The 71047-nt window shown below is 37.5% G+C and overlaps 5 protein-coding genes and 1 long non-coding RNA gene across 7 annotated transcripts in view; 5 read left to right on the top strand and 1 right to left on the bottom strand.

The window, feature by feature from the left end:
* The first annotated feature begins 19577 nt into the window (after window positions 1–19577).
* Window positions 19578–20465, top strand: LOC126628896 (uncharacterized). Its single transcript, XR_007625617.1, has 2 exons — window positions 19578–19900; window positions 19950–20465. It is a non-coding gene; the product is annotated as an uncharacterized LOC126628896 (long non-coding RNA).
* Window positions 20466–21826: 1361 nt separating this feature from the next.
* Window positions 21827–24811, top strand: LOC126628895 (probable E3 ubiquitin-protein ligase RHB1A). Its single transcript, XM_050298755.1, has 6 exons — window positions 21827–22437; window positions 22849–22968; window positions 23186–23558; window positions 23712–23821; window positions 23944–24046; window positions 24185–24811. The coding sequence occupies exons 2-5, from the start codon at window positions 22906–22908 to the stop codon at window positions 23980–23982; spliced, it is 585 nt and encodes a 194-aa protein (XP_050154712.1). The 5' UTR covers window positions 21827–22437; window positions 22849–22905; the 3' UTR covers window positions 23983–24046; window positions 24185–24811.
* Window positions 24812–41029: 16218 nt separating this feature from the next.
* On the top strand, window positions 41030–44255 carry LOC126628894 (protein DETOXIFICATION 34-like). The gene is made up of 7 exons (XM_050298754.1): window positions 41030–41701; window positions 42121–42746; window positions 42883–42939; window positions 43161–43399; window positions 43493–43611; window positions 43779–43865; window positions 43992–44255. Exons 1-7 carry the CDS (start codon window positions 41372–41374, stop codon window positions 44094–44096), a joined length of 1563 nt encoding a protein of 520 aa, XP_050154711.1. The 5' UTR covers window positions 41030–41371; the 3' UTR covers window positions 44097–44255.
* A 5573-nt stretch (window positions 44256–49828) lies between these two features.
* Window positions 49829–54206, top strand: LOC126628893 (AT-rich interactive domain-containing protein 1-like). 2 transcript variants are annotated; one of them, XM_050298752.1, is made up of 3 exons: window positions 49829–50096; window positions 50584–51839; window positions 52937–54206. In XM_050298752.1, the coding sequence occupies exons 2-3, from the start codon at window positions 50589–50591 to the stop codon at window positions 53771–53773; spliced, it is 2088 nt and encodes a 695-aa protein (XP_050154709.1). In that variant the 5' UTR covers window positions 49829–50096; window positions 50584–50588; the 3' UTR covers window positions 53774–54206. The 2 variants fall into 2 exon arrangements, with proteins under 2 accessions (XP_050154709.1, XP_050154708.1); XM_050298751.1 differs by having other exon boundaries at window positions 49829–51839.
* Window positions 54207–57976: 3770 nt separating this feature from the next.
* Window positions 57977–60140, top strand: LOC126630504 (ubiquitin-conjugating enzyme E2-23 kDa-like). The gene is made up of 6 exons (XM_050300628.1): window positions 57977–58164; window positions 58288–58367; window positions 58723–58837; window positions 58943–58995; window positions 59085–59213; window positions 59811–60140. The coding sequence occupies exons 1-6, from the start codon at window positions 58121–58123 to the stop codon at window positions 59939–59941; spliced, it is 552 nt and encodes a 183-aa protein (XP_050156585.1). The 5' UTR covers window positions 57977–58120; the 3' UTR covers window positions 59942–60140.
* A 2304-nt stretch (window positions 60141–62444) lies between these two features.
* Window positions 62445–71047, bottom strand: part of LOC126628531 (ATP-dependent helicase BRM-like) — an 11114-nt gene continuing 2511 nt past the window's right edge. The window contains exons 2-14 of the mRNA XM_050298251.1: window positions 70513–71047; window positions 69022–70374; window positions 68463–68575; window positions 68097–68184; window positions 67904–67990; window positions 67632–67724; window positions 67463–67546; window positions 67176–67379; window positions 66457–66699; window positions 64830–66383; window positions 64194–64745; window positions 63625–63876; window positions 62445–63233 (exon numbers count right to left, since the gene is read on the bottom strand). The exon at window positions 70513–71047 is cut by the window's right edge and continues 773 nt beyond it. Coding sequence (XP_050154208.1) covers window positions 62592–63233; window positions 63625–63876; window positions 64194–64745; window positions 64830–66383; window positions 66457–66699; window positions 67176–67379; window positions 67463–67546; window positions 67632–67724; window positions 67904–67990; window positions 68097–68184; window positions 68463–68575; window positions 69022–70374; window positions 70513–71047 — 5800 coding nt within the window. The 3' untranslated portion in view covers window positions 62445–62591. The remainder of the gene's footprint in view (window positions 63234–63624; window positions 63877–64193; window positions 64746–64829; window positions 66384–66456; window positions 66700–67175; window positions 67380–67462; window positions 67547–67631; window positions 67725–67903; window positions 67991–68096; window positions 68185–68462; window positions 68576–69021; window positions 70375–70512) is intronic.

Consider the following 71047-nt stretch of genomic DNA (forward strand, 5'->3'; position numbering starts at 1 on the left):
TAACTTGTTGCTACCGTGGGTTGTCTCTTTGACCAATGCCTTCATATTGTTGAGCATTTAATGCTCGGTTAACAATTAAGGTCTTGGCATCCATGGGTGTTTTGTCCACCAAAGCTCCACCCGCTGAGGCATCTAACATTTGGCGTTCAATTGGTAGAAGCCCTTCGTAGAAATATTGAAGAAGAAACTTCTCCTTCATTTGGTGTTGTGGACATTAAGCAACAAGGGTTTTAAAACGCTCATAATAAGTGGGAAAGGATTCACCTTGGTTTCGCTGAATGCCACTAATCCTTTTGCGTAGTAGAATGACTCGAGAACTTGGGAAAAACTTCTCCAAAAATGCCCGTTTCATACTCTCCCATGATGTGACCGTTTCAGGGGCTAGTTCATACAACCAATCTTTAGCCTTTTGCAAGAGAGAAAAGGGAAAAGCCTTCATTTTTAGAATGCTCCCATCAACATTCACAGGGGTCATGCTCGAACAAACAACCTCGAACTCCTTCAAATGTTTATTAGGATCTTCCATGGACAACCCATGGAACTTAGGAATATGGTGCAATAAACTGGACTTTAATTCGAACTCGTTGATCTTGGTTTGGGCCACCCTTGGATATTGAATGCATAAAGGCAGAGCATTATCCAATCCCGAAGCGGAAAGCTCCTTGATTGTTTGATTGTCTACTGCTATATCTTTGACTTCTTCAAAAGTCCTTACCATGGCCTCCTCTTACCCTTCTACTTTGTCTTCTTCAAGATCTGGTGCAGGTTGAGATGGTTGGGGTTCTTGTTGATTCCTTGCTCGTCTCAAAGTTCGTTCAAAATCGTCGTCAAAGTCAAGGATGTGCTTATGAACAAGTTGAGAACTTCGAGTCATAAACCACCTAAAACAAGAAAACAAGTAAAATCAGCAACTAGGAACAAAAACACATGAAAATAAACAAAAAGAAATAACAAGGGATTAGCAAAGTTGCTAATCCCCGGCAACGGCACCAAAAACTTGATGTGAAAATTAACTTAGCACACAAATTAAACCCTCTTTTGACAATTGTAGTATATGAATAAGTAGGGATCGTTCTGGACCGGGGATTAGGAGGGCTTGCTAATAACCTCTAAACTGACTTAAAAACATAAATACAAAGTTAAAAACGTTTGAATAGATTCAAGGGACTTAAAACAGGTTCAAAAGACTTAAAACAACTTAAAACAACTCAAAACTGCCTAAAAACACTTGTTGGGCAGTTTCTGACTCTAAACACAACTTTGAACGAAAATTGGGTTTTGGCTTCACCTAAAACAATAAAAAACACAAACAAAACAGATTTGAAACACTTTGAAACAAGAAACTAAAAGGGGGGTTTTGATTTGGATGAAGTTGAAACAAATAAACAAGTAAGAAAAACTAGACAGATTGTAAAACGAATTTGAGAAATAAGAGCTTTTTCTCCACACATGACATGTATGCAAACAACTCGATTTCCAGTTACTACTTCATTGAATTATGAACGACAATGCCCCAAATTAACTGTGACATCACTAGTTAACACTCAGGTTTTCGTTGTTTTATTGGATTGGATGACATCATTCGACAACCCAAAACATTCTTCAAAAGTTCCCTACATGACATCATAATAGAGATACAATCAAAGATCATTAGGTTTAATGAAAATCATAAACATTGACAAAGCACTTGCAACTATGACATCATGTCACTCATGCTAGAATTAAACTTAACGCGATCGTTTATAAGCGACCTCCACTACTTATGAATATAAGTTTGTAACGATTATGTGAAACTTTCTTATATTCTAGCATCGGATTTATGCATGCCAATTAAGTGTCGACCCTTAATTAACAAATACAAATAAGTTATTAATCAAATAGTTAAGCCAATTGCATTCACGATTCAAGAGTTCATAACTGGAATTTATCAAATCATATTGCACACATAATCATGGCTTTGAAATCACCCCTAGCCAAGAGGGGTTTAGCCACTCATGTTCACAACAAAACGAAAGAAAATGAATTTAAACATTGGAAACAAAAGAAAGAAAACACCTAAACGCTTCAACGATCCAAGTTGGACAGCATGCACGTCCAAGCACTTTCCTTCCCTTCCTTTGCTAAGGCACAAGGTGTTGGTAAGTGTTTGAAGGTTTGTTTGTATGGAGGAATGGATGTGAAGATGAATGGATGTGTTTGGATGAAGGTTGTATTGAAATGGGGATGAATGATCAAGCAAAAACTACCCTCTATGGCTGCCACACACACTTCCTTTTATAGAGGAAGTGCACGGCAAGGAGGGGAAATTGGTGGTGTGTGCAATGATTCAAGGGTGAAAATGAAGTAATGATGCAAAACATGGGGGGTAAAATGGAGTGGTGTTGCAGCAATGAGTGCATGGGGTGGTGTTGAAATGATTCAAAGGTGAAAGTGAAGTGATGATGCAAAGCATGAGGGGTAAAATGGAGTGGTGTTGCAGCTATGAATGCAAGTAGGGAACATGAATGATTGTGCACATGGTAGAGAAAGGAAATGGAGCTGGAATGGTGTAGAAATGAGTCAAATGTGCAGCAAAAGTCATGATGCACAGCATAGGATTCCTAAGGTGGTGGATGGTGCATCAATGAGTGCAATGATTCAATGTAATGGTGCATGAAATCAGATATGATGGAAGGAACAATGAATGTTGCAGCAATGAGTGCAAGGAGTGAAGGTTAAAGTGATGAAATGATGCATGAAATATGAAATGATGGAGGGAACAAGGAATGGTGTAGCAATTAAGTGTAAGGAATGGACAAGAATATTGTGCACATGGTAGACAAAGGAAAGGTGAAAGGTTGCTGCAACAATGGATGGAGTGCACGGCAAAAGAGCTGTGCATGTGCCTTCAAACTTGATTTTCTGCACTCTTTGCCTTATGTTCCAGTTCACTTCCACATGTACTAGCTGTTATACAACTTTCACACACATATTTTTCATCATTTCATCTTGCAAACACCAACTTTTGGCCACTTTACACCTCTTCACACATGCACCTGCTGCTAGACACTTTCACACACATGTTATGCATCATTTCAGCTTGCAATTATGTTTGTAGTTGCTGGAAATGTGAATACAACTTGTAAAACAATCCAACAAATGACATATTTCACTTCTTTTCCTTTCAAATTGTTCCTTAAGTGTATGTATCTTCACACTTCCACATTTCAACTTCATTATTCAGATTTTTGCATATGTTAAAACCCTTTTTAAAACACCAAAAACATCCATCCAACTTGCTCCATATGCATGCAATCCATTTCAGCCCAAAATTGCTCCAAAATGCACTTTCTTGCCAACTTTGTTATTAGGACCAACAAACACACGAAAATAGCTTAAAATACATAATTGACTAAGAAATAACAACATAAATGCACAAGAACAAGCTAACTAAGTCACATAAATATACTCCTATCACTAGGGCACCAACAAGCTACGGACAAAAGGCCCAACCCACGCCAACTGCCACAGCAGGCCCAGGGCATGAGGCCTAGCCCACTGCAGCAGTAGGCTCAGAATAAAACCCAAGCTGCAGCAACTGCTGCCAGCCAGGCAACCAAACAGGGCCAAGCCCAAGCCACCTAGCTATTAGGCATGCCGCAGCAGCCTAACGGCCAGGAGGGCCCAATCCTATGCAGGCCTAAGGAGAGTAGGCGTTGGCCCAATGCCTAGTGCACGGCCCAACCACCTAGCCGGGTTAGCCTACCCTGCGGCCAACTCTGGCCACCCAGCCCACTGCCCAATCCAATTTGAGGCCACCTCTGGCAATTCTAATTTCGGCCACTGGCCTCGCAATCAACCCAAGTATGCCAACTCCAAGCTCAAGCTTTGTACCTGCCGTTCACTACACTTCCACTATACATGAAGACACCCATTATACAGACTCTTCCTATCCAAATGGTGAGTATCACTTGCATTAGCAGGACAAGGGCAGATGATCATAACTCATACTAGCAATGTCCCGGCAAACAACCGCTCAGCCCGTAACAAACCGTGCGTTTGGGTAGTATTCACTCTCGTTTGGGCCTTTGAGAAAATGTGTTATTTTGCCTCAATGATCAGATAAGCATTCATTCCTGACTCAGCTCATGAGTTAGTGTGCATTCGAGGTTAGGTCCATACTCTGACGAGCACTCCGGACATTCCAAACGAAGTGTCTACATGAGACTAGGCCCACAAGGAGATCCTCCTGCAAGGTACCAAAGTAGGCAACAAAATGACGGACCGAGGAAAGCACGAAAGCAGTCCAACTCGAGTTCTTTTAGTAATCTCTGCCAAGCGCAACGACAAGTAGCATAGAATGAACCACGTGCATCGCAACCACAGCATAAATGAGCAGGACATGTATAAAAGTAATATAAACTAGCAGGTCAACATCGAAAGTAGCCGAAGGTTCTACTGCCCTACCAGAGGTAAATCCATGAGGAAGTACAAAGACTCATAGCAGAGCAGCTATGCTGATTCCAGCGTATTCAAACTAGCAGCAATGCCTTTCAAAAAGTCATGGCCAATATGAGCATGTCACTATTTACAGATGAGATCGAGCAGATGGAGCCATCGCAAAAGTTTAGCCCACCACATTTCAACTTATTTAGGGGAGATAAAGATCCAAACAGGCACATGATGCACTAAAGAATGGTCATGACCCTATACTGCAACGATGACGCTCTCATGTGCAAAATCTTTTCCACGACGCTCCAAGGCGAGGCGCAAGATTGGTTCCACACCCTATCACCACGCTCACTCTGGAACTTCAGCAAACTTTTATTGGTTTTCACTAAAGAATATTCGTCATATCGCTTAATCAAAAAGAAGTTTGACCAACTCGTTAACATAAAGAATAACTCGAATGAGACACTCCGCATATATGTCAAGAGGTTTAAGACAGAGAAGGTGAATATCGTAGGATACAATGATAGAATTGCAAGTTCAACCTTTCGGAAGAGGCTCCCAACAGATCACCCATTTTTCAGAAAGCTGATTATAGGCGATAACTTGACCCTCGCATATTCTTATACTTTAGCAGATAAGCACATCCTCTGGGATGAGGCCAATCGCTCTCAGAACCCGCCTGAGTAGCCGCGCAAAGATGTGGAGTCGGCTTATAAGAATGCGAGTGATAAACCGCTTAATGACAAAAATTATCCAGAAAGCAGACAAAATGACCGATCCCCTGTGAAATGAGGCTCAATGCCTAAAGTGTACACCAAGTTCTCAATCGCGATCAACTAGATCCTTCACAACCTCAAGGACAAGCCATGGTTCAAGATGCCATAGCCCATGAAAGGAGATACCTTCAAAATGGACCAGACAAAGTACTACGTATTCCATAGAAGTCTAGGGCACGTAAACAACGACTCAAAACAGTGAGTTCTGATTCGAGCTTCTTAATATTTTCAGTAGCCGAGCAAAGCTGAGCCATCAACACCACTTCGACCTCCTTAACACACTTGATACCATCCTGATCAATGTGCATAAACTTAGCTACCAAGATCTTATGCATTGTAGAAAACAGAAGAACTTCCTCAAGTAGGCAAAAAGCTTCATAAAAGAGTCTGAGCAGACAACAACTTTCCCAACGCTCTCAACAAACTTGGTGCATACATCAACATCCTTAAGCAGGTTATCCTTCAACAGCACATAGACTTCAGGAAACTCCCCAGCTCTAGACTCGGTAGATCTCTCACAACTATCTATGCAAGCAAACTTCCCTTTCTTAGCAGACAATCGGTCACAGCAGAATGAAGAATAGGCCCAGGCGCCACCTTAGCAACAGAATCCACATTCCTGCTTTTCATAGATGTGAGCCTTTCAGAAGCCGAACCAGACTTAGTTCCCAACGCGCACTTTGACACAAACCTGGACACCAGGGGCACCGATGAACCTTTTCCCTGGGCAATTCTCTCAGTAATAGTCGTGGCCACCTTTGGAGCAGCAGATTTCATAGGCTCATACTCAACAGTCTTTTTCTTCCCCTTAGAAAAAGTCAAATCAATGACAGGCTTCTCGATAACAGACGACCCCCCATGAGTAATAGATGAAGTCCTTGGATTCTTCTCGGTCAAATGCTCACTAGCAAGTGAGGAAGATCTCTTATTTCCACCCTCATTGGCAGTAGGCTTTACAGCAGCGATCGGGCGAGCAAACGCCTTCTCCTTTATCCACTTTATCTCTTCATTCGGAAGCAGCCCGCCATTTTCCCAACGAATATGACTGAACAGCCAGCGCTACACATGGTACTCAATAGGAATACCCAAGGCGATGTGCACTTTCTTCATATCCGTCAAAGTTTTTGGAGTTGAGCCAAAATTCAAATTTACACAAAGTAAGAAGAACGATCAATAAATTGAAGTTATGTATCAGCTCAACAAAAATTCAAGCAGGCCAAGAATGAAGCAGTTCACTTACCACTGATAAAGACTGTCAGAATGCATAGCTAAGGAGATGAGTCAGGCTTCCACTCTCCACTTATCTCCAAGGTATCTCTCACCCATTTATGATCACCTTTGCAGGAAGCATCAAGTAACCTATGGCAAGACCCCAGCACTAAGCAAGAACGCATTTCATGGAGCAGATCACCTATTGGAAAAAAAACGACATAGGAAAAGTAAATCCCAACACGACGTAATACAAATGAAATTTGATAGCCCTTTTCCAAGCAGTGGTACCCTCGCCACAAGGTTCATGGTCGCTATTATCCTTCACCCGTTTAACGCGAACCCTTGACGGAATCGTATGCTTGTATGTCTCGAGAAAATTCTGAAACGGCTCATCGAAATTGATCTTGACATGTGTAGCCTTGAACTAGCTCACTTTGCCAGAAGAACCACCTTGACAGTACAAAGATGGAGGATATTCGTCACTTTTTGCGATCAGATGAAGACATATCAAAATTTCTGCAAAAAAAATACGAATGAGATTATTTAGAAAGAAGCCCGAAATAAGATAAACAATAAATAAATAAATGAGGACAGCATAACCCAGCGTCAGGCCCCACGGCCCAGCTCGTTAGCTCGGCCAAGCCACAAAGAGCCCAGCCCTCACTCTGTCTCTCCCTCCAGCGCGTGGCCCATATCGTCATAAACCTAATAAGCCTCATGGCCCAACACTGAAGGAGGCCCATGCCTCCCTCCTGCTTTCTCTCGCGCCCAACAGGGCCCAATGACCTTTCTGCCCAGTCCATTAGTAAGGGGGCGAGTGCCTCGTGCCTCTCTCCCTTTCTGCCAATTTCAACGAACCCGAGCCCAGCTCCGCCCCCTACGCCCTTGGCCCATGCCGAGCCACCACCTAGCCCACACCAACTGTACGTTGAGCCCAACTCGCACATGCAGTACCTCGGCTCAAGCTAAGTTGATCCCCTTGCCACGCCACCAACAACTCACCTTGCCCATTGCAACACAGCTGCCTCGTGGCACCCTTGCCACGTGTTTCACACTTCCTTGGCCCTCACTGAGACAATTTTTCAAGCCTCGAAGCTCCAAAAAAATTAAAAAGAAGAATAGTTCAAATCTTTCTTACCTTGGTGCAGCACGAAGGAGAAGAACAACAGCGAGAGACGACTCTTTGTAAGGGAAAAAGAAGAAGAAAGCTAGGGAGGGGGAACAAATTTCCTCTAGCTTCTCTCTTCCTTGTTAGAATGATAATTGTTCTCCAAATTTACTTAATCCCCCACTTAAGATAGAATTAAATAGGTATTAGGGGTAATGGGTATCCTTTTCCTAAAAGAACTCTATCTCCAAATCAAGGAAGGATATCTAATTCAAATTGGGAAACAACTCTACAAGCCCATGCAACTTGGGATTTCTACACCAACACTGCCATTTTCCTACGTGCAACATAGCAGGTGTTGGCGCATTTATGGAGTAAAAAATAATCCCAAAAATTCTAGAGGCAACACATGGACTTTTTCTTAAGAAAGACAAGATTGTCTTTATTAAATGGGTAGGCTCCTCAGATACTCCCACGCGCAGCTCACACCTTTAAAGGTCTCTGCAGCTGAAAACGACTGCCCACAGCTCACTTGCCTTTGGCAAGGAAAAGTCAAAGCATTAAAGATAATGATTAATTACTCAAATCCTATCTTTAATACATTCCCAATTGAAGATTTACTTCATTCAAATAAGTAATCCCTATTTAAATCAATTAGGGATATTTACTCTATTATCTCAAGATATTATTTCCTATTTAATATCTTGATAATATTTCTCCTTAAACCTTGGCCAATAAGATGCCGCCATGTGTAGGGTAAAACCCTAACATTATGGTTGGCCCTCTCCCCTATATATATCATCATTTCTACCAAATTTTGGTAAGCTGTTACTACCCCTAAAAGCTCTAAATACTTACTTTTTTCAGAGAAACTAACGTAGGCATCGGAGATCTATTGGCCTAACCCCCTCCCCCCACCTCGTGGGCGCGTGAGGCTTAGGTCTTTGATCAAAGGTGTTGATTGTTTTGCAGGTGCATTTTCTTCAAAGCTAGAGATGGTGGAAATTTGCATCAACACTCATGACTGCATTGTTATAGAAATCATCTGAGAATATCTTAGCATGGGCGTTTAGTTGTGACAACTAAGCTTATACCTATCATCTTCAAAACTTTAAGTAAAGATTCATCCCAAATCTTCTCAATTTGCTGATGTTCGATTGAGGAGGTATGTGTTGTCACTGGATCTTCACCTGCATGTCATTTAAGTGTCATTCATCTCATCGGTGCCACAACTGAAGAGCTTGAGCTTGAGCTGCCACTTTTGTGAAGACCATTACTGATCTCCTTGAATAATCTCAAGTTGCACAGAGGTATAAGCTGCTCCTTAGTAGTTTAGTATTTGAGCTTGTGTGTGATTCCTGTATGAACTTGATATTCGGCTAGTGGATGGAAATCTTTGGAGTTCTCCCGATCTTTTACACAGTTAGGGGTTTTCTGGGCACAAATATTATTGTGTGATGTATGCTTATTTTATATTAATTGGTGTGAAGATTTACATGGTAAAACATTCAAATCTCAATAGGGTACTATCTTATACATAATTGATTATAATTGTGAACTTATATTAGTGATATGTGTTCTTTCTTGACTAGTATCGTGTGATTAGTCATGTTTATATCTGTAAGATAAATGTGTATTTGATTGCTGTCATATATCAGTGTCAGTTTGGGGTCGTCATGGGTGGGAAAAGGTTCCACAAAGTCTATAACTAAATCCATTGCAGGGATTTCGCCTGGTATCAATTCCAGAGATGTTAAACTTGACTACAAGATAACTCAGAGATGAGATGAAACCTCATATGACTTACCTCCACGGCTCTAATCCAGTATCTAAATTAATTTGGTGATGAAAAGAGAGCAATAGCAAGCTCCCATTTGGTTTGACCTCATTGGTTTGAAAAATTCTGGAGTTGCAAGAAGTTGATAACACTTGAGAGTTGAGATACCAATGATGAGAGATTTGGGAATAATTGTTTCCTCGTGCATTTTTGAGCAAGATAACACTGCAGAGATATTTTACCTTAATCGATTATTCACCAGTCTCTATAGGGCCTGCTAGTGAAGAGAACGTTGCCCTTCTAATTCTATCTCTAGATATACTCAGCATGCTTGTTACACGATAGATTTATCAATCTTCAATCCAGCAGTAGCAACCAGTTCATCAGCATCGTCGTCATCCACGTAGTGATAATCAAAGAAATCAAGCTCTCACGACAACTTAAGACGGCGGTAGATAAACTGTACATATTGTCAACAGCATCAGCTAGGGTTATTATTACACGATTGATGCTGATGGAATAATCATCATGATCTTAGATGTAAAAAGAATGATGCAAAGTATGCCGAACTTTGAGCTCTGTAAAAACCATCACATTCTCCCATTCTGTACAAGTATATACCCCATTATATTATAACAAGGGTAAAGTCTTCCATTTTGGTATTTATTATGTTATACTTGATCAGTCTATTTTATACTATATTTTTTTTTTTCTATTCTTGGTATATTTTGGTTATTATTTTAGTGAGATTTTGATGCTTTATTATGTATTTTCAACATAGGACGGGCGAAATTGTTTAGAGCATAAAATGATCAAACGGTGAAATTTTTGAGTGATTCCAATTGGAGCGGGTTCATAAGTCTGTCAAGAAGTTTATGTCAAAATTTCTTAATTTTATCCCGAATCATCTAATTGTGGCGAATTAATTCATGCCCAGCGCGCAGTGCTAGCAAATTAGGGAGCTTATTTGCGACTTTTGGACTTGGGCTCTTCTTGAAACTTGAAGAGGAGGTCGTAATCTTTAATTTGATTCGTTTTGGGCTTATTTTGGAGCCTTGAAGGTCCAAAAACGTGGCTATTTCTCTGCTGGGCATATTTCCTAGTCAGATTTGGAGTGTGCTTTTAAGTTATCCTTCTATTATTTTATTTCTAGTTTTTAGAAGACCTTTTTTAGGAAGTGTTTTCATTTGTAGTAGTATAAATAAGGCTTTTTAGCCATTAGGGTGGGGAACGCCACATTGAGAGAACTTAGCAAAGCTTTGGAGAATTTTAGACTTTTTACCTATAAGGTGTTTTCAATCTTTTTTCTAATTAATGATATTTTCTTTGGTTTTTATTATGAGTATGCGTAACTAATTTCTATTGCTAGGGCGAGACCATGAGTCTTAGCATGAATATGTGATTTTATTAATTTGCTTATGAATGGATGCATGCTTGCTTTGCTTTAGTAATCACCACAATTAAAACTATCTATATATTTTAATGCTTAATCACCATTAGGATATTTACATAAGTAATTTGATACAATTTCTGTTGGAACATCATCCTGAAATTGAGGAGGGCTTCTTGTGATTAGTAATTGTAAGTTCACTTAAGGCGAACATCGCACTCCTAAGGGTTGCATGGTTCTTCAGAGGATTTTCACAAAAGCTTAATAAGTCTTGCATGTTTATATTTGATCTGAACATCACAGACGGATTGCATGTTAGATATACATTTTCGCTTAAACATCATGAGGAAAATATGCATTAAGAAAACCTAACCTTCAAAGCATATATGGGGAAATTCATAAGTAATTGATAACATTGAGTATGATTGTTAACAATGACGGCTACACCCTAGTCTTTCCCATAATTATTTAATTTAAAAAACGTTTTTCTTCTTTGCTGCTATTATTTCCAAACTTTTCAGATTTGTTTTATTGTTAATTTAATCTTTGAAAATTCAAAAATCTCAAATCTTTGATAAAAATCTGTTTTAATAATTAATTAAGAATTAGTTTAATTACACGTTAGTCAAACAATCCTTGAGGACAACAACCTTGCATGAGTGATTATACTACAATTACCTTGTATTTTTACAAGTATTTTCAGTGATTTTAACTCTATTTGCGTATGTATTAAAAATTCACACCCACTCTTTTTTCTTTTTATCATTATCCCAATTTTTTATACCTTTCCCTCTCTGATGAAGAAGTCGTCTGCAAGAAAGCCAAAGAAGTAAGTGCAAACATGAGTGCTCCTATTGCTGCTGCTTGTTTGAGGAGCTACTCGTGGGAGGAATAGACATTCAAGAGAACTCTTCTTCCTTGAAGTCGAAATAAATTATTATACGTCTTGTTTTGCCTCCGAATTCATTTATTGACAACCAATGCATATATCCGTACGCACATACATTAAACCTGGGGGAGATCAAGTGACCAAGATAATCTGAGGGTATTTCTCGCCAAGATGAACTACTACTACTTGTGCCCAATGCAAGGTCTGTGCCGATGTGTAGGTTGTGGTTGCAAGTTGCAGCGGATCTGCGGAGAAGAAGACAGCGGGGAGAAGAAAGAAAATAGGACTTTTTAACAATTGGTCCAAATCGGCAGTGTTTTGGCCAATTGTTTTAAGTTACAAAAAAAAAACAAAAAAAAAAGAGACAAAACGCTCGTTTGTCCATTGTTTTAATTTTAAAGCCCAGCCCCTGAGCCCCACATCTTTCCCCAATGTTCTCTTTTCCCCGCTGCTTTTGCCCCCAATTCCCCATTATGTGGTTCCCTCTTTCCCTCAATTTCAAAACCCTAAATTTCTAATCCCACCTTAGACTCAGGGGTGGTTTGGGAGTGAGGTACTTAAAAAAAAAATACCCATGAAAAAAAGCTGTGAGGGTTTTAGGTGTTTGGTAAACTAAAAAAAAATGGCTTATTTTGGAAGCTGCTGTGAGAATAAACTGAAATCAAAGGAAAAAACTGAAGCTGCTATTTGCAGCTTTGGAAAACTGGCTTTTTTTCAAAGCACACGGAGCTACAATGCTCCTTTAATGAAAAGACCTACTATCAGACTGCTTTTTTTTTCAAAAGCACTTTTACAAAAAAGTTTACCAAACACTCTGCTGATTTTTTCACAGCCACTTATTCTCACAGCAACTTTTTTTCAAAGCACAGCAATACCAAACCAGCCCTCAATCCCATATTATAATTACATATGTCCAATATCATACCTCCACTTGTTTCAATTCTCCACTCCACCACTATTTGCTCAGATGTATCCTAAAGATTTCATGGATCGAGATAAATTGGCACTTCAAAATCAACTTAATATTTATATTCATTGTGTGCATTCTAATAATGATTTTTCTCAGTTGCGGGGGGGATTAATGATCTTGCTAAGAAAATGGTGAAGAAATGGTTGCATCAAACATTTGCATATGTATATTGTTATTGTTTGTTCAATTGGCTTTGCTTTTATCGGTTGCAACCGCTTTAGTGGATGTTGAATAGCAAAAATATACAAAATAAAAAAAAAGAGTTCATACAATTTGGGTCAAACTACAAGGTAAAACAGAAGTGTAATCTAGCCCAAAAGATGAGGATGGGCTTTACATACAAATCAACATCCATAAATAAATAAATAAATATGCATTTCTCCCTACAAAAGGGGAAAGAACCGTGCAAAAAAAAAAAGTGCTCCCCCATTTTCTGCAACAAAAAGAAACGTGGAATCATAAATGGAGGTTAACAGAAAGTGGCAAGAGGTCATGGCCTCTATCTCTCCCCACGTAACAAACTCTAGAGCCTTCCTAGGATGCCTATAAATAGGCATCAGTTGCAGCAAGAAAACACAGAAAAAAGAAGAAGGGGAAACTCTACAGAAAATAGAGAAACTTTGAGAGAATACCAAAAGCAACGAACTGCTACCAAAAAAAGAGAGCAAGCTATTCAACCATTTTGTGCTTTTGAATCAAGATCCAAAAGAAGAACATTCATCACCAGGTATGAAGCAAGTTCTGTTAAAATTATTCTTTTTCTCTTGTTTGATGTTATGTTGCAGGAAGAACAAAAAAGCATTGCGGCAGCAAACACAAAAATAAAAAGCTGCAGACAAACAAAAATTGAATGAGGAAAGGGAAATAAGCAAAAGCATATAAGACCTTTGCCTCTTTGTTTGGCATTCTTCACCAATTAAATGGAGTTGGAGACTCTGAATATCCACCGACTCCCCAGCCGCAGCAAAGATAATCTCCAAGAATCCCATGAATTTCTTCGGGGTGGCCTAGACCACCCCGTGAAATTTTAACCAAGTTTAAATGGTCTACCCCTTCGCCAGAGTGTCAAGTGCAGTTTCAAAGTTCTAAGCTTAAGTTCCCGAGAAGTAAGACAGCAAGGAGTCAACATATACAAAAATGCAACTCAAGAAAGAGAAAAGAAATTATTCTATTTGGTGTTTTTTGCTACCCACGGGTACAAAACATGGAGGATGGCTTTGGCTAAAAATTATATGAAAACTTATTGGGGATAGAGTCCAAGAAAAAGAAGAAAATGGAAAAGATGGTTTGCAAAGGAAAAAAAAAACTTCCCTTGACCGACACATGCTTGGAAATTCCCCAATTCAAGAAGAAAAGTAGGAAAATATGCTCTAAGAGAGTGACTAAATGAAGAAAAGTTTTCTGTAAAAGCTAAAGAATGTGGTTATCATGTTTGGAAAAGCTAAAGAGAGTAAGTGCATGTGTTGACAAATAAACAAAGGAAAAGAAATCAGAAATTTTGATGATGACAAAAGAAAAGTCCCCAACACAACTTTCATAAAGACAAAGAAGGAAGGAGACGTGAAGAAGGTTCAAAGCCTTGAAATGCTACAATTGTGTCAAAGTTTTGATTAAACATTGTGTCAAAGCTTTGACCAAAGAAAGACATTGAAATGCTACAAGACAAGGAAAGAAAGGGAAAATTTCCCAATCTTTAAATGGACAAGCAACCTTCTTTGCCACGTGAAGATGGGACAAAACTTTCATTGTGTCAAAAAGTTTCACTTGCTTCTCTGCCATCTGAATGTGAAAAAAAAGAGTTTAAAGCTTGATGTCAAAACCTCCCAAAATTAATTGGGAAACTCATTCACAGGCCAACCTATGTATTAACACCCAAAGACCTGATATGCAAATCAGTTTACACAAGTACAAACAAGCAGGACAAAATTATCATGAGCACGGTTGTTTGTAAAGCCACTTGCCAAACATACAAATGAAAAAGTATAATTCTATTCCAATTAAACATAGAAGGCAGCACACAAATACAGCAAATATTATGAGGGCGCCCTACAAGTTTTAGAGTGCAATCCTCACCTTTGGAGCCATGAATCAACACTTGTTTTCAAAGAACTTGGTGCCGTAAAATAGTATGTCCAACAACCAAATAGAAGAGAAGCCTTTACCTATGACGCCTGCATGCACGGAAGATTCAAGAAATTTATCAAAGTGTAGAGCTTTGTTTCACTCCAAATACATAAACAAATTCAAAACATAAATAAAATGAAAATGGGTAACCTACTTCGCTCCCACTGCTCTCTTCGTTTTGAGTTCTTGATTCACAAAAAGAAACACAAGTGAAGTGGCAAAAGCAAAAGAGCAATACAGCAGAGGAAAAGTGAAAGCCTTCGTGGACCTGAGAAATCAAAGAGGGGAAAAATGAAAGCCTTCATGGACTCAAGGGGAAACGATGTTAAATCAAAGAAGTTTGAAATTAAGATTGAACTTCAACAAACCTTATCCATCCTCACTGAGAAATCCACGGTTACCCAATCCAAATAGAAATTTGAAATATGACGGGTACCCAAGGATATCAGTTGCTTCTGGAGGAAAATTACCCTGTATGAGAGCCAAGAAAAATGGGGACTCTTAAAAAACCCATTTCGCCAGGGAGGAATAAAGCCGCATAAAAGTTTTTGTTGGATTTGTAGGTCTCAAAACCGCAAAGAAAGGGTGGATAAAGCTTCCTAAAAATCACGAACCCACGTGGGAAGTTGTGAAAAAAGCATGAAAAAAAGTAAAGCTTGTTTTGTGAAGGTTTGAAAATTCAAAGTAGGTTCAAAAGAAAAGCTACATCTCACGTGGGAAAGAATAGAGGGTATTGAAATTGGGGTACCGTTTGGTACGCAGACGGGACGGAACAGGATGGGACGGGACGGGACAGAACATGACGGAATAGATGATGTAAATATTGAAAAAGATAAGGAGAAATTTTGTCATAAAATGTTATAAATTTTTGTCCATGGATGTGGAACAGGTCGTTCCAAGGGGAAGAGGTGGAACGAAAAATCAGTCAAATTTCGTCCCATAGGACAACCCGTTCCACAGTTTTTAGGTGCACCAAACGTGGGACGGAACGGCTCGTTCCGTCCCACGTACCAAACGGTACCTGGGGTCTACACTGCACCCCATGTGGATGTCAAGCTTTGAAGCCTTAAAGGCATAAAAAACAAAAGTAAAACCTGCTGGCAGGTTAAAAGAAACTTGAGTCTTGGGTCAATTGGGTTCAAAATCCTATGACAAATAGGTATGAAAATTCAAAAGAAAATTATAAAAAAAAAAAAGGGGAAGCTACTCCATCAAAAGCCTTTTTTATGCTAAGACTTTGACACCATGTGATATCCCATCTGGACTTGGAAGAATCAAAGTGTACAAGGGAAGAAATAAGAAGCTTGCTACATACAATTTCCTCAAATTAAAATGGGAAGGCTATCCACGAAACAAAAAAAAGAGAGTAGCTTTTCCATATTACTCATATGGGTTTTATAAATATGGCATCCATCAAAGTTAAATTTATTCAAGAAGTCTGAGATGCATGGCACCGAGACAAAGTCAAATACCAAAGTAATAGTGGGTTCATTACAAATATTCCCATTAAATTTACAAGATACAAGTGGCACGAAGCCATATCAAGTATTAAATGGCACAAAGCCGTGATGAGTCTCAAAATTAACGAACTACGCCAATTTGATTCCGTTAAGGATACGTAGGCAGTCTAATATCAAGTTTTAGATGCAACCGCCAAACCGAAACGAATCCCTGGTTTATATAAACTAAATTCACTCCTGCTATCAAATACCAAAATGGCATGAAGCCGAAGAAAAGTTTCAAAGGGCACGAAGCCGTATCAAAGTCTCAAATGGCGCAAAGCCAAAGAAAAGTCTCAAATGGCACGAAGCCATATCAAATTTTCAAATGCTCCTCGCCCGCATGAGCTAAAACTACACAAGGCATCAAAACGCTCCAATGGCTTAAAGTCCTCACCCGCACGAGCTGAAACAACACCAGGAACTACGAGTGACTTGATCCCTCAAGAGGGTACGTAGGCAATCTAGGGTTCGGCCTAGGTGCAATCACAAAATCAAACAAACACCAAAATCCTCAAGTTACATTTTATTCGAATTGGAATCAAAGGGTATTTCTTTCCCAAAAAGAAAGGTTGTAATTAATAGGCGCGTAGCCTAGAATGGGTCGAACTCGAATTAATAAAACCCTCTTCGAAAAAATGAACGAGGGTGAAATTGTGTCGAGTAAATTATTTGTTTACATATTATGTACAATTTTTGCTCAACAATGGAGAAGACATTTTCCGTTATGAATATCATTAAGGGTCAACTTCGCAACAAAATGAAAGATGAATGGTTGAGTGACAGCTTAGTTGTTTACATTGAGCAAGATGTTTTTTCATATATTGGTAATGAAGTTATCATGGAACATTTTCAGACTATGAAACCTCATCGTGAACGCTTGAATTAGGATTTTATAGCTTGTAATGTTGTTTTGCATATGATTTTTGAATGAAATGTATTATATTTAACTTTTCAATTTTATTTTTGTCTATAAATTTTTTGACCTTTATTATTGAGACCCCTAAGTTTAAAATCCTGAATCTGCCACTACGTATAAATTTGGAAGTTGAAGAAGTTGTACGAGTACGGCGTCATCGTCACTACTCTTGGTCAGGCCCGGGAGCTTAGAGCTTCCTCTTCCCTTCGCCATGGTTCCTTGCAAGAGGATTGACCAACAAGAACTCCCCATCGCTCCATGCCAAACAAAACAAGTTGTAGGAAACAAAATACGACGAAACATTAAGTTTTTTGGGCAGCAGATCACCAAATGATCTGGACACAGTAATTCCATATTTACGTTTTGTTAAGGTACCGTTACCGTCTTTGTTGTCGTCGTATTTCACTGAATGCAAAGTCAATAACTTATCCTTGCTCTCAAAAAGACATGTATTGTAAAAACAAATGAGTTGAGGTACTTCAACAACTGCATTGGGCGCACCAAACGCGGGACGGAACGCCTCGTCCCACTCGTTTTAGGCGCACCAAACGCGGGACGGAACGCCTCGTCCCGTCCCACGTACCAAACGCACCCTAAGGGAACGCGCACATGGAGTACGGAGAAAGAGAGGTGGTTCACCGTCTTGAATAAAGTCTTGGACACACATCCAACGCAACAGAGTGAGTTTACGGCCACTCGCAAAAAGATGTCGATTAGAGTAGAACACAGTTTCAGATGAAAGAATGAAAAAAATTAATTTTCGGTATAAGAGTATAACATAGTTTAGGAGCAGAAGAGTATAAAAATTTATTATAGTTAAAAATTAAATGTAATCTAGCAGAAAAAATGGAACATCAGGAGTAGATAATAATCCAAGATACACTGCTAGAACAAATCAACAATTTTTGAGACAAACAGATGAATACTGAACAAAGAGGAATATACTACAAGAAAATATGGTTAAACCACCTAAAAAAATAAGATACCATACTTAAGGAGAATTTAACAAAATTAATATAGCAGGTAATATATTAAATTTAAATAATATAGATTCAGAAAATTAGGAGAAAACAATAGAGAGATGAGAAAAAAAGTTGGGTTCATGCAGTATTAATGTTAAATTTTAGTACTCACAAAACATGTTAAATTATTTTGAGCATACTTTAGATGGCTTTATTTATTATTATTTCAAGCATGAAAAGTTCAATATCCAGAACAACATCAAGTAACTAAAACAAATTTTGACTTAGATGGTTTTGTTGCTTTAATTAAACAAGAATTTTTAGATCGTAATAGTTAGAGGAAGTGAATAAAAACAAATAAGAGCTATTAGAAATTTAGAACTACAAATGTATGATTTACAGGACATAGCTGATTATAATTCAGACTTCTTTAAATATTTAGAAAGTACAAGAATTAGTGATATTAATTTATTACATAAGATAAATAGTATGATTAGGTTTGGTTAGGGGTGGGTTCGGTTTAAATCGGTTCGATTTTTTGCCAAACCCGAAACCAAACCGAAGTTTCGGTTCGGTTCATTTTTTTTCGGTTTTTTTTCGGTTCGGTTTCGGTTTTTTGTTTTTTTCAAAAAATGAAAAACGTTGAAATTTTAAATTTTAACATATCCAACACAATCATAACATAAGCATTCTAACTAGAATCAAAGACAATGAAAATAAACATTTAAAGTTGAACTAAAATCATCAATCAAGTCTTCAAAAGTCCAAACTAACAACCTCACAACACAAAAATCGTACAAATGACTTAGAAAAGTTAAATTGTATGATGTTGTTCAAAGATCAGGGTTGTTTTGCTTGTAACTACATGTTGACAACTTGATTAGTAAAAGTAATGCATGGGTGGATTTATTTAGTGTGTGTTGGATTCTTTTCCATCACAAATTACCCAAGTAATCTATCCGAAATAAATGTTTATGGATTATGTTACATATTATATGAGAGTAGATTTGGAAAAGAAAGCTGAGACAAAAGTAGATAGTGCTATGGAGATGGATATAGGTACTTCAGGAGGAGGTTTGGTTCCGGAACCTTTATATGGGGGAGAAATAATAGGTTAGGGTTTAGAGTTTTTATAGGCCTTTTTTTAATATTTTGAGCTTAAAGTTTGGCAACACATTGAGTTTAGCACATTTTAATTTGCAAATTGAGTTTAGAAAACAATACCCAAAACAAATAATTAAATAAAAATTTTAATTTATTAATTCATTTCGGTTCGGTTTGGTTCGATTTCTATATCACTAAAATCGAACCGAATTCTTTTGGTTTTTTCAATTCGGTTCGATTTTTTCACTCGGTTCGATTTTTTCGGTTTCGGTTTGTTTTTCGGTTTTTTGAACCCACCCCTAGGTTTGGTAAGGAGAAGCTATCAACTTACAAGTTAGGTCCAAGTACAATATCCACATAAACAAAAATATGGACCTCAAAAGTAACCCAAAGTCCAAAACAAAGTTTGGCCCACAACAAAAAAACAGAAAATCTAAACCTAAATGCTTTCTTCCAACTCTTTCGCCAATATCGCCGTCGCAGTAGCACACCCCGACGATCTCGAACCGCCACCACCAACTATTATCAGGAACCATCACCTCATAGGTGGAAAGAAGATGGATTCCGACTTCCAAACGATAGCATCTCGTCAAACAAGACCACCAAAGCAAAGAAGCTTGTGGGATTACCACAAGCAACATTTCCAGAAAAGGCAGACATAGAGAATGAGGTGGTGTGGCCACCCGAGTCGGTGTGAACACTGGAGCTCTACACACCTTCTAAGTTGGTGACTGCAACAGTTCGCGGTCAAAATTGGTTAAAGGTCTGAAAAAAGATGGAATCAGTAGAATGCGGAAGAAAGACATGTAGATGTGTGTATGGATGAAAGGATCTGAGAGTTCGATGAGTGGATATAAGTGGATGGAGAGATTAGTGCTAGTCAATGGTGAAAAGGCTATGGAATAAGCAGGAAGAAAAGCAGGGGAAATAAACAAAAACGAAAGAAAATGGTTGCAGAGGGAAAGAAGAAAGGGTTGCCAACTTGCCACCAATCCTAATCAGAATTAGGGTCGGCGGCAAAGGAAAGAAAATAATTCACTTTATTGCCACCAACCCTAATCAGAATTAGTATTTGTTTTTTCCATATATTAGTGCTCAAAAGATTTGTTGTGTCAAGTTTTAATTGTCTACGTTTCAAACACTAACCTCTCTTGTTTAACAATCACATTATTGGATCGTTTATGCATGTTTTTATACAACGATATGTCTATAAAGATGAGAAAATAAGTTAATAGCGAACTCAGTATTCACAAATGGGAATATATACCACTAGACTGTAATGATAAATGACTTAAACAAATTTGTGTTAAGTAATATGACTAGCACTAATCATAACGATAGCAAGTGTCTTCGTCCATGAGCGGTAGGTCTCGGGTTCGAGACTTGGGAGCAGCCTTTCTATAAAATGGGGGTAAGGCTAGCCGACATTCACCTCTCCCAGACCCTGCGTAAAGCGGGAGCCTTGTGCACTGGGTACGACCTTTTTAATGATTAAAATGTACTAACTCATGTTTAAAATTGTCATCTTATTCAACAAATGTACAAGGAGTTTAGAAAAATTTTGTTACTCACAGGAAAAGTATAGTAAGAAACAAAGTGTAATGGTTTGAGGTTTCGGAGCAACTTGAATGAAACAAGTTTATCACTATATGACATTTCAATTTTATACACATGATCAACGGCAGATTCAGGATTTGAACTTTGGGAGTCCCAATGTTAAAGGTCCAAGTTTTTTAGATAAAAGCATAGCGCAAAGCATGCAAACAAATTTCAATTTATTCACGGAGACATTTCATCGAACACTTGGTGGGTGTATTATTGGCAACTCAACCATGTTGAGCATATGTCAATGGAAACCGACATAAGCTGAAGCAATCTGATAAGTGCTATTGAGAGCATTTGTCGAGTATTGTCAACGCAACCTGTCGAGTGCTATTAATATATGCTAGCATGCATTACATCAAACAATTAGTGGGCACAAGAGGTACCCGTACAAAACTTTGAGAAGGTCCTCGAAGATCTTCACATACTTATTTCCTAGGCTCTGGATGGTCATGTGGCCACTTTGGTCCTATAGTGCATCCGCCCTTGCACATAATGTTATGTTATTAGCAAAGAGTATTTTGATATAGGTTCAAAGTAACTAAAAATTGGACCTATTTCAAAAATAAAAAATCACTAAAAATTAAACCTATTTCAAAAGTAACCCTATAAAATTGAACCTATTTCAAATTTTTCCTTATACCAAAACGTCAATGCTGGTAACCCGTTCATGTAAGTCCAACTTTTGACCTTTCCAAAATTTGTCATTTTCCTCAAAAACTGATTCAACCCAGTAGAAAACCCCACTTCCTCCACACCAGATCACGTCATCCTTCAGCCCCATAACCATAATGCAAGAACAATGAATGATTAAGTGGTTAATCACAAACTTAACCCATCAGTTAAATTAAATAATTATATTAGCGTAATGATAGAGACGTGAACTACATGGCCAGACCATCATAGCGTACGCGAGAGGGACTCATACGAGAGTGGAGTGCATACTGTGCAAACGCAGAAAGCACTTCCCACAAAAGCCAAAAGCGATTCTTTAATTTCCTTCTATCACCGACTGGATACTTCTTTTCACAAAACGCTCTCTTTCCAGCTTCTACAGGTAAAAGCTTTGCTCTTAACATTTAAAGCTCGCGAATTTTGATCAATCATTCATCTGGGTGTGCTTGTTTTTGTGTGCAAGAACTAATTTTCTTGTTTAGGTGCTTTAATTCGGTGAAATTCGCATCTGGGTTTTGATTGGATTTGTGGGTTTGCAGTATTTTATTCAATTGGGTTTCTGTTTGGTATTTTTTTTGTGTTCTTTACTGTTTTATGCTTAGTTTTTGTTCAATTGGGGTTTTTGTTTGTCTTAATTGTTGAGTAGGAATAGCATTGGGAGAGTTGAATGAGTATTTGGAGCAGATGAGGGTCTCACAGACTTTGTGTTTTATTGTTCCTTTTAGCAAGGATTCTACAGGTTGTATTTTTGTTCTCATGCATAAATACTATAAAGATTAGGTTCAAATGCTAGGGATTGCATATGTAACATACGAAAATGGAATATGCTTCGAGCAATGGAATTCAAAGTGCAACGCCATCACTAATTTCTAGTGCTGCATCTTAGAAAAATTTGATATGTACTGTGGTTTTTGGTCGCTGTAATTCATAGCATGAGATTTCTGGACTGCTGGCATCGTGGGCGGTAGCTTCTACAGAAAACTGGCACCATAAGCATGGGTACTTGTGATAACCCCCTTTCTTTTATAGTTGCAATTCTTATTTGATTGCAACTAGCCATATAAAATCCCATTCAAAAATTTTGGGTTCATGAAACTGTCAGTTTTACAGAGTCTGAAGAGCTAATTACATCGTCTTTTCAGAATTTACCAACTATTTTGTTGGCTGGTCGATAATTTTGAAGTTCACCTTTTTCCGACATATCTCTGCCTGCCAACTCTTATTTCTTATTCTTGCCTCTTTGCGAGGGTTAATTAAATATTTTAAGCACTTTGTTGTGGCTTCTTTTAGGTTTTAGTAACATAATATCCTTTTAATGTTGTTGTATATAATCTTCTTAACTCATAGTAACATATTAATTATCTTCAATCTATAGCAATTGACTTTGTCGCCTATGATGCCAATTAACAGGAAGCAATGCCCCTATATACACTTGTGTTGGGTGTTTAAGAAGAATAACTGCAGAGAATGGGAGGTTGTTGCTGTTCTTGCAGAAAAGCTCATCTGCATGGAGCACCTGTATGTATCTATGTACGTGTATCTCCCTTCTCACTCCAACATCCCTTTTGTTATTCTAGTTTGCTTTTCATTGAGTACCCAACTGTTTCGGGCCGATAGTGGAAATAATTTTATCACATGATATTAGGAGAGTTTCTTGTTTTTTCTAATATCGTATAAGTTTACTGTATGCATTAAGATTTGATTCTTAATTCTAATTCTTTTCTTTTCTTAAAACTCTTTTCTTCAGTGTCCTCCGGTTTTGGAAGAGCAAGAGTCCTTAAGATCTCTTGATGTCACAGCCTCCACAATCAGTGCAGGACTCCTGGTTCATTGGGATCTGGAAGCATCAATACCAGACACTTACAGACCCCCTCCTCCACCTTTGCCGTATGATATGGTCTTTGGATGTTCACGATCAACAGATTCTGATTCTGCCAGGGAAACAATTAGCTGCAGTAGTTTTGATACTTCAGCAACTTGTGGAGATCTTGGGGAATCAGACTGCAAAGTTCAAGAAAGTTCTTTGGATATCTCACCGAAGAAGTTAGAACTTTCAAAATCAAATGAACCTCATGTTTTAGAAAAAGAAGACGAAGATGTTTGTCCCATTTGTCTCGAAGGTGCTTTACCATCAATAGCTCAGGGAACTAATTTTTTTGATGTATGATTATTTTTCTTCTCGATTATGGGAAACTAAGAGACATCATTTTTGCATCGCTTTTCTATTTTGAACTGTAGGTAGCTAATGATTAATCTTGTTTCTCCACTTGTAGAGTATGAAACAGAGAATCCAAAGTTTATCACAAAATGCGAACACCACTATCACCTCTCGTGTATCCTTCAGTGGATGGAAAGAAGTGATTCCTGTCCTATATGTGATCAGGTTTGCCTTCTGCAACAAGTGATATGTGCAGTTATTTATAGTTTTCATCATATTGTCATGGAAAGGAGTTCGTTTTTCTAGATACTGACTTTGGTACTCATCTGTCAACAATGCTTGCACAGGAAGTCATTTCACCAACGAAGAAGGTAAAAGAAGAGTAAAAATTACTGAAGCACCTTTGATTTTTGGTGGAATGATGATTTCGGAACAGTCACAATCGTAACGGTGAGCCTAGTTAATTGTTGACTTGATGAACCCTAGGTCCAAATTGTTGAACAATCGGATCTCTGATTGCGTTTGTCTATGTAGTTTTTAAAGCCCTTATGTTTGAAACCGAAGTTTCTCCTTCTCTGATTTTTTCAGGAACTGGTAGTTGAACATAGCTTTAGTTTGTAGCTCTCTCGTGCTTTTACAAAACCAAAGTTTATTTGCTTCTTGAAGTCGGAGATTGCCAACACAGTAGACTCTGGACCGACAGTAGCACTTTGTTTTGAAACTTGCCAGGGATGTGCGGCCTGCAAATTCATTTATAATTTCGGTCATGCTCAATTGAAGATTGCACCGAATCTCTTTAGTTAGCTGTTTTAGCAGGTCAATTGATGGCAAAAGTTTCCTTCCCTATGTGTATAGCTTGATTCCAATTCTCAGACAGGTCTCTGGATTTTAAGTGGAGCAATCAAGAGGTTAAGAACAAGGCCTTCCTGTGGAACCAAGGTAACGACAGTTCTGCTATCCACGTAGGTGGTTTGCTACACTTTTTGTACAGATCTCTTAGTTTGTTGTAGGAATCCTTCTGTACCTTTTGTTGTTATCGGCTGCATGATTTGATTACACACTGCAGCCCTTAAATTTGTAAGTTGTGTAAATCCCATTTCTTTTACTCTCTCTGGGTGGATTTGATTTGGACATTTGTTTCATGTGTGAAAGCATGCAATGATCAAGAAATGTAGTCCTGAAAAGTGTATCACACAAAGTTGATCATTTTAAAAATAGGGACTAGTTGTGGGGCTCATGTTTTGATACACACGAGAGGATACAATATGATTTGCGCATGAACCACTTTTGTTCCCAAAATGTTGAGAAGATGATAGTCCCCTACTATATGTTACCATAAAACTCAACCAATTAGGTCAGTGGGGCTTTCTTTCTAGGGCATGACTACGTATTTCAGCTATATTTTTTGTAGTATAAGAGGTATTCCACCACACATTGTGATGGTAGACTAATGTAGTTGTGTGAGTTCGAACTGGGGTAAGGAGCTCCAAACCGTTCCTTTCAACTTCAATTTTGTTTAAATGCCTACTTCAACTTTCAAGAATTGGGAAACATTTGGAATCCTTGTCTAACTTCTCTATGATTTACAAGTTTGCAATTCAGAAATTTGAATCAAACGCATACTAAACAATGAAACACTTGGTTCTTGTGAAAACAAGTAGTCTACTAGTCAATTGACCTTGGCCCTGTATACACGCTTTTTCTTTTTTATACAAGCGATATTGGAGATATTGGAAAGAGAGACTGAACACATAACTTCAATGCTAGAATTTTACATTTACAATAAATTGCATCAATGATTATACATTTATATTAGGGGAGAAATTATAATATGTTGATGTTCGGATAAAGAATTGTCCAAAACTACTCCCTTAATGTTTTTTTGTTTTTGTTTTTCTTGAACAACTGATATTATTTACATTAAAGGGAAGGGAGTGAACTTAGCCTTACAATGTGCTAGTAATAATGCGGTTCAAATTCGCCTTTGGCGAGAATTGAACCTAAGACATTTCACTTACAAGTGAAGAAGAATACCACTAGACCGTAGTACTAAGTGGTTGCTTAAGTGTTTTATTAAGCGTGCACTCAAATAATGGATTGGAGGATTGAAATTCTTTTCAATGCTGACAGATGCTTAACCCTTAGGGCAGCTTCAATGGAGAGGGATAAAGGTCCAAAAGCAAAAAAAAATGGCCTAATTTGTCCAAAATCACATCTTCAACCGATGGCTAGGCTATAATTTTATAAAGTCCACCATGCTAGTATTTGGCCAAAGGGGCATCAGGATGCCCAAATGTAGCCTCCTATTAGCTTTTTTTAAGAGCTCGGCTCCTCAGTTGCAACAATTGATTCAAATCCGACGACTATTTTTTTAAAACATTCAAAGGTAGTTTAACTAAATTAACCAATAAATTTAAAGTATAAACAAATAAATTATTGAGGCAGCTATATTTAACCCCTTCAGTTAGATATGGTACATGAGTATCTGATACTGTTCATTTAAAAATAATTTTCTTGAGACTATGCTTAGCTATTTCGGTTGGAGATGGCGTTAGTGTCACATCCCGGCCTGGGCCCCCACCACATCTCGAGCTCGACTCTGCCGTAGCATAATATTGTCCGTTTTGGGCCCCAACCACGCCCTCACGGTTTTGTTTCTGGAAACTCACACGAGAACTTCCCAGTAGGTCACCCATCATGGGATTACTCTCGCGTGAACTCGCTTAACTTTGGAGTTTCGATGGAACCTGAAGCCAATGAGCTCCCAAAAAGCCTCGTGCTAGGTTAAGATGGGAATATACATATAAGGCTTACAAGATCCACACCCCTGGGCGATGTGGGATGTTACAGTTAGGCCTCTTTTGGTGGATTGGATGGAATAGGTTATGATCAAGGACTTGAGTCCAGTCCATTATTTGTTGTGTCAAAATGTGAGATTCAAAAGATTGGATATGATGGGTTATGAATTCACAATAGAGTGAGTTATCTAATATATTCTTATACATGGGTTACAAATCATGTCTAACAAGTTCATGTCTATCAAATCTCATCCTTAAGGCTTAATCCCATCCATCACGAGTTAAACATAACCTAAATATATTCTCAATCATTGAATAAATGAACACACAACTGAATGATACAAGTTAAGTGTTTTGTTTGGGAATTGGATCCGTTCCTGACCTTAGTGTCCGAAGTCTAAGGATCAATCCATCTGTACCGCTAATTGGTGTGTAAAAGAAATCAAAGTTGTTGGTGTGTGTGTGGTGGGCTAGCGAAATGAGTTAATGGAAACCGCAAGATACGGCCTAGATAAGTTGATCCTTAGGCTCCGGACACTAAAGTCCGGAGCAAATCCAATTCCTTTTGTTTGAAGAAAACTCATTGATGGTAGGACTCGGTTGGACTACTTAATTCTTAACCTTTAAAATCAAATGATTATGGAAATTTTTATTTGAACCCATGTAACTTCATTCTACACCCAACTTAAACTTTAAATGTGAATTGTCATCTTTGCCCTATTGTATAATTACCATCAAGTACAAAATGAAATTAACAATAAAACTAAAATTTATTAATAAACCCACACTAATAATTGAATCCTTATCATCATGCAATATTTCCCTTACGTTCTATTCTAGCTAAAACCCTAATTTACTCACATAGACAAAACCAAGCTATTTTTTTACGGATGGACAAGGATTTTGAAGTTTTGGAACCTTCAACTAAAGTATGAATCGATTTATGTGAGTTTTTTGTTTGATTTTAATTATTTTTGTTTAGGGTTTACAAGTGTATTGCTTGCAAAAAGCTCAATCACATTCGTACATAAATCTATATCTCGAATATAAAATCATCACTAGCATGAACTTTTCTTACGCCATCTTCTTTGCATTGTGAAGTACTACTTGCCTTCAGTGCACCTGCATCACTGCCCGATTGCCCTGCACCCCTGGGACAATCCTTTCAGAAAGGAATCATCATGCCACCAGCTAAATTTTCTCAAAGGCACCAGCAACTTTAGGATGCTCAACCACGTTTGATTTCCAAGGTTTCATGCCATCAATCAAATAAACAATTCACGTGAAGTTATTGTTGGTTTCGTCTTCTTGATCAAGTCCAGTATTGGTATACTCATCCCCATATACTTCACACTGGCTATTAATAGAAAAGTTTGACAAACCATGGACGGAATGGAGCATAGAATAGCGTAGATGGGCACATGATCGAAACGAAGCGTATTCACTCTCTGCAATTTTATTTTTCTTGATAGTTGTAATGTTGGGGATAACTACTCCATTCATGATCCTCCATGTTGCACTCTCAATCGTCGTATAACAGGTTTTCATTTAATCAATTTAGTTTTGTTTTAATGAGTGTAAAGATAGATTTATATTTTGAATTGAGTTTGTAAGGGTAGTTCAGGTAGTAAATTTGGGTTTAAAAAGATTTTGATAGTTTAATTATTTTTAATATGGGTGTAAAAAATAAGTTAGGTGTAGAAAGATGTTATATGGGTTCAAATAAAATTTCTCAATGATTATTAGTGTGATGAATTTTATAAAGCAAAAAAAATTTCTTACCATGTTAAACCTCTTAAATGTAAATAAAACTCAATGAGACTGTATGAAAAGACATTTTCCTTTTCCACTACTTTTGTCTTCGTTGATTCAAATTTTATTATTAGAAAATCCAAATATTTCTCAAAAAAAAAATAAGTAGAAAGATTTTTTTTTTTTTATTGAGACCCCATATGTTGTTGAATACCTTCCACATAAAATTATAAGGAATTGTTATTGACACTTTAAATTACTATCTATTAATATCTTTTTAAACCCAAATTACTACCTAAGTTACCCCACAAACCCAATCCAATATGTTAATTTATCTTTACACCCAATTAAGAAGAAAAAAAACACCTAAAATTAACCCCAAAGGTCTCAAAGTTGTCAAAGCAAAGATAAACGTTAAAACGGCGCTAAGCATGACCTTGGATTGTAGGAACAATCCGGGCCATCGCGGCAAAAGATTAGAGGAACACAAAGCAAGTGATTAGATGCTATGAACTGGAATGTAGTGGATGTCCTGTTGTCAAAGAGTTAGGCAAAGATTGTCAAATACAGTTGGCATATTTGAGTATGACCCTGTGGGAGTGCTCTAAAACTTCAAAATCACCATCTATTGATTAAAAAAAAGTGTTTCTTTTATTCTCTATGAAAGCGTATTAGGGTTTTGGTAATTAACTTATGTAGGAGGACATAGATGGAGTAAGGTTAGCCATAATAGATCGTAGGAGAAAAAGTTGTGTGATTGTAAGGGTTTGGCTATTTAATGTGGGTTTATGGATAAATTTAAGTTTTATTGTTAATTTAATCTTGTACTTTATTTTTATTTTTTTTATAGTGAATAAAAAACATTAAAGAGAGAATCCCCTTATAAATAATATAAAAAATAAAAATGAATAAAAAAAGATAGTGGGGTAAGAAATGTTAGCAAAGTGGGGACTATTTAAATTTTAAAGAGAAAAAAATTATTGAAAAACGAAAAGTCGGGAGAAAAGAAAGCCCTTGCCGTCTGTCTTCATCATCTTCTTCCTTGGTACGGTTTTGCAACTCAGGTTCGTGGCTGGGGATGGCTTTGGTTTTGGTATTTTTACCAAAAAAAAAAGAGGGTAAATTACCCTTTACCACCTTAAGTTTGAGGTCGATTTCAATTTCTTACAACATCTTTAAAACATTTCAATTTCATACCTCAAGTACTATTTTATTTCAATATAATACATCCGTTACATTTTTCATTCATTGATCCGTTAAAAGTTGACGTGGCTGCCACATTTGTGCCAAGTGGCAAAAAAAATTAATTAAAATAATAAAACTGAAAAACACAAGACCCACCCCCACCTCCCCCGCAACCCCTCCCCACCCCTATTCTGCCTCTCGACCCTCCCAACCACATCTCTCTCCTCCACTCTCTTGTCGAGATCAGAGGCCTTGGAGTCGAGCATCATTGCCTCAACGATCAAATCGGAGTGCTCCACCTAGAGTTCTTCTACACCTCCCGCTCTTCCCCTGCAATCATAATTCAAAACTCAGAGATCCGAATCGAACACATAAGAATTAATATAAAAAACAACGAAAATGGCCCCGTTAAAGATTCATACCATTAGCAAAAGCAGCCATTGTTGACAAAAATGGTGATCGAGAGATATGAGAATTCGAATTTGAACGAGAGCGAGTGAAATGAGGAGAGGAAGAAGACCGGGGCTAAGATCCCTCAACTACAATGCGTGATTTCAAAAAGCTCCTGGATCTTCGGTTGTTCGCTCTACCTCGCTGCTGCATATATATGTGTGTATATCTAGAGAAAGAAATAGGAGAGAGAGAGAGACAAGAAAGAATCGGGAGTGTGAGAGTTTGTTTCAATTGGACCGAGTGTCACATCCCGGCTCGGGCCCCCACCACATCCCTGGCTCGACTCCACCGTAGCACAATATTGTCCGCTTTGGGCCCCGATCATGCCCTCACGGTTTTGTTTCTGGGAACTCACATGAGAACTTCCCAATCGGTCACCCATCATGGGATTACTCTCGCACGAACTAGCTTAACTTCGGAGTTCTTATGGAACTCGAAACCAGTGAGCTTCCAAAATGCCTCGTGCTAGGTAGATATGGGAATATACATATAAGGCTTAAAGGATCCACTCCCCTGGCGATGTGGGATCTCACAATCCACCCCACTTAGGGGCCCGACGTCCTCGTCGGCACACTTCCGACCAGGGATTGGCTCTGATACCAAATTGTCACATCCGGGCCCGGGCCCCCACCACATCACGGGCTCAACTCCACCATAGCACGATATTGTTCACTTTGGGCCCCGATCACGCCCTCATGTTTTGTTTCTGGGAACTCACACGAGAACTTCCCAGTGGGTCATCCATCCTGGGATTTCTCTCCCGCAAACTCACTTAAGTTCGGAGTTCCAATGGAACTCGAAGTCAGTGAGCTCCCAAAAGGCCTCGTGCTAGGTAGAGATGAAAATATACATATAAGGCTTAGAGGATCCACTCCCCTAGCGATGTGGGATCTCACATCAAGAGTGTGAGAGTTTAATTCAGGCCGGCATTCCTTAGTTGTCGACGGCACAGACGGTGATGGTGGTGCGATCATGATGTCAGCGGCAATGTGGGTTCGAGAGAAAGAGTGAGGAGAGTGGAGGACGGTCTGCGTGTGATGTTATGCGCTTCGGTGAGGGTGGTGAGGAGTGTGAGCGTGAGGAGGAAGGCATCGGCAGTGAGAAGCGTGATGGGGATTCTGGGGTGGGGGTGTGCTCGGGTGGGGAGAAGGGGTGGGGAAGACGAACTGGGTTTTGGCTTCTTTTTTTTTTTTTTTTTTGCTTTTTTTAATTAATTATTTAAAATTTTTATTAATTGTTTAGCCATGTGGCACAAATGGGGACCCCTTATTTGCCATGTCATCACTTAACGGTTTACTTAACAGATTTTTTAACGGATGTATGAAATTGAAATAAAATGATAAGTAAATGTATGAAATTGAAATAAAATGATAAGTAAATGTATGAAATTGAAATGATTTAAAGATGTTGTGAGGAATTGAAATCGACCCCAAACTTGAGGTGGTAAAAAGTAATTTACCCCAAAAAAAATGGGAAAATACAACGCCTAGACTCCCTGAGGCGCGCTCCGACGACGCCTTACGCCGCACCTAGAAAACAGAGACGGCAAGCTACCCGCCCAGCCTTCAAGGCCGCCTAGGCGTGCCTCGAGGCGATCTTTTTAAAACATTGCTCTGAAGTCTCCATCCACATGCATACATCTTTGCCTATATGTTGTTTATGTTGCTTTCTGTCACGTTTTAGTTCATTTCTAATCAACATGCATGTCAAAAGTAATCCACAAAAGTTGGAACTTGAAAAATAGCTCAGGAGAGTCAAGATGCCAAGTTTGCCGCGACCTTTCATCGAATTTTAGCCATAAGAATCCTTATTTTTCTGCTCTCTCGTTCATTATGAAAAACTTGTTTCTTAACTATTACTTAGCACGCTTTGGTTAGATGTCTCTGGTTAATCTACTGTTTGCACACTCAACATTGTTTCTCAATTATTATTTATTACTTAACATGAATTCGTCATAATGTGCTACATTAATCAAGTACAACTGGTATACTCAACCAATCTGTTTGACTATTGCTGCTTCTTTTTTTCAGTTTAGAACTTTAGATGCATTATGATTGAAAAGATTATTGATGGATTTTCTTCTATAGCAGTTCTAGTTGCCCTTCACAATGAACCAAAGTGTTGGTTAAATTGCCTCACAGCGGATACTTGACGTTCTTCTTCTTAGGAACTTCTTCATCTTTCCCTTAGAAAAAGAAAATTAAAATCCTAGGGCCCGCCATCGGACCCACGAGGACAAAATCAAAGATTGTATATGTTTCTATTGACCTTAAAAACTACTTACCCTACGTGGCGCGTAAGTTGAGTAATAAATGAGCTAACTACGTCATTCGGTCGAATGCGGGACGTGTCAACTCAGCGGTAGAGCTCGTCCAAGTAATTAATTAGCTAACTACATCCCTCGGTCGAATACGAGGTGTGCCAACTCGTCGATCAAAATCGGTCAAGGAGTAAAATGTATGTTGATGTGGCGTTAGGCGCACTGCTGACTTCTTGATCTCGCGAGGAAGGAACACGTCTCGGCCTTCGGGTTCTAGAGCCTGAAGACAAGGCTGCTAGTTTTGCGAATATCAATATCTAATTCATCTTTTAGTGTGCTGAATGTAGTAACATGGTAACACTTCACTTTGCCGAGAAAGCTGATGAGATGACCTCTTCCAACAAGGACTTGGAAATCCTTGTTGTTCGAGACTTGAATAGGTAACCAGTCGGTCTCGAAGTAGTGTTGTTTATCCAAACTAAAAGTGCTCATCGGTCGGATGATTCTACGGCTCGAGTGCTGTTTATCCAAACTAAAGATGTCGCCAGTTCCCTTTACAGTGCTGTTTATCCAAACTGAAGGTGTGTTGACGGGAAAAAAGAAAATAAAAATCTCAAGGTGTTTGAGAGGTTGTTTGCGCAGGGCAATTGTGTGTTGATATGGAAGGGCTTTGAATGATGCACTCCCCTCTATATTTATAGTAGTAATTTCCCTAATGGCCGAGGTAAAATTTCACTCAGACTAGAATTCATCAACCCAATCTGATTAGGTTTCGACCAATCCTAACCCCATAGGATTTTGAACCAAGCTCTCTAATCATTCAGATTCAATCCTTTGATTCTCGGCATCTTTTTTTATTCGAAGCATCCTTAACTTCTTATTGCACTAGGATTCGACCATTTCACCCTTATCCAGGCAAAACCATCTTCTGAGAGGATTCAGCCGAACTCAACTGGACTCGGTCGATGGTAAAGAATATTCCCAATATTCCTTATTGGACCTAGAACAACTCTGGGCTCGGCCCAAAGTGTTATTTTGGGTCCAAACAGTTTCATCCCTTAGTTTTTTAAGATTGATATCGGTCACTTTAGGCTTTGTTGATATGCTTTGCCTTTTGGGAATGTTGTTAGGGATGGATCCAGGATCTTATGTAAGACAATTTTTAAAAGATTTGTTGGGGTTTTGCACTTGCAGGTTTATCTGCATTAGCCATCGCAGCAATTATAGTTGGGTACTCGAAACCGGTGAAAGCTACTGAATTTGGCACAGGTATAGTTAAGTAATGAAAATCATATACAGCGTTTGGCACATCATCTGCATCTTCCTTCTTCCTTTAAGCAAGTACAGCAGCTGCAAGTACGGTGGACACTGACAATCAAATACTCCCAAACGGAGCCTATGATATGAGTCGACTCGACCAAATATCATTTCTACGAGGTCAATGGGAAGGGGAAAATATGCTGCCAAAAGAATTAGACTTGTCATATTGCATCCAGGAAGCAGTTTCTTGAACCGAGTAAGGCACTTCACTTCCATCAGCCAAAGCGGAATTTTCCATTCATGAAATCCCAAATCCTTCCCCGTCTTGTTTTTTCTTGGTGAATGGTTTGGGATGTTGTTTTGTGAAGATATTTATGTATACATGGGCAGTAATAGTAGATGAATTTGGAGGCAGAGGAGAAATGTGTTGGATAAATATCAACAATCAATGATAAATTTATTTATGCTAATAAATAATAAATGCGAATGGATAAATTAACAAAGTATGTACAAAAAAAATATTAAACAAACAACTTGAAGATCGAAGCTTGCATACCGCAATGTCCTTGAAACAGAAATTTCATCCATATTCAGTGCTTGTAGTTCTACAAATGTCTGCTTCACCAGGATTCAACGATCTAAGTCAGAATTCCAGCACCAGAAAACTTGACTTCTAGCAAATTTCTTTGTGGTTCTCTCAGTATGGATGTTTGGGATTGTAGAAGAAGAATTTGAGTTTTCTGTGTTCTAAATGCCATGCAAATTGATGTATATATAATAGGTTTATACATGTTCGCAACATGTATGAGAATGTGATGCGTCTATTGGAAGACATCTTTCATAGAGGTGCTTTGCTCTGCGTTCTTTTATCACTTCAAACTTCATTTGAAAAGATGAGTTTATTAATAAAAAATAATTAATTAATTAAAGAATTTATTTTTAAGAGCCTAAGAGTCCAAATTCCCAAGGCACATCTTTTGATAATTAATTATCAATTAATTAATACACCCCAAAACACAACTCCAAGGTTGAGCCCAATTTCATTTTCCATAGTCCATCACTCCAATCACTATCTATAAGAGACAAAACCTTATAAAGTGAGGAAACCTTTTGGTAGTGACCAATGTGAGACAATGAAATTTCTATTCAAAATTTCCAACAAAACCCCATTGGATGCTTTGTGGGATGTTATCGACATGAAAGACAAGTATATTTGAAGGTCTCACATTTCAGTGATTTCATTATTACATTTTTTGTTGGAAATCTTGGCGATCCGAATGCTACTTCTCCTACAACAAATCACATAAGATAATTATTAATATATGATAATTTTCATTGCCACAATAAATTACATAAAACAAACAAAATAAGATAAAATAGTACTTATCTTTTGCAGGTAGAGAATGCTCTTTGTCGATCTTTGATTAGAACAAAATTTTAGGTTGAGAAGTGTAGTCACTGTCCTTAAGAATAGATTTCATCCCTCTAAGATAATGTTTCGGTGTAGCAGGTTATGGCCCCTACCTTCCATGATACAATAACTTATGATCCTCGTAAGCGTGCAGTCGCAATACTTAGATGGGGTGAACAACTCGATTCTTCCTTTGGTATGAAAAAAGTGAAGAATATCATAACACTATCAAGAATGATGCAGAAAGGAAAGGAGGGGAAAGGCTGTCAAATTTTCGTTCTATATTGAGAGATTTACTACCAAGAAACAACACAATGGTGGGACTCTTTTTCACACAGTAAGTTTTGTAGGATAGAAAGGATATATATATTGGATTAACATTGGTTATATAATGTTGGAGAGTTAAAGAAATAATTCTCACATTAATAACCAAATGAACAGAGGAAAGGTTACAAAACTGCCAACGTCCCAAATCTTCTGAATTATGAGTAAATAATGTCAACGTTATTGGCTAGAATTTTAATTCAATTCATAAATGAATTTGAAGGAAAATAAATTGTCACAATGAGTATGATTTGTATTTTGAAATACCAATCAAATATCCAACAATCCCCCACATATTTTAAAAGGAAAACTAATGAAAATGGCTTGAAAACTTTGAGTTTTAACGATAAGGACAAAATAAATGATAAAGTGAATAGTATCATGATTGAATTTTTAGTGTTAAAATGTGGTTTTTCGTTAAAGTGAACAGTACTATAAGTTTTTCATTAAAGTTACCTATTTTAAAATACAAATCGACTTACAGGAAAAAAAAAATTAGAGAAACACAAGTTTAATGAGAAGACAAGGAAGTAGCAAAGGAAAGTAAGAATCTACCTCTTATATGCCAAAGGAAAGAAAAGATTACTCCATAAAAATTGACATTAACCTCAAAGAGAGGATGTTATTATTTGGGACAAATAGGCTAACGTGAAGGCCATTTAACAAGCTCTAGAACGTTGGCCATTATCGCCACAACGATTATAAATTAGTTAACGCTTCACTTTTTAGTTTTACAAATAAAAAACTGAAGTAAAGACTTTAAAACAAATTGAATAGTATTAAAGTTATTAATGAAGAGTTGTATTTTGAAATACCCAATTAAAATTCCACATTTTTTACATTCCCTCTAGCTAGTTAGACCATCTCCAACCCTGACCTAAAACCTAAAAATATTTAGCCCAGAAAATTTAGGTTTTAGCCCAGAAACAGTTTTTCTACTCCAACCCTTTTGGCCTAAAATTTTAGCCCCAGATTATCAAAAAATGAATTAAGGCTAATTTTTTTTTTTAAATTAACTTTAAAAAAAAAATTATGTAGACTATCATAAATTAATTTTATGAACATTTTAACCTAAAAATATTTAAATTCCGATAAATTTTGAAAAATCACTAAATCAATACATGAAAATCATGATAAACCACATAAACTTAAAAAAAAAAGACAATTAATAAACCACATAAACTTAATACATTCGAAAACTCATAGACTACATAAACCTAATAATGATATCCATCATCTTGACTTGGTGGGGGGCTTGGGTGATAGTCTTGAGATGAATCATCATCTTGAAATATACTTCTTGTGGCATTCCTTCGTAAAATTTCTTTTTGCTTACCACGTAAGTATCTCTTCCTCTCTGGAGTGTATTTGTCAAGGTCCTCCATTATCAAATTAGTTTCGTACCTTTCTTGCTCCCTATCCCCTTCTTGCTTCATGGCCAAAAACATTTGGGCCGATTCTTCTTGCCGACGACACTGGTTTTCGTTCATTCTTGCCATTTCGCTAACAAATTGTGCACGTATCGGATCTTGGGACTTCCCTTTTCTCTTTGCTTCCTTTTGCTTATCTCTACCCGAGGGCCTTGGCAAAGAAGAAGTTGGGCTCATTTGGTCGATACCTTCATTGTCGGCAAAATTCACACCTTCATTGACATCATTTGGGGGTGGGGCTTCATTATGAAATAATCTTCCACATTGTTGATTTGCATCGGTTCTCCACCTCGGACAATCCTTGAGGATGTTCCAAGCATGATGCAACTTAAAAGCTTGATTTTTTGGTGTAGTTCTTGTCTTGTAAATTGCCATTGCTTTGTCACCCTATGCAACAAATACATAAAAATAATTAGTTGCAAAATACTATTATGTACATGACAAGTAAAATATCAACAAAGAAACTCACAATTTCTGAGACGCCCCTTCCACTAGGCATGTCAACCATGGCTCTCTCCAAACTTCCCTTCCACAAAGTGCACGCTTTGTTGATAATCTTCCACCGATCATAAACACCACCACCTTCCCTTCGACCGGCATTGGAGTTTTCATGGAACTTATCAACGATTTTACCCCACAAATCCTTTCTATTTTGATTGGTGCCGATGGCACCATCTTCACTAACAGAAATCCATGCCAAACATAAAGCAATATCTTCATCAAAGGTCCAATTACGACCTCTAACATGCTCTTTTGCCATCTTGAAAATTTTGGAAATAAGAAGAAATGGTAGAAAGAAAAATTAGAAGAATTGTAGGAGAAAAGTGAGTTTTGTGTGGATGGTTGAACAAATACATAGGTATTTATAGATTTTTTGGTTGAATTTTAAGTTAAATAATTTTTTTTAAATTATTTTAGTCGTTGGATTTAAATTTGGACCGTTAGATATTTTTTTTTTACCGTTAGATTTGATTATATTGGATCTAAGCCGTTGGATTCAATAAATATATAAATATAAAACTAAAAAAATTAAAATTTGAACGTGGACCGTTGGATTAACCAACGGCCCATTTAAATATGGCCGTTTGATCGAAAAAAGTAGCCGTTAGGCTACTATTGCCTTCTGACAGCAGGGGACACGCCCACGTGGGGTGGGGTCCCGTGGGATTCCGGCTCGCGCGTTGAAGCGCGTTGGGCAATTGGCTCAGGCATCTGGGCTTCACAGCCCGTGTTTCACTCGCAACAGGTAGGGCCCATAATGGCTTTTGGCCTAAAAACGGGCCGGAATTTGGCCTTTTTTTGAGTTTTAGGTTTTAGGTTTTGTTTAGCACATGGGTTGGAGTGAGTTTTGGGGGGGGGGGAATGGAAATTTTAGGTTTTAGGTCAGGGATGGAGATGGTCTTAGGGTGGTCGATTGGATATAGATACAGGGAGATATATTCCCTCTCACTTTTCTTATACCTTTTGCTAATGGTGATGCCTTTCCATAAAGGTCATGGGATACTTTTGTGAATACTTATACAATAATAAATAAAATAAATTTATAATTATTGACTGTTTCTTTTGTCAATGGCTGAAATGATCGATCAACTATCAGGATCGTCGATATTTGATATATATGTCATCACTTTTACCAAAAAAAAAAAGATATATATGTCATCATTGTTTAATTGGTATATCGTTAATATTCAATCTATTATGTATTGATATTTGATTTTGATTAGCATTTTAACCTATTGTGCTCATCCTGCCCATTTTTGTTGGAAATTTTAAGTAGAAATCTTCATTCTACATTGTTCCACATTGATCTCCACCAAAATGTTCCCTCACTTTATAAGGCCCTTGGAGAGTAATTTTGGGCTCAAACCTTGTGTTTTAGGCTTTGGGGTGTACTAATTAATTGATAATCAAAAGATGGGCCTTAGGGTCGGGCTTTTGGGCTCAGGCTCTAATAATTAAATTCTTTAATTAATTATTTTTTTTAATTTCAAAGAACGCTATAAAGCAAAGCACCCATCTAAGAAGATGTCTCCCAACAGACGTATCTCATTCTCATACTGTTGCGAACAGGCATAAACCTATTATATGGTTGTAGGTATTATTGCAGGTCAATCTACTGGAGAACCGATATACCCATCTGCATGGCATTTAGTACATAGAAAAATTAAATTCATCTTCTACAATCCCAAACCTTCTTATTGAGAGAACCACAAAGAAATTCGCTAGAAGTCTAGTTTTCCAATGCTCGAATCTTGACTTTGATCTTTGAATCCTAGTGAAGCAGACGTTCCTTGTAATGCCCCACCTCCAAAATATTTATTTTCAGGAAATAATTCTGATGATAAGCCCAATTCAACTCTTGTCTAATTTACTACCATTAATTACTCACATGATCTTCAACCAAAATCATCCTATAAAAAACGTACGTTTATATTTTTAATTTATCACCAATTTCTTCTTTTCACCCAAATTCCCAACAAGAGGTCAAAACTCGATTATTTAAGGCTGCATCTAACCCTATTAGACTGCATACATACCCTTGAGCGGGATCAAGCCTTTCGTAGTTCACCAACCTTTCTTTTATTCATTTCCGAAAATATTCTATTAACGCAATTATTCAACATTTAGCTTTCACAATCGAATCACATCAAATGGGTATCAATTAAGGATTTAAAACATCAAAATTTGCATGAAAAGGCAATGTCGGGCCACTGGCCATGCACAACCACACGCGCCGCCTCGAGTGGCGGTTTCCTGCGAACAGAAATCCAATTTTCTGACTAACTCTAAAAATTACCAAATTTTACAGGTAAGTAGAGCTCAATGAGAGGAACAATTTTTATACCTGGGCTGAAGCCTAGTTCGGCCTGGAAGTGGCCAGAAAAGCCCTCGAACCCGTCGGAACCCTAGAATTTGGGTGGCCTCAATTCTTCCTCCTTGGTGTTCCGCCACCCCTACAACTAATTGGGCTTTGTTCCAGGGCTCAAGGGGAGTCTAATGGTGGAAGAGACCGACGTTTTTGCATTCGAAAAATGGCCAATCGCCGGTGTACTCCATTGCACCCACCGGTGCGATTTCTCGTGGTTTCGAGCCCAATCTCTTCGAATTTGGGGTGGAAATGGTAAAGAGAGAGTTGTGGAGTACTTCCCAGGTGATGGCATGGCTTAAATCGCCGAAATTCGGCTGGAGGAACCAACGGTTCCATTGTCTCCTACTGGGTCGGGTCGTAAGGAAACGGGCGGGGATGATGAATGATTTGGTGCTTCTCTCTCTTTCTCTTCCCCTCCTTTCTTCCTTTCCTCATTGGTCTCTTCCTCTCTCCTCTCTTTTCTCTCACTGGTTGGTCTCTTCCTCCCCTCTCCCTTTTCTGATTGGTTCCCCCTCCTCTCAGCCACTCCCGTGGCTCCTTTTCTTTCTTCTTTTTTTTCCACGACAAGGCTCCCACAAATATGGAGCCTTCCAGATTCATAGCGAGATGACCATTTTGTCCCTACCTTCGTTCGTTTCTATTTCATTCATTATAACTCCATTTGGCGAACGGTTTTCGCCTACACGCTCGTAGGATCGTTCTCTATTCAAATATATCAAGAAATACAACAATTTATATGAGAATAAAATACGTTCTCACAAAATTACATTTAGTAAACGAGGGCATTTTCGTCATTTCCACTTATCAATAAATTTTACGACATAAATTATAATAATTTCTGGAAACAAAACTTTAAAGGTTCTCAATTCAATTTTTCATAACCATAAATCGATTTATTTTCGATTTTTCTCCACATAATCATATATTTAAATTTTCAGAGTATTTCATTCCTAGAACTACAAGCATAGAGGAGGGACGAAATTTCTGTTTCAAGGACATTGCAGTATGCAAACCTCGATCTTCAGTTTGTCTGTTTAATATTATTTCGTTTTGTTTATACTCTATTAAATTATTCATTCACATTTATTATTTATTAGCATATATAAATTTATCATTGATTGTTGATATTTATCCAACAATTTTTACTAATTTTTGTTCTCTTATAACCATATAGGGAACAGATATTTTCTCGAAAAAGAATTAAACACTGAAAAACAAGAGAAAGATCTTGCTAACTAGAATGCTACGACAACGTTCTGGAATTGTGAAAACTGATATGGTACATCCCACAATATTTATCTTAATTTAAACGGAGCAGTTTTAGGTTATTATTGAAAGATCAACTCCACGAACATTCGCATAATTCAGAATTCGTTTACAATCTAACGGTGAGATGAACATAGTGTTACGATAAACAATAAAATGTTCACAATAATAATCAGATAGTTAAATGATTTCCAATTTAAGTGATTTCTTATAAGAATGATATATAAAATGATAACCTAAAAGCTAAATGGGTTGCGTCATAAAATTATTTGTAGACAGAGCATAGACGAATTGTTAGCGCTTGAGCGCTCGTGATGTTTTATGCTTTTAATATCTTTGTTCTTGATTTAATATTATACATATTGGTACCATGTTTATATGGTAGGTGACTTAGACTTCTTGTACCCAAACGGTTCAAGGCAATTGCAACTAAAATTCTGCTAGGAAATAATAACTGAAAACTGAACTACAAACTAAGACTCGGTCATCTTTTTCTGTCAGCTGATATCTTTGTATGGCCTTCCTCAATTCTAGCTATATTAGCAGCATTCTTAAGATTACTTCCCCATAAAACTAAAAAAAAAAAAAAAAAAAAAAAAAATTAAACATTAAATAAAACAAGAAGAAACACAAAGAGATCAGAATCTCCTGAGTTTTCTTCAATCCCAAGCTTCTTCGAAGGGTTGATTCAACAGTCTGCCAAAATAGGTACCCCGGAAGAAAATGTACCAGTTAAGGCGGAGGTCTCTGCTGGATCTTCTTCAGCAATGGTACAAAGTCCAACATTGATGATTGATGGAGAGGATGATGCAGTCTCAACCTTTGAACCTGCAGACCTCCACCATGCTCCTCCCGCATTCATCGGGTCCAGTGACGGAGATTATCCGGTAATTCGGAGCTTCCAGGATGCCAAGAGCATCTGTTTTGTGGAGAGTACAAAGCTTTGGTCAATTGCAGGGCCTATTGCCTTTAACATATTGTGCAACTATGGTGTCAACTCCTTCACAAACATCTTTGTTGGGCATATAGGAAATGTGGAGCTCTCTGCTGTTGCAATTTCTCTCTCCGTCATTTCCAATTTTTCGTTCGGCTTCCTGGTTAGTTTCTTCTCCTTGCATTACAATTACACGAGGTTTTTTCATACTCAACGTTCTTTTGTTGTGCATTCGCAATCATTCACGATGTTTAAGTAGTGTAACTATGCACACAGTTTTGCAATACTTGCACGACAACGTTTAGTATTCTGAATGTGTCTCATGGTTTAAGGAGTTGGATTTTTAGAATTTTAGGGTTTCTCATGGGAAGTATTTATTTGGTAACTACAAGTGAATCAGATGTACTAGATTTCTGACATGAGCGTCGCCTGGCTGGCTAGGAATTGTGTCACCTTATGCACCCTAAGTTCAAATTCTCCTCCCCGTCAGTTAGAATACATTAGAATATTACTCAAATAAAAAAAATACATACTATAATTCAATGGTTAGAACTAAGCAATCAATGTGGTATGAAATTGCAGCTTGGTATGGCAAGTGCACTTGAAACACTATGTGGGCAGGCATTTGGTGCTGGGCAAGTAGACATGCTAGGAGTGTACATGCAGCGCTCGTGGATAATCCTTTTCGCTGCCTGCATTGCTATACTACCGCTTTACATCTATTCCACGCCAGTCCTAAAACTCCTAGGGCAAGAGGATGACATTGCAGACCTTGCCGGAAAATTCTCCATCCAAACCATCCCTCAAATGGTTTCCCTTGCCATCAACTTCCCAACTCAGAAGTTCTTGCAGGCACAGAGCAAGGTTGGAGTTCTTGCATGGATTGGTTTCATCACTCTGATAGCACACGTAGGAATCCTCTTTCTCTTCATCAAAGTTTTCGGGTGGGGAACCAGTGGTGCAGCTGCTGCGTACAATATCTCAGCCTGGGGGATGGCATTGGCTCAGGTAGTTTATATAGTCGGTTGGTGTACTAACGGATGGAAGGGGTTGTCATGGCTGGCCTTCAAGGAATTGTGGTCTTTTGCAAAACTCTCCATTGCTTCAGCTGTCATGCTTTGCTTGGAGATTTGGTATTTCATGACCATAATTGTTCTCACTGGACATCTTGACAACCCTGTTATTGCAGTTGGCTCCCTTTCAATCTGGTAACGAAACCCTTTGTTCTTACCGCGTAAAAAGTGACTACAATTTTCCTCCCTCTATGATAATATGTATATAAATAAGGTTTTGTACTGATCCCGAATCATTTTATTCTGATTTGTGTTTGATTTTCTGTTTCAGCATGAATGTGAATGGATGGGAAGGCATGTTGTTCATTGGGATCAATGCAGCAATAAGGTAAGGAACTTTCATTTTTGCTGCCAGTTCTTGTTTTTGTAATAAACTGGTAAAAGTACTCCATTAGCTGACTACGTGATGTGATAGTTATTTATACGTATGTAGCCAAATTATAAATAATACATCAAATGTCGTATTATGCAATCAATATAATGTCATTGTTCGATGATTACTTTCTCTTATTAGCTCCTTGGAGTACACCTAATTTTACTTCCTTGCAGCGTTCGAGTCTCCAACGAGCTAGGATCAGCACATCCTAGAGCTGCAAAATACTCAGTCATTATCACCATCCTCGAGTCTCTCCTCATTGGGATGATTTTCGCAGTGGTTATCTTGGCAGCCAAGGATCATTTTGCCATCATCTTTACTGAAAGCAAAGAGATGCAAAAAGCCGTCTCTCATTTAGCCTTCCTACTCAGTGTTACAATGCTCCTCAATAGCGTTCAGCCGGTTATATCTGGTAAAATGTTCTCTTATCAGACAATTTAATATAAGACAACGGTATTATCAAATCATTGAAACCCTTGAGGTTATAACAATACAATTTTCACAGGTGTTGCTGTTGGAGGAGGTTGGCAAGCTTTGGTGGCTTACATAAATTTGTTTTGTTATTATATTGTCGGGCTACCTCTAGGGTTTCTTCTGGGTTACCGTACAAGTTTGAGAGTGGAGGTAAACTATCATTTCTCAATAGGTATCACTAACCAAGTTCAAGTAATTTTTAGTTCAAACCTTTCAACTAATGATTAACATAATGTAACGAAAAAAATTGTGATGAATTAACATGCTAAAACACAATTTTATTTTCTTGATGAAACTAAGGAGCATTGTTTTTGTAGGGAATTTGGATTGGTATGATATTCGGGACGTTATTGCAGACACTAATCCTCTTGTATATCGTTTATAATACCAACTGGAACAAAGAGGTAAAAGTATTCCAATGTTTTTTCTACCAACAAATTTAATTAAATATCTCATAAATAAGGTTATAAATATATAATCCATATATATTTAGTGGTAAATTAAAACATTTAATTGAAATGAAATTGCAGGTAGAACAAGCCTCAGAAAGAATGCGGCAGTGGACTGGAGAAGAACTAGGTGATCCCAAACAATGGAGTGGACAAGAAAATGGACTACAAAATCAAACTATATAGAATCAATTTCTTTTTGCTTTCAATGTAAATGTTTTCTACACAATTTGTACACTAACACTAAAGAATGCTGTTAAAAAAAAGGTGTGTAAAAGAAAAAGAAAAGGAATGTCATAGTAAAAGAGACACTGTAAAAATTTGTAATTGCAGGATCTTTTGAGACTACAAGATCTCCTTCTTTCTATCCCAAATCACAAAGAAATCATATACAAGAAGGTCTATGTGGAGAGAATGTTTAGGTAGAGAGATGTGATGAGAAGGCTACGAGGAGCTAAGGGAGATTTTCGGAATGATCATATCGGAAACAAGGTTTTCAATTTTTATTCTAAAATTTTTTAATCGGATTGGATTGGAACACAATTTCTAAATTTGAAATATTTGGAATCAGAGTAATCTCATCAAAATTTTCAGAATTATAGTAATCATGGTATTTTTCAAATTCATATATTTTACAAGTTTTCGAAATATTATTCGAAATTTTCAATTAATTTTGTAGTATACTACTATGTTTATCATTTTTAATATAAATGTGTAAAAAAAAACTAACAATGAACATGATAGAAATATAATAGTTATTTACAAAGTACATAATTCCTCGGAAAAGAAAAATAATTTTCGTATTGATCGACTTGTGAACAAGTCAAGCTACATCTCATTTCCGTGATAATATCTTCTTATTGCATATCATTGACATTCCTGTGTTAGGGGAAGTATTGATCGACTTGTGAACCAGTCAAGCTACATCTCATTGACATGGGTAATGCTAAGGAGACTAAATTTATAGATTAAATTTGGAAACTAAATGATTTGTCACCATTAAAAAATAAACATGTTAATCAACACTTAAGTAACAATGCAATCATCAACTTCTATGTCATTTAGTTTAAAAAATTTAGTCTACAAATTTAGTCTCTTTAGCATTACCCAATTGACATATCCCTTTGAAGGGTTAATTACATTAACACTCCCTGAGATTTATCGAGTTTCACGAAATCCCCTCACGTTTGTAACATTACACTAACACCTCCTCAGATTTTAATTTCCTTTCATACAACTCATTGAGTGAAATTTTGTATATAAATTTACTAATTTACCCTTATTAATTACTTGAAACTAATAAAGAAAAACTTTATAATTAAAAAATTATAAAACATTAAATACTTAAAAAGCAAAAAGAAGACCATGTGGAGAAAAACAAATTAAGAACAAAATTTAAATATTACTTTGAAAATAATATTTTATTTAAAAAAAAAGTTCTTCTTCTTCTTCCCCTCCCACCCAAAAGAGCAACCACCTCCGCCTCCACCTCCTCCTTCTTTCTCCATCATCACCACCCATTCAAACTTTAAGCAACGACCTCCACCCAACCCTAGGCAACAATCTCATCTTCTTCCCATCGCAACCACCTCCATGTTGGAAATTTAATTAATAAGGAAAATTTAAATATTAAATTTCTTAAATTGAATGGAAATAAGAAAATTTCCCATTGGGTTTGTTTATGACTATAAGATCATGATTGATTTGGATGTGATGGGGGTTAATAATCCTACGGTACAAAACCTCAATTGGAAAGGAACCCAAAAAGTTGTATATGGATCGATAACTTCCCTTGTGAAAAAAGTTACAATCAAACTTGGATTAATTCAATGGACAAAGTAGTGGTGTCCCTGGCTTGATTTTGAAGAGGCAACAATTAAAAGTCGTGGTAATGCAGAAAGAATGAGGAGTTGGAGATAGATGTGGTCGATCGATCGGGTGGGAGGGAAAGAAGAAGATGAATTTCTTTTTCTAATAAAATATTATTTTCAAAGTAATAATGAATTTTTTTTCTTTTCTTAATTTGTTTTGTCCACATGGTCTCCTTCTTTTTTTAAGTGTTTAATGTTTTATAATCCTTTTTATATAATTAAAAAGCTTTTCTTTATTAGTTTTAAGTAATTAATAAGGGTAAATTAGTAAATTTATAAGCCAAATTTTGACTCAAGGGTTATATGAAAGGAAATTAAAACTTGAGGGGGTATTTGTGTAATGTCTCAAATGTGAATGAATTTTTGTGAAAACTCGATGAACCTCAGGGAGTGTTAGTGTAATTAACCCTCCCTTTGAATATATATTCCTAGTATTTCTATGATAATTCAAATATATTACTTAAAAATTTATAGATATTTTACGAATGATGATATTTAGGTACGTACAAATGATATTTTACAAAGGATTATATTTTGATCAATGATATTTTAACACATGTTTTTATTGTTTAAAAAAAATATATATTTAATTTTTTATTTAGTTTTGAAAAAACAAGAAATACATGACATCTTTTATTTGGTCAAATTAGAAAATGAATATATAGGGTAATGAATGGTGAGTATCTAAGTATTATTCTTCTAGAAATCTTAACAATATCATTGAAACACAGTTCTAGGAGCATCTCCAACCGCAACTGATAAAATTTTGTTAGTTTAGCTAATAAATATTGTCCGAAAATACTTTTAATAGCCCGTTTAACTTATCTAAACAACTTATCTTTTTCATCCTTTGGCATCTCTCCCTCCCAAATTAGTAATTTTTTTATGTTTACAGAGTTGTAAACAAAAACAAAATAGAGTAAGATAATGAGTCTCTTGGAGCACCACTTTTTTTCTACCTTCTAGTTAAAATAGCTAAATAGCCTCATATAAAGTTCAAAGGGCTCTGCTAACCGGACAATGATTGTCTGCCCTCTTTGTTCCCGTGCTCTCCCATACTCTCCTGTTTGTGTGGTCACGGTTAAGTCACGTCAACATTTTATATTACTATTCATTTTTGTCTTATTATCTCTATAAAAAAATAATATAAAATGTTGACGTGATTTAACCATAACCACACAAAACAGAATGGCACGGGAACAAGGAGGGCAAACCATCCTTGTTCCTGCTAATTAGGGGTAGAATTATCTCTCCTCCTAATTTCTTTTCTCTTCCCACCTCTCCTATTTAAAAAGATTAAACCACCTTAATATTTTATATAAATTTTTTATAAAGAGAAAAGTACTCAAAAAAAAAAAAACATGGCCTACGATTACACCATCATTATCGATTTAGACTTTTTTTTATGTGCTATTCACATACCTTTTTAATTTCTGGTAATCAAATTAGATAAATTAAAGAAGATCAAACGACAAAAAGTAATAAGAGATGTGTGAGAATTTGATGACCAACAACTAATCAAGCACCTCTCTAGTTTGTTGGAGGAAATCATAAGATATCATGAGATTTTATTCTTCGCCCAGCAAACACAAAATCGAAGGTGCAAAAATTGGGTCCATGCTCCGTACATTGCATTTGTTCATCATGATGGATTATAGAGTTGTCGAAATATTGTATTTAGGTAAAATTTTGAAATAGGATGAGAATCCTTATACTGTCAGTCTTCTATATACGATGACTACTTGCTACATATGGTGGTATACGCTTATTTGAAAGGATAAATTTTCATATTACACAAGGAATGGAATTATTATTGAGTTGTCTTGGATACAAGCGATTTTACGCACTCATCTTAATTATGTTAAAAGGATATTATACAAGGGGATATAAGGGAGCTTGAGAATCAAACTTGAGACATCAAGTACCACAGTAAAATCTTTTGACTATCAGAAAAATAACCCTTTGTGTTTTACGTGTATTAATTAAACTGAAGCAGTTACGACACATACCTTGATAAGATCAAAGATGTCATTTTTTACCTCTTATCTTCCCTCTGAGATATAATAATAAATCAAATTGGTAAAATTTAGTCGTTTTCCATAACCTTAGTTAAACAGTCTTTGGCTCTCGTGGAGATAAATTATCTACTCGTGTGGATGGTAGCGCCAAACTTTATTGTTATGGTATAAGAAACTTGAATTCAAATCAGAAGTTGTGTGGGTAACAAATTTGTAAGACATTAAATTAGATTTATAAGATCTTACACCTCTAGTGGTATAACACTTGCTGCCCCGGTACCACATATTTATGACAGGCTAATTTCTTTCTTCATACAGCTTCGATATCACATAAGGCGGTAATGTACTTTTGACCTCCGAGTCAAACGGTATTCTAAAAAAAAGTCAACACCCCCAATGAATATATCAAGTGGGAGTTCAAACTCGGGTTAGAGATTCCCAACCTTTGCTCACCCGCTAGACCAACCTTTTGGGATTGGTACAACACCTGCCTTGTTGAAAAAAAAAAGTTACATTTGTTATAAATCAAAATAGGAATAAGATGACAGGTGATGCTTTACCGCATTGGTAGAAAGTAATCATGCTTATGCACCTTGGTGCGAGTTCAATCCCACCAATTCCCCTTCTCTTAACAAATAACTATCTAACCCACTAACGTTATTGCTCTATCAACACTATGCTACAATGAGTGAAATCTATCGAATTTGTGTCGAGTAAGGGTTTAGCCAGTACGACACTATATATTTCTCTGGTACAACGCTATAGTATACTAGGAGGATGTGGAGATGTGGAGATGTGGAGGCAAATTTCGTACAAGACTAGATCAACGAAATCACACATGCAAGATAACAAACATTGTAAGCCTAATTGACAAACACCCGATAGAAAGGGGAAGGGTGTTCGCCACATGGACTCCGATGCTTGAGTCAGAGAGATAGATTGAGAGAAACTATGAACTTGAGAGAGTTATGAGTAGTAAGTGGCGATTATTGTTCTTATGTTTGACTTGGCAATTTATAAACTTGAACCCTAGCAAGAAACCAAGAGGGGAGGTTGCAGGCCGTACTAGGAAAACCTTAACATTGTGCTAATGATGGTGTAGTCGTCGTAGTCCTGACTACTAGTTGTCATAGTGGTCCATGTTGGTAAGAGCCCAGACGCATCGTACACCTAAGGGGAGACTCCCCATTACCCATAGGGCAAATAGGTGCCACGTTCCTTCTAAGAGATCAAACAAGTGCCACGTTCCCTGAGGTAGTCTTTGGTCTGCTAACAACATCAAGGGTTAATATGTTATAACGAGCATAAAGTTCATATGTCATTCTCCTATTGGATGTGGTTAATTTATGTCTCCACATAAGCAGAGACGCTATTCTGTCTTTTTAATTGTGATTATATTAAATAATTACTAGAAACTCATTAGGAGTATGTTTGTTTTGATTGCTCTCTTTAAAAAAGTATTTTCTTTTAGTTTCGTCCTAGGGTTCAGATCTTTGTGTGAAAAGGGGTGAAGTTGTTTTATTTTTTGGATATACTTGACTTGGTGTTATGGAGTTATGGCAGTGATTAGGTGATGCAGTTAGACCTATGAGCATCATAATCTCTATCCTAATGCAATTGGAGAGTTTTTTTTTCTCCCACGATCTTTGTGAACACGAGATTTAGCGATTTTATTGATTCTTGTAATCTTGCGATTCTGGGTGAGCTCGGCTTTCAACGAAATGCTTAAAGTCTGCTTATTGCTTTTGTAGTTAATTGTGATTATTGTAATATTTTTAAATTTAGTTTGTAAAGACCTTTTTGGGATTGAATCGTTACAAATCATATAGATAATTTTAATTATAATTTAAAAAACGATTTTCTCCAATACAATCACTTAAACCCAAGGGGCCAAGGCCATCTTAACTCAAGCACCTAGTAAATAATTAACCAAGGTTAGTGGGCTGATGTGAGCTATAAATATAGGGGAATAGTGGCCCTCCCTCAAAACCTATGAGCTTTTCAAAATCCCATTATTTTTCATCAAAAACTCTCTCTCACACCTCAACAAAAAATAAAAAAATAAATAAATAGAAGAGTTGGGTTTGGGGTGGGAAGTGGTGGTAACACATCAAAGAGAAAAGAAAAGAGAGAGACTCTACTTTCTAGAGAGTGGAGAGAGAGAGAGCGAGAGGCCAAAAGCCCAAGGTGTCAAGCATCAAAGACTCAAAGAAGACAACCCCCAAAGGGAAAGCAAAGGCTCAGTCACCAAAAATCAAATGCAAAAAAACCCTCTAAAAAATACAACACCAGTACTGGTATGGTTTCTCTTTTCACTCCATCACTCTCTCTCTCTCTCTCTCTCTCTCTCCTGTGTGTATTATTAGATTGACCTAAATTGTGGATTGTGGGTCTGTATTTTTCTGTTCAAAAACATGGAAATTTTTATGCCGTCTCTTTCTCTCCCACACGCACACAATCGCACGCCCAATCATCAATCCCTGCAATAAAAGAAGGGCCGGGACTGAAACAAATTTCAGATTTTCATGGGGTCCAAACCCGTAACGTTTTCTTATGTATATGGCTCTGTTTCTTTCCAGCCCTAGATATAGATCTATTTTCCCGCCAAAATTCCGTATTCCGTCTTAATCCGTACCAATTTCATGTATTTGTCGTCAAAATCGTTTCTTGTGTTTGAATTTTGAAGTGATTTGCTATTGCCCTCTGTGGTTTTGGGTTTTGGGTTTCGCTTTTTTTTTGGAAAGAAAAACAACCAGCGGATTGCTTTTTAGGGTTTGAATTCAGAATCCATGGCAGGGTGGTCGTGGGTAGCTGGTGAGTCCGCTTTAGATTGCGCCGAAACCCCGAAAGAGGACCGGACGGACGGCTCCTCGGCCGATCTCGAACTGCCTCCGAAAGCTCTAAAACGGTTCGTTTTAGACGTGCCCGATAAGCTACGATGCTGGTTCGATCAGTTCCTTGGGGTTTTTCTGAAAGAGATCTGTGCCCAAGACTTGCTCCGGCCTTTGCCTCCGATGATCGGTAATGGACAACGGGTGGATTTGCTCAAGCTGTTTTGGGTTGTGAGAAGGCGAGGTGGGTTTCATGTTCTTTCGGAAATCGGGGTTTGGGACTCCGTGGCTGAAGAGTGTGACTTGGGTTTGAGTCTTGGCTGGGCTGTGAAATTGGTTTATGTTAAGTACTTGTATTTGCTAGAGAGGGTTATAGAAAAGAAGGATTTTGAATGGAGTTTGGCAAGTAGTGACATTGATTTGGGTGAGCATTTGATGGCCTTGCAGGACGAGTTTACAGAGTTCTTCTCAGATATGCCTGATCGAAAGTTGAAAGATGGGGGTTACCCGAATGTTGAATTGTCATCTAAGAGTTTTAAGGACAGTAATGAGGTGGGAAGTGCGGTAGCAAATTCAGATAGGCTCAAGAAAAGTGGTGTCAGTGAAGAGTTTCTGGATTTGGATACGAGGAATGTGGCGAATGTTTTGAATGCTGGAAAATTTGGCAATGGTAATGTTCTTTTGTCAGGTGGTGGCATGTCATGTTTGGTTGTGGATTTAACGAATAGCATGGAGGATGTTGACAAGTTGCGTGACAATGATGAGGTAAAAAGTGAGATGGGGGAATCGGGTGGAGGGACGAAAAATGATGACGTTGATGAAGATGTCATGATTTTGGATCCCTCTGCTGTTGAAGAAGTGAACTCTTTCCGTAAAAGGAAGCGAGAGTTGGGTGGAAGTGAGGCGGGGGAATTGCTTAGAGGGAAGAAAAATGACAGCAGCGATGAACATGTAACGTTTTTGGATGCCTCAACAGTTGAAGAAGCGAGTCCTCTTTGTGAAAAAGAGCAAGAGGCATTGTGTAGAATGTTGAATTGGGTTAGAATGATTGCAAAGGATCCTTGTGATCCTTCAGTTGGTTCATTACCAGAGAGGTCGAAGTGGAAGTCTTTCAGGAAGGAGGAGAACTGGGTGCAGGTCTTGCAGGCTCGAGAAGCTATAATTCTGAAGAGGCATACTGATTCAGGTCCTGAACAGTCTAACTGGCAGGTATATCAACATATGCTATGTGCTATAACTTTTTAGATAATTGGAAATATTATTTACTTGCATGTGTACATTTGATAATATCTTCAGGTTAAAGTTGTATACGCGTATGTGTGTGCAAGCACGCATGCATCGTTTTAATTTAGTCATGTTTTTAATTTGATTGCCTTTATTGCTGGGACTGAATCATCTATTCGCATTTTTTGTCCCTTTGGGATATGGAAATGTTATTGTTTTGCTAATATTATGCCTTTCTCGATAAAATAGATTCATATTAATTTTATATATGGTATGCTGGTGAATACGTGAGTGTGCTAGTATATTCTATTTTCAGGATGTAAATTTTTTATTTTTAGAAAATATGCATGTGTCCTTCCCTGCAATGCAGTTCAACTATCAAACCGTCTATATTTTAGCTCGTTCTTCATGGATCATCCCTCAAAAAATCATCAAGACCCTAAACTGTTTGGTCATCTAAAAATGTGCAAAAAAAAAAAAGTTACAATTAGGTAAAATTGAAATGACATGAGCGGTAGGTCTCGGGTTCGAGACTTGGGAGCAGCCTCTCCATAAATGGGGGTAAGGCTAGCCGACATTTACCTCTCCCAGACCCTGCGTAAAGCGGGAGCTTTGTGCACTGGGTACGACCTAGGTAAAATTGAAACGACAGTGAAGATAATTAAACAGCTAAGCTGTTGTTGATAATCCTTGCACGAGAAGCTAAAAACTGAATGGTTCCCATCATTGGATTACAACCTAGAAAAGGATGTCCTTATTTTTGCTTATACCGGAAAATGCATCCTAGTATAATATTTAAATTGGTCTGACTAGTTATACCCAACTAGTTAATAGTGAATTGTTTGTAACTTAATAGATATGCAACATTTTTAGGGTAAGTGGCTTCTTTTGTATTCACAAATTGTAAGACAATGTTTACCTTCAGATAAAAGTAGATATATTGATGTAATCTCCAATTATGTTTGATAGTCTTTCTATCTGGTGCTGTGGTTGCTATATTCAGATATTGGTTAAACTGATAAACAACATAATTATCTTCATATTTTTTTCCTTTTGACATTAAACCATGTTCCCACTTGTAGAAGAATCAGAGGATGCATCCAAGCATGTACGATGATAGTTTTGGCTCCGCTTACAATCTTAGAGAGAGGCTAAGGTTGGAGAAGAAGCTTCTTTCAGGCGGGAGAACGTCACAGTCAGGAGCCTGTTCAGAGTCATCCTCAGCCAGTGACTTGGACAAAAATAGTCCTGGCATGGCAGGGATGGAGGATCAGTTGCGAGGAACCAGTGATTATTCTCCAAGCCACATTCTTCTGGGGTCAAATTATCAAGCTCAGTTGCCAGAATGGACTGGTAAGGCTTCTGAAAGTGAATCAAAGTGGTTGGGGTCCAGGATTTGGCCATTGGAAAAACCAGAGCACAGATATCTCATTGAGAGAGATCCTATTGGAAAGGGAAGACAAGAGTCTTGTGGATGCCAAGTGCCAGGTTCTATAGAATGCGTCAGATTTCACATTTCCGAGAAACGGCTAAGAGTTAAGCGAGAATTGGGGGCAGCTTTCTACCACTGGCAATTCAATCAGATGGGCGAGGAAGTTGGACTCCCTTGGACAGAAGCAGAAGGAAAGAAGTTCGAGGCCATAGTAAAGTCAAATCCTTCATCTCTTGGATTACGTTTTTGGGATGAGATATACAAGACTTTTACTAAGAAGAGCAGGAGGGAATTGGTTAGCTACTATTTCAATGTCTTTCTCTTGCAGCGTAGAGGATACCAGAACAGGTTTACTCCAAACAACATTGATAGTGATGATGAAGAATTAGAGTCGGAATCAATGACTAACGGTTTTGGGAATGAAGAACACAAGTCATCAAAATCAATATTAAAATCCCCACATAAGCCACATGCAAAACACAGATAGCTATTGGAAGGGCACTTTTTGGGGAGATTGTGAAGCCTGGTATGTTTGGGGAATGTTTCCTTGATGTGCCAGGAAAGGGGCATCGCGGCCTTTGAAATAGAAAATTATGGGTTATGAAGATATCCATTTCCAGAAGTGATTTTGAAGCTTTTTAATGACGAAACAGGCTTGGAAGCGCAGCTGTGGCGATTCGGAGCAGCAATGATGCTCTCTTAGTCTTGTTCGTTTACTCCACCTGAGATGCAGGTTTTTCATTTTTTTTATGGACGTTTCTTTTAGGTTTTTGACAGCAAAAGCTGATTGAAAAAGAAGCCTTTGGGAATGAATACAGGGAACAGCGAAAGCGGTTAGATGTAGATCCTAAACAGTGGTCTCAGTCACAGAACTTGTAATTGCAATTGCGGTGGTCTATGAAATTGGTTAATTGAATGGATTTTGCTCTCGGGCATTTTTGTTTTGGTTTATGTATTTATCTGTTGATTGATCTTTTGGTTATGTATGTATATGGTTGTCATTGTCTTCTTGTTGGATGGGCGGATCAATGCTTTAACTTGGTACCCTTGTTGGTACCTTGGTATACCTCTTGGTGCATGCAGGGATGTTTCCCTTGTTGAAGATGTTACGGTCAATCAATCATGCGTGCTGGCGATTTTTGACCTCTGATGCATCGTGATTTGTGAGTTGCACATGCTCTGTTGATTTCTCTCCGGATCCTTTTTATGAGGGTTCTGAGAATCCGTGAATCGTGTTCGTTTATTGGCGTCGGGTACTATTTGTGTTCGATTCACGGATCTCCGGGATCCTCGCAAAGAGGATCCGGATTCTTCTGTTGCATCCCATCTGTGTGTTTTTAGCACCTTTTCAACTTGTTTATTCAACTAACATCACAACCAAACATCACATAGTCCACATTAGAGGAATAGAAGAAAAAGAAGAAAACAACACGCGCAAATTGTAGAGGGCAGCCAGCCATCTTGATTTCATGTATTAATATGGATAATTAATATCTTATAGATCCAATGAATCAAAGGTTAGGCACCGTTAACCATTCAATATTATTATGGTCTGGTGTCTTACGTTCATATCTCGTGGATGGTGAATTATATACCAAATTAAGTTACCTATTGTGTTGTTTAACCGAACTTCACCTCCTTTAGCGTAAAATATATCATTGTAAAATAAAAAAAATAAAAAAATAAAAAAGTTTGGCATTGTTTGTGTACTCTTTGATATAGAATAGATGTTTCTTTTTGACATGGAACAGAGAAGTGGAGCAAGCAAAAAGATGTTTACACTCTAAGTTATTTCCCCAAGGCGGAAGACTTTTTTTTGCGATGTCGCCATACTAACAGTCATTGATATTGATTTGAAGTTTGATTTAGGCTTACATAAAAATATGAAGCCCTTCTAATTGTTCAATACTATTAATGATTGGTCACTATACGCTTTAAAGAGCACTTTGAAATGTTGAATCAAGCAACATGAAAGCTGTCCTTAATTTGTGGTGGGGTTATTGGGTAAAGTGGAAACTAAAATTTTAAATTAAATTTGTAAAATAAGTACGCTTAAGTAATAATTTAATTATCAACAATCACGTTATTTGGTTGTAAATTTAGTTTAAAAAATTTGATCTCTCTAGTACTATCCTAATTTAAATTTAATCATTTATTCATTCTATAACCTTGTTTAACCATTTATCATACGTCACATTTCACTTGTTGAGCATTGGTTTGATTGGGACAAAGAGTTTGGCCCATGTGACAATAACTTGTTCCACTTTATCTTTCATGCTTAGATTTTAAGTTTTAGGACATTGGTGTGCCATGTTCTATGATTAAGAAATGAACATAAAAGTTTTGCTATGCTATGATCAATTGTTCAAGCAATTATATTGAGTTGTGCATGTGTGTGTGAGTGCGGATTCTGACGCTCAATTAGTAAGATTTTTGAAAAATCAATGATCAGAAATCGCTGACGCATAAAACGTTGCCAAAACTTGCCCTGGGCAAGGTTTGGTTGGTCAGAGAGGAAAGGGTGAGTTAGGTTCTTTATGTCAAAATCCATCGTTTAATGTAAAGGAAGCCCCGTGAACTCTAAGATTGTGCTTCACCCACTTGTCAAGATATGCTTTAGGTACCCTTTAAACTTATTTGACCCCACATCATCTTCTTCCCTTGCCTTAGAGATCATATCTAAGAAAATGGGTGCTATATTCTGTGTCTAAATAAAATGGTAGATTTCATTTTTATTAGTTCTTTTTTTTTTCAATAATAAGGAGATCGGCTAGTGACTTCGTCACAACAGTCAATCATTTTAGGGGTCGAAAGGATTCATAAAGGCATTTTAGTCTTCTCCTGGTCACCATCATGCGATTCACCAGTGTCAGAAATCGAACTTAAGATGTTCCGTGTAGAATACGAGCCTATAATTAGTCCCCAACCACTAAGCCACCCTGTGTTGGTTTCATTTTTGACAATTTGATATAGAGGTCTTTCCGGAAGAGATCCCCTTTTTAATTTTTAAATGGGGATCCCTTGTGAGGCTCACACCAATTGAACTTCAATGATCTGAACCATCTATTTTTCAAGTTAAACCTCTTAGATCATCCTTACAAAATATTAGCCAAATCGAAAATATTTGAGACATGTAATTGAGTTCAAAGAAATTGACGAACACTTTCTTCTTTTTCTTTTTTTTTTCTTTTTTGTAAAAATAAAGTGTAAAGGGAGATTGGTTACTCTCACCACCAGCGCTAAAGCATACGCACAACCTCGATCTGGAAGGGACACGAGACACCTAACTGCCAAGAAATTGACAAACATTTTGTTCTATGAAATAATGAAATTTCAACGTGATAATAAAATAGGCAATTGTTTCGGATTGAATTGAATTTTTGTAAGAATAGTCTATGAATCAAGATTTACAAAACAGAAGGTTCGAATAGTTAAAGTTCGTCGTGGAATATATAAATGTTATATAGTTAAAGTGTTCATGTGACCAAGCCAAAATTAGAATTAAAATGTTTAAAAGTAACAATTTGGTTATATAAAATGGACTTGGATTGTCTGCCCTCCCCATCTCATGCCCTCCTATATTCTGTGATCACGGTTAAGTCACGTCAACATTTTATATTGATTTTTTTATAGAAATAATAAGACAAAAAGTAATGAGAATATAAAATATTGACATGACTTAACCGTAACCACAGAAATAGAAGGGCATGAGGAGGGTATGGGATGGGGAGGACAGACAATCCAATTTCATATAAAATACATGACAATAGAAAATTAAACCCTAAGTTAGAGATTTAAGTTAAAAACTCATCATAATGTTAAGGAAAAACAAATCACTCATCCCAACCATTAAGTATCCTTGTTCACGTAGAATGTAAAAAGTGCCCCATATCAAAACATGTTCTGTATTTATGATATCAGAGCAGATTAACCAATGCATGACGTTAACGAATAACCATGGCACAATGATCATTCATTTTTCTTTTTTTTTTAAAAAAGAAAGATAACTGATGACACAATGATCATTCATGAATACACGTATTTATGATTTGTCATTTTTTTTTAATTTATAACCTTGAAAAGGACAAGAATTAATGATGTCAAGGGGAATTGGGAAGGAGGTGTTGAGTAATGTTTAATTAATCTGTTTGAATTGACAATTAGGTGTAGTTGGGAAGAGATTTTTCAGTGTGATCGGTATAGGGGATGATACATCACGTTTCATTATACAAATGATGTAATATGTATGCTAAAAAGTTAATAACTTAAGAAATAAAATTTCCTATCACTTTTATTAAAACACAAGGTGTACCACTTATGTTTCCGTCAGAATAAAAAAATTCCAGTGGTTGGGAAGAGTAATTTTAGGATTTGGATTCTCTCCTGAGCCTAAGGAGAGGATCCTCCTAACCAAGCAGTATGACTATTGGATTTTTATCCAACGATTACAAACAGGATGTTCCTTTAAAATTATATTAATTATAATCGTTTGATGAAAATCCAATGACCTAGAGGAACCTCTACTTGGGTCAGGAGAGGATCCAAATCGATAATTTTATTGAGGTGAAGAGAATTGTTTGACAAGGAAGGAATCTTTCAAAGAAAGTGCAACCCGTGTAAAAAAATCAGTATAAAAATATAAAATGTGGGTCAGGCAAGAAAATTTCAGCCATCATTTTTATTTGATTATCTTCTACTTTTCACATATTGTTTGTCTAAACCGTTTTCTAGTTCCCTCAGTTTGCAAGGAACTCCTCGCTCTCTCTCTCTCTCTCTCTCTCTCTCTCTCTCTCATAGCACAGAAGAACACAGAAATTGACTTGCCCCCAACACCATGTCTTCCCCAAGCAAACGCAGAGAGATGGACTTGATGAAACTGTGAATTTTCTGATTATATAATTCTTAACCCATAATTTTTTTTTAATATTCTGTGTTTTTCTCTGATTAATATTGTTTTATCTTAATTTTAATGTTTTTTTTCTTTTCCTTGTGTTCTATCAGGATGATGAGTGATTACAAGGTAGAAATGATCAATGATGGAATGCATGAGTTCTATGTGGATTTCCATGGACCCACTGACAGTATACCTTCAAAACCCTTGAGTTCTTTTTTTTTTCTTCTAATTTTTAGAGCTTCTCCATGATTTTTTATTTTTCTTTCTAATTTTGAGTATTTCTTGATTGAGCTAATTTTTCAATTTATAGATGTTATGAGTTGTAGATTATTGATTGCAAATCTGGAAGAAATCTAGTCACTTAATGATAAAAAAGAAATAAACCCTTGAGCTCTTGGTTCCTTGTTATAAATGTGTTCGATTTGATAACAACATTTAATGGAATTTGTTGTTTGGTCATTGCTCTAATTGGATTTGATAATTTGGGTTTGCAAAGTAGCTACTTGAATTGCCCTTTTCGTCGATATCATGGATTGTGGCAGGTATTTATCAGGGAGGTGTGTGGAGGATAAGAGTTGAGCTACCGGATGCTTATCCCTATAAATCTCCCTCAATAGGCTTTGTCAATAAGATCTACCACCCAAATGTTGATGAGATGTGAGTACTAAACTAACCATCATAAATTCCTACTATTCTAAATTGTGTTGCGCTGTCGATTAAACGACAAGAGGATTAGAATCCAACGACGGCATCTAATTTCAGGTCTGGCTCAGTTTGTTTAGATGTTATCAATCAGACGTGGAGCCCCATGTTTGGTAAACACATTTAACTAGCCTTACTTTTTATACCGAAATCCAAGTTTTATTGTTGAAATTATTGGTCTTGCATCTGCCTGTGTTTCCAGATCTGGTAAACGTATTTGAAGTGTTCTTGCCACAGCTTCTCCTGTATCCCAATCCGTCTGACCCTTTAAACGGAGAGGCTGCAGCTTTGATGATGCGTGACCGACCTGCTTATGAAAAAAGAGTTAAAGGTATTTTTTAGGTTCTTGTCTCCCTGTCGTCATGTATCTGTTCTCTGTGTTTTTTACTTAAGTTTTGACTTCAGTGTATCCTTGTCAAGATTACTAGGTTAGTGCTAATTAGAACATGAATTCTTCAAATAAAATATTTCGACTAGTGTTTAACCTTTTGTTTGCAGGGTATAAACCTCAAGAGTGTTGACAGAATAATGCTTCTACATTGTCTGTTTTCTTTAATTGTTTCCTTGAGAGCATTTTTCCAATTCCTCGCTAAACAAGACTCTTGCATTTTCATGATCGATTATTCTTTGCGTTTTATTGGACTGGTGAAATATGGATCTTGTGGAATTTGATGTGGGATAGTCAACTTTAACAGAAATTTACTTGAATCCTGAACTGGATTGGATTTGGGCAAGCTAAATCTCAATCGGCTCCGAGTTTAAGTCCAGTTCAAATCACATTCTTCTTTTAAGTACAAACAGACTAGCTACTGTTGGATTCGGCTATGTCAATGGCTTGAGTGTAGCCTGAGATCCTGTTGATATATACACAGCTCTTGCTTTGAATTCCTGTAACTTTGGACGTGACTACTATTGCTCAATCATACAGAATTCTGTCTGAAGTATGCCAAGCCTGAGGATATAGGAGCTGCCCCGGAAGAAGAATCAAGCGACGAGGAAATGAGTGATGCTGAATCTGATTCTTGTGACGATCAAGTTGCAGGACAAGCCGATCCATAGGGATTTCAGGCCCCTTGTTTTATAACTGTTTGTATCTCTGTACATGATGTTGTAGCCTTTTCTTAATTCATCCCAACTCCAAACAAGACTGGATATTGGGAAGGGAAAGAAAATTTCCCAGCTTGTATCACTTTCCTTTGCCCTTGTAAATGTATGTACTATTTGTGTTCATGCATCAATCGTTCGTTTGCTTTATTTATCTGCTGTCTCGAATCAATGTTCTTAAACATGTTAGTCCAGATAGTCTGCACGCGCATTCATTCCCGAATGCAACGCGCAATCTTTAACTTCAGCTGCCAAATTCAGCTGGCGAAATCCGGACTTCCAGACTTCATGGCACGGGTACGCGTAGGCCTAGCAAACAGGTCGTGTTTGTTGTGTTCGTGCCATTTTCATGTAACATCTGTTATCTTAACGGGTCATGTCATGTCACATCCGTTATTTTAATGAGTTCTTATAAAGTGACCCGACCCATTATGACCTGTTAAGAAAAATATTTTTTTCTTCTTAAATTTGCACATACCACACATTGTCACATAAATACTACTTCAAAACATTAAAACACATTTGTCGTTTAAATACTACATCTACACTCGAAAATAAGAGCCTAATAAACAAACATCCATACACTACTAGTCTATTACAAAATATTAAATGTGCAAGGATATGCAAAATGAAAGAGTTTTTGCTTTTAAGGTTGTGAAGCCTTTCTCAAAAGTTTAAACCTTGCCAATGGAACTCAAAGCTTGCATGTTATTCCTTTTATAAAATCCTCAATTTTCATCGATCATCATGACATAAGATTTTGTGGTATCCACTAGTGTAAATATTTTAAATTGAATATCGAATTTATTTATTGTATTCATATAGGGTCAAGGAGTGTAGCTGTAAAAAAATCATCAAAATCAGAGTTAAAATAACCGTTAAATTGTGATTTTTCGTTGATAACCATCGAAAAGTTTTGTCCAGTTACTTGATCTTTGAATGTTTATTTTTTACAATTTTTGGTGTATGAGATCTCGAAGTATATACAAACATGTTTAACGGTTTGATCATTGAAACTAGTTTCATACCATCAAAACATTAGATTCACTAACACTTAAGAGTTTATTCATACTTTTATTAAGTATAACATAAGATTTTGTAGTATCCACTAGTGTAAATATTTTAAATTGAAGATCGAGTTCATTCATTGTATCCGTATAGGATCAAGGAGTGTAGCTGTAAAAAAATCATCAAAAATAACCGTTAAATCATGATTTTTCGTTGACAACTGTCGAAAAGTTTTGTCCTTTTACTTGATTTCTGAATGTTTGTTTTTTGCGATTATTGGCGTATGCAATCTTGAAGCATATACAAACAAGTTTGACGGTTGGATCATTGAAATTAGTTTTGTAGAATATGTATCCCATCAAAACGATAGATTTACTAACACTTAAGAGTTTATTTATACTTTCATTAAGTATAACATAAGATTTTGTGATATCCACTAGTGTAAATATTTTAAATTGAAGATCGAATTCATTCATTGTATTCATATAGGGTCAAGGAGTGTAGCTGTAAAAAATCATCAAAATCGGAGTTAAAATAACCATTAAATCGTGATTTTTTGTTTATAACCGTCGAAAAGTTTTGTCCCGTTACTTGATCTTTGAATGTTTATTTTTCTTCAATTTTTGGCGTATGCGATCTCGAAGTATATACAAACATGTTTGATGGTTGGATCGTTGAAACTAGTTTCGTAAGATGCGTATCCCATCAAAACAATAGATTCACTAACACTTAAGAGTTTATTCATACTTTAGTTAACTATAACATAAGATTTTTGTGGTATCTACTAGTGTAAATATATTAAATTGAAGATCGAGTTCATTCATTGTATTTATATAGGATCAAGGAGTGTAGCTGTAAAAAATCTTCAAAATCGGAGTTAAAATAACTGTTAAGGTGTGATTTTTTGTTGATAACCGTTAAAAATTGTCCCGTTACTTGATCTTTGAATGTTTGTTTTTTTGCAATTTTTTGCTTATGCGATTTCGAAGCATATACAGTTTGATGAATCGTTGTAATTAGTTTCGTTGAAGTTCAACGGTATATATATATTTATTAAGTAGATTTAAATTTATTTATTTTGTACGTTTCACTTAAGAAATTGAATGGTATATATATTTAAGCCGATCCAATGGTCACCAATTTTTAATATTTAATTTAATATATATATGTATATAATTATTATAGTTTTTAGAGGTATAAAATTGTTAAATTAATATATATAATTATTATAGTATTTTTTTAGGATTATAAAATTAATATTTTACTTATCGTGTATTGTGTTACCTACGTGTATACCCGAACGAACCCGTTATCTTAACAGGTGCTTATTAGGTTACCCGATAACGACCCGATTCGTTATCGTGTCAACCTGAACACCCATTAATTTCATGTCATGTCGGGTTATCGGATCGTGTCAAAAATTGTCAGGCCTACCTGCGAGCCACGGAAGTTATAAGAAGCAACTACTGAGAATTTCATAGGAAAAAAAGGTGATGGTAAACCAAGACCTATACTGTATGAACAGTCTGGCTAACTGCGCTTATGCCATTAAATCTATGAACAAGATGGAGAATCATCTGTCAATCCTTATGCGGATTCATAAATGGCTCGGGCGTCTCTTTCCAGAATCTGTCCTTAACCTCTTCACGGGATTGGCCCAACCGACCGACCCTCCACCCTTGTTCGTCGGCTGAGCAGGCTGGTTAGCCCACCCTTGCGGATGGGGGTTTTGTTTTGGAACTGAATTTGGACCTGGACTTCTAATACCGCGACCCACGCTTGGGGGTGAAACAGGGCCAGCAGATCCAGTCCTAGTCTTCACCACGGACTTCTCCCTGTCTTTCCTCTTCTTCTTGCAGATAACCAGATCCCCTGGATGAGCAAGCGGTGGAGAATCATCCTGGTGATAGTGGTCCCGACTGTTACCACTTCCACTCCCATGTCTTGATTCCTTCTGGAGCATATGGCTTCGCACCCTTGTGTCTTCGCTGTTGAAAATTGGTGCACGTTGTTGTGGCTTCTGTTGGGGGGTTGAGTCAGGCTCCACCTCATTTATCAGTTTGTGTCTCTTGCTTAGGCCAACGGTCGCCGCTCTAGGGGACGGAGCCGGAGCATTGCTGGTCAAAACTGGGCTAGTAAATGAGAGTGCACTTCTGGCTTCTCGAAAATCAGTCTCCGCAAAAGCTATTTTCAAGATATCAAAGAAAAGATCATGTACTTTCCTGGCTTCAGTTCTTACCTGCGCATCATTGTTAAACCTGAGGCTGTCAGTTCAATTTATTGGAAGACTGCAGACCATATGTACATAAATGCATCTACTAACAGCAAGGTAAGGAAATCTGTCACTTGCACATACAATTGAAAAATACAGGCATTCATAAACTATCAAAAGTCAAGGGTTTTTGTGGCCCTCAACCTTTACACACTTTGGCTATGACACTATCAACAGGTTACTTTTCTGTAGCCATGTTTTAACCAATCCAGTTTTCTGGATGTTGTACAAGATGTATGTTTTAGCATACAGAGATGAGACACAATAGTTAGAAAAAAAGGTAATTAAGACAGAATGGAAATGCAGTGAATCAGTATACCAATGAGAAAGGCAGAACATCAAAACTTGAGCGACTTACCTCATAGTTAAACCCATAAAACTGCATTCCATTTTTCAGCATAGACTGCACATCGGACACAAGCTCCATTACTCCAGTATACTCCAGCCTCTCTATCCGCTGATCAATCTTTCGTAAATCCAAGAGATTATTTCCAGATCCACTTGCGTAACTAGAATTTTCAATGCGCTTCCACAAATCTGTTAGTAAAGGTACTATCTGAGGACCTTCCTTATCTATTCTCCTTTGGAACTTGCTAATTACATTCTTGCACTGCAAATGTAGCAATATTAGTTAAGACTTCAACAAAGAATTGCGAGAGAAAAACCATACCCAAAACAAAATAAACAAAGAATAAAGGCCAACACGTGTTTACATTTACACGCCACACCACATCTACCAGTATAATTATATACTGATGTTTCAGACGTACTGCATAAACAGGAAGCAGGCACCTTATGACATATTATATATCTGTGCATGTGCGTGTGCGTGTGCGTGTGCAAGCAGCAGATAAGGGCAGCATTTCTCACCTCAAAAATCAGAACACAGCAGTAATTTCAAACAGAATATAGGAGACACGTGCATACCTTTCTCTGGACGATCTCAGACATTTTTGTGCCACAAACAGAAGTTCCACTTGTATTCCCAACTTTTCCATCCCAATTTTCTCTGCGGGGTTCAGCAGCATCTTCCGCAGGATCAGACATGCCATTTGATCTGCCAGATTTAGGTGAAACATGCACTTTGGACATATTAGAGCCTCTCCTAGGCAAAATTCGCTTAGTTTTTGAAGATGAATCACTTTGGTCGTGCTTTACAGCATGGGGCTCTCCATATGTTTTGATTTCAGAATCAGCCCTTGACTGTGCTTGAGATTTATGGTCCACATGAAATGGCAACAGAGATGAATCTCCCCGTTGAAGAGATGGTGTCTCACTACCAGACTTCTCCTCTGGCCTCTCTATGGTATGACGAGGGCGAACCCGAAGGCTACGCTTCCTCTTGATCTTGGGTTGCAAAACCTGTTCGTCTTCACCTTCATCACGGTCATGATTCGAACTTCCAGATTGTTGGTGGTCCAAATGGTCCACGTGAGAATCGCCCGATACGACAATCTCACCTTCCTCTACATCATCTTGCTGGAAAACACCAAGAGACTTTAGTGAAATAGCGCACACAAACAACCCAACTATAAAGCATCAATACAGAGAGATAACACATACCATCCTCTTTGAAGCAGATCCCGGCCTACCATCTAAGGCAGACAGGGACCCAAATTTCTGAGAAGAAACAGGAGACACTGTCTGCATCAATCTCCGACTGTCTGAGGATGATCCTGAGGAACCAGCTTCTTCTAGTATGTGGTTGTTTGTAACTCTTTCTGAATCCTTGGGATATTCGTATCCACCTTCACATTCAAGGACATCCTCTTCCACTTGTTCCTTAATAGTTGGTGTTGCCTCAACAGCACCACTATATTCATCATCCTCTAACTCTTCAACTTCTCCCTCTTCTTCATTCTCATCAGAACTGGCTTCAAAGTATTCGCCATTGTCATCATCTAACTCCTTGTAGCTAGGATGATTTTTCTTGGGCCGCCCCCTCTTTCTTTCAGTTTTCGGAGATGAACCAGAGCCCATTTCAGTGGACTCCAAACCAGCATTACCACCCAACAAAGTGGTCTTAGATGGTCTTTTTGATAAACTAGCAATCACAGCATTTACTTCTTTTGTACTGGTTCGAAGCCATTTGGGGAGCTGGTTGTACCTTGTCATTTCTTCAATCCAGTCAAGTTCTTCGTCCATCTGATCAAACAATTCAACTTCTTCTTCACTTCTAGCAATCATGCGATTTACCTCCTGTAATGAGGGAACATCATGAAGAGTTTCTTGGTACCTCTCTTCATCATGCAGTAAGGTTTCCAGAGTCATACGTCTCTCTTCATGAGTTGTTCTCTGGTCAAAACGCCCAGCATTGATAACCTCATCAGCCATGTCAATCTTGTACTGTTGAATATTGTTTCTTATGAGGCTCTCAATTGATCCGATATACCGGTCCTTACCAGCAAGGTCATCCTCTGAATCAACTGTACCTCCACTTCGTAGTTCATCCTCCTTCTGATGGCTAGCCATTTTGTCAACAACTGCTTCCAAATAGATGACCTTGACCTCTCTCTTCTGTCCAATGCGATGGGCTCTAGCAACTGCCTGCTCTTCATTTTTAGGGTTTGGATCAGGATCATATATGACAACTGTATCAGCAGACTGGAGATTAAGACCCCGACCCGCAGCACGAATACTAAGTAAGAAGATAAAGCAGTCTGAACCAGGTCTGTTGAAATCCACTATAGCTGACTCACGGTCTTCTAAACTGGTTGTTCCATCAATCCTTCTGAAGACAAGATGACGCCACTGCAAGTATTCTTCCAAAATATCAAGGAGTTTTGTCATGGTACTGAAAAGAAGTACTCGATGCCCTGTTTTTTGAAGTTTAACAAGGATCCTGTCCAGGATCCATAATTTCCCACATGATCTTACAAGGAAATCCTTGGAAAAATCATTGAAGAACGGGTAATTGAGCAGCGGATGATTGCAAGTTTTTCGCAGTTCCATACATCTATTATTTAATGTTTTGTACACTTTGGGCTGGTATTGTGGATTTTTTTGAACCCTTAGCTTCTCTTCTTCAGGATCTACTCGAATAGTGCCTGTTGATTTGATCCAGTCATATACAGCACTTTGAATGGCTGACATTCTACACCTCAAAACGATGGAGATCTGCAAACAAGCATCATTGTTAGAAATCAACCACAGTAAGAAATGATTACTAAGGATAATCACTAAAGCATACCTTAGACGGGAGTGCACCTTCCACATCTTCAACACGCCGCCTAAGCATAAAAGGCTCTAAAATTTGATGAAGTCGGTGAATGATGATAACTTTCTTTTCAGTTTCAAGCCAGTCATCTTCTGCATTTGGTGTAGGGGCTTCCTTTTGAAAGGGTTTCGAAAACCAGTCATGAAATGCTTTCCGATTATCAAATACTTCTGGAAGAAGCAGATTTAAAAGTGACCAGAGTTCCTTTAAATCATTCTGTAATTGGAAAGTTATTCCCACATCAGCTCAATTCAAAATAATAAAACAATAAAACAAGGATAAAAACCTACACATAAGCAACCAAATGATCAAACAGATCATTAATCTTATTCATGACTGACACTTCTAATTTATTTTGAACAGAATAACATTTCTAAGTTCAATGAATTAGGTTCTCTATTTTAACTTCATAGTATATTGGTTTTTCATGCCTTGTATTTTAAAATAAAATAAGAATAAATTGCATGCTTCCATTTATGAATAGACACATTAATCAAAAAGTTTTGGTGGAGCTATCAAATCAAATCAGCAGCTAAATATTTTCAGCCATAACTTAGTTAGGTCTATCAAAATAAAGCACATATTATGTTTGCATCTACAGAAAATTGCATCCTGATCAAGCATTTCTTGATTTCTTAAAAAGGAAGTTAAATAATGTACATATACGAGTGTTGTGATCTCTCTTAACGAACCTGCAATGGTGTTCCTGTCAAAAGCAAGCGCCTTTGGCAACGATACCTATCAAGATCACGTGCTAGAACCGATTCCCTGTCTTTCATCCTTTGTGCTTCATCAATTATTATATACTTCCAATCAATTTTTGAGAGTTTAGACCGATCATACATAATGAACTCATAAGTTGTCACAAGGACATTAAACTTCAAGGCACAAACCTCCTACATACCAAATATCAGAAGGAAGGTTAACATTGTTCTAGAATTCAAACATTTAAGTAGATAAAAAAATTGGTGAATCGTACTTGAGAAAACAATTTTGCCCGTTGATCCTTCCCACCAACATAATAAATGCAGGACACGGATGGAAGCCAAGTATGCAACTCACTCTGTAAGGGGAACTCAGTTAGGCATCATAGCAAATGGTAAGCAATGTAGATATCTTTGTAGAAGTAGAACAGCAAATAAACTAACCTTCCAATTTACCAAGACAGCATTTGGAACAATTATGAGATGCGGCCCATAGTTCCCCTTGAACTCCATTAAATATGCAATCAATGCCATTACCTGCATGAGTATTATAGATCATTTAGGTAAACTCAGAGACTGCAAATGGAAACATGAGACTCACTCCCCCACATATGGCCAATACGAATATATGATATATCAACCGCAAAAGCTGTGCACCATAATAAAATATGGCTTTTCAAGTCTGAAGAAAGGCAGTGAACAGAAGAGAAACTTACCTGTACTGTTTTCCCAAGACCCATTTCATCTGCTAATATTCCATTTAATTTGTTGTTATACAGAGAAAGCATCCATTGCAACCCAACCTGCAGAATCAAACAGACAGTCAAAAAAAGGTCTAGTATGCTACAAAAGCAATAGTGACTTAAGGCAAAACATAAATAATAACAATTCTTAATTGCAGAAACCTACAAGTTGATAGTCTCTTAAGTTTCCAGTCCGTAACATCGAGGGTTGCCTTATGACCCTTTCATTCACAGCATGTGCAAGACTATAATACCTGAAAATATTCATGAAGAATGAGAAACGAATAGTAGATATTGATTATTACACATAAGAAAGTACATTCACAACACATAAGAGATCTCTTCTTTAAAATAAAAGTTTTTGAAACAAATGGATAGTGCAATATGAGAAGTACAAAATTAAGAAATATGAGAGATAGATACGGTAAGTTACTAGGCCACTTTAAAAGCAAGCACAAGCACAAAAATACATCTCAAGAGCCAACTGCAATTCAAATTCTTTGTTATCAAGCGAAGCCAACGATAAACTTACTTGTTAACAGATGAACTGTCTCTAGGTGCATTCATCTCAATAAATCGATTTCTAATCATTACTTCCTCTCCAGCACAAGCCGCTGCCGTCCTAACTTCTTCCTCTGAGAGACCCTATTTGTAGACACAGATTCCAACATGGATAAGTAACAGAGAACAGGATCAGCATGGTTTACCACAAGAAGAAAAACTTTGTGGGGAACACTAGCAACCTTTGCACTAACCTTTGCATTTAAACCTTTTCACTTTGACAAATGCCACATGTCATTTTTTTACACAAAAATCAAGACTTTTAATGCTTTTGTTTTTGGCTGGGAATCAAAGATGGAAAACAGGAAATATAATTTCAAAGACATTACTTCATTACTTGTGTAAAAATGACACCTGGCATTTGTTAATGTGAGAAGGTCCAAATGCAAAGGTTAGTGCAAAGGTTGCTATCATTTCTCAAACTTTGTACCCATATAGGAACAGGGTTCTATTAAAAAGATCATGTGAAAATAAAAATTCAAGAATGATAAAAATAAAAAGTCCAGTGGGGAGAATGAGGGAGACCAAACCTGTAAACGTGCAGCAGCTGCAGCAGCATTTGCTGCCTCTTCCACCTCTTGCTGATTCTTAGCTGCTGTTATTTTACTTCCAAGTTTATGAAGATATTCCTCAGTCTGACTCAGGAAAGATGATAAAACAGCATATCTCTCTGCTGCATCCCCTGGGATACTAGTCTGCTGTTCCAGCAACATTTCCCTGTACCTTTCAACATCATTATTCTTCAGTGCTTCCATCCTTTTATTCCTATGATCATCCTTTCTCTTTGAAAATTCCCTCAGCATTCTCTCATGATATTTGGCAACTCCCCTGTTACGTGCAGTCCGTGCATCACGAATGGCCCAGTGAGCTTCTAAAAGCTTCTTACGCCATTGGAAAATAGATTTCAGTTGCTTCTCTCTCATTGCTTTCTGAGAGGCCTGCACTTGCCTAGACAGCTCCATCCGCTGACGTTCGCAAAGCCGAACAAACTTCCGATAAGGCCTGTCAGGCATTGCCATTATTTCCTGCTGATGTTGATCAATTTCATCTCTTAAGCGTGCCTGTAAATCTGAAAGTCGAAGCTTTTTTTCTTCAATTTGCAACCGCAAGACAAGATCGGGCCTAATCCGTTTCCTTTCCAAATTTACTGCCAAAAGACCACCAATCTTCTTGATATTTTCTGTCCTCTTCTTGTTAAGAACTTCCACACCTTCCTCAAAAACAAGATCTTTGACGTCATATGCCAATGTTAGATTATTGTTGTTGTTGTTGTTATTGTTTACCATCACCCCTGAACCTAAAGAGTCATGTTTCCTAGTGAAAAAGGGGAAATCAAAAAGAGGTCCATGATACTTTCTAGCAGAGCTAACATCTTTTGGCAGTGGTACAGTGCTTGCTTGTGCAGGCTTTTTAACTTGCATGACATCAGATACAGCGACCTGTGTGACCTGTGATGCAACAGACTTCCCCCTATCAACTTTAATCTCACTTCTAGCAGAAGCTTTTTGAATACCACGTTCAACTTCATGGTCTGACTTTACAGAAGATAAAGTCGAATGCTGCTCTTCTTTTCCAGAAGACACCAAAGGAGTAGGTTCCTTCACCACAGCGAGTGCTCCTTGCACATGAACAGTTGATACGGTTGCTTTCTCTTCTCCGGCAAAAGCTTCCTCTTTTGCACCGTTCTGTGCATTCATTGATGCCACAGCTTGTGAATCTTTCTCATTGGACTCCATATGCCGCACATGATCTTCTAAAGTTTTCCCAGAAGATTTATCATGAATGTTTCCTCGTCCAGGAAGCAATTGCTGCTGTGGCTGCATCTCAAGAGGTGGTGGAGCAATAGCCCGTAGAAGTTCTTGAGGGAGTGTGCCTTCACCTTTCTATCAATCAATGGGAAATGGAAGTAAGCAACACGTTCATTAATCAACTCTAAAGCATCTGCAGTTTCATAAAATATATAAACTAAACATACAATTGAAAATGCAAAAAGGAAGGGAGAAAAACAGAGAATAATGCACCTTGAGTCGCCTAAATGCTAGTATTTGTGCTTTAAGAACATGCAGCTGCTGTTTAGTGAACCCATGGCGTTGCTGTCCCATCTGAGTAGCCAGTCCACCTTGTGACTGGCTCTTGTTGCCAGAAACCCCATCATTAGGAACTATAGCTTGTGGAGAAGATCCACTCAACTGTCGATGGTAATGCATCTGCGATGTTTCTGGATTGTTTTGTGGACTTTTTACATGAAAAGAGTGATCCACCCCCTGGCTTGTGTTTGTAGATGACACTGTGGGATGGGTAGAAGTCATTCCATTTCCAATAGGATTTGACTGCCTAGGTGGCATCTGGTTTTCTCTGCCATGAACAGAAAACTGCTGCATAGGGCTGTTACTATTGTTAAATATGCTACTATTTGAACCTGAACCAAAAGGGTTAGCCGCAACTGTCTGCTTTGCTTTTGCCGAGCTAGACTGTCCAGATACATCACTTGATGTATTAGCACGAGGAGAACTCTCAATTGCTACTGGAGGAGATGTAACCTGTTGCTTTGACACT

This window comes from Malus sylvestris, chromosome 7 (genome assembly GCF_916048215.2).
Source record: "Malus sylvestris chromosome 7, drMalSylv7.2, whole genome shotgun sequence".
Lineage (NCBI taxonomy): Eukaryota > Viridiplantae > Streptophyta > Magnoliopsida > Rosales > Rosaceae > Malus > Malus sylvestris.

What these genes read in the sequence shown, in the direction of transcription:
- LOC126628895 (XM_050298755.1), top strand. Translation starts at nt 22,906, where the DNA reads ATGGGAGGTTGTTGCTGTTCTTGCAGAAAAGCTCATCTGCATGGAGCA. An exon ending in GAGCACCTGTATGTATCTAT is followed by an intron (nt 22,969 to 23,185) that starts GTACGTGTATCT and finishes TCTTTTCTTCAG; the next exon opens with TGTCCTCCGGTTTTGGAAGA. An exon ending in CCTGTCCTATATGTGATCAG is followed by an intron (nt 23,822 to 23,943) that starts GTTTGCCTTCTG and finishes ATGCTTGCACAG; the next exon opens with GAAGTCATTTCACCAACGAA.
- LOC126628894 (XM_050298754.1), top strand. Translation starts at nt 41,372, where the DNA reads ATGGTACAAAGTCCAACATTGATGATTGATGGAGAGGATGATGCAGTC. An exon ending in GTACAAGTTTGAGAGTGGAG is followed by an intron (nt 43,612 to 43,778) that starts GTAAACTATCAT and finishes TTGTTTTTGTAG; the next exon opens with GGAATTTGGATTGGTATGAT. An exon ending in ATACCAACTGGAACAAAGAG is followed by an intron (nt 43,866 to 43,991) that starts GTAAAAGTATTC and finishes ATGAAATTGCAG; the next exon opens with GTAGAACAAGCCTCAGAAAG.
- LOC126628893 (XM_050298751.1), top strand. Translation starts at nt 50,589, where the DNA reads ATGGCAGGGTGGTCGTGGGTAGCTGGTGAGTCCGCTTTAGATTGCGCC. An exon ending in CTGAACAGTCTAACTGGCAG is followed by an intron (nt 51,840 to 52,936) that starts GTATATCAACAT and finishes TCCCACTTGTAG; the next exon opens with AAGAATCAGAGGATGCATCC.
- LOC126630504 (XM_050300628.1), top strand. Translation starts at nt 58,121, where the DNA reads ATGTCTTCCCCAAGCAAACGCAGAGAGATGGACTTGATGAAACT. An exon ending in TTTCCATGGACCCACTGACA is followed by an intron (nt 58,368 to 58,722) that starts GTATACCTTCAA and finishes GGATTGTGGCAG; the next exon opens with GTATTTATCAGGGAGGTGTG. An exon ending in TTATGAAAAAAGAGTTAAAG is followed by an intron (nt 59,214 to 59,810) that starts GTATTTTTTAGG and finishes TCAATCATACAG; the next exon opens with AATTCTGTCTGAAGTATGCC.